Raw genomic sequence first — 72,089 nt, forward strand, 5'->3', positions numbered from 1 at the left:
TTAATTTAAATATATCTGAGGTGCTGCAGTTTGGGAAGGCAAATAAGGGCAGGACGTGTACATTATGGAGTGGTCCTGTGGAGTGTTGCTGAACAAAGAGACTTTGGAGTGCCGGTTCATAGTCCTTGATCGTGGAATTGCAAGTATAAAGGAGAGTGAAGAAGGCATTTGGTATTCTTTCCTGTATGGGTCAGAAGATCATGTTTTGGCTGCACGGGACATTGGTTAGGCCACGTTTAGAATGCTGTTTTTATTTCTGGTCTTCCTGCAATAGGAATGATGCTGTGAGATTTGGAAGGGTTCTGAAAATATTTATAAAGATGTTGCCAGTGCTGGAGTGTTAGAGCTGTAGGGAGAGGCTGAATCAACTGGGGCTATTTCCCCTGGAGCTTCGGAGGCTGAGGGGCGACCTTACAGAAATTTACAAAATTATGAGGGGCATGGATAGGGTGAAGAACTAAAGACTTTTCCCTGGTGCGGGGCATTCCAGAAGTGGAGGGTATAGGTTTAAGGGGAAAGATTGGGAAGAGATCTAAGGGGCAAATTGCTCACGCAGATGGCGGTGCGTCTGTGAAATGAGCTGGCAGAGAAAGTGGTGAATGCGTGTACAGTTACATTTAAAAGGCACCTGGATGGGTATTTCAACAGGAAGAGTTCATAAGGAAATGGGCGAATTGCGAGCAAATGGAACTGGATTAATTGAGGATATTTGGTCTTAATAGACGAGTGGGACCGAAGGGTCTGTTCCGGTACTGAACGGCTCCGTGACTCTGTGACTCTATTTGGTGCATTTATCCCTCTCTCTCTACACACGCATGATTCTATTTACTTCTATATATGTATCACTCTCTCTCTCTCTCTCTTTCTCCATCTGTCTCTCTTTCTCTCTCTGTCTCCTCCCACACAGACAATCTCAACCGGAGGGAGCTGCTGTCTCTCACGACAGAGAGAGAAATAATGTGTTGAGAATTAATTTGACATATTCTTACTGCAGATTTATTCTCCGTGATGGGTTCACTGTCTGCACCCCAGTGTGTAGGATACATTTCAATATCTCTCAGTACGCTCCCATAGAACTGTCTGTCCCATTGAGATGTTAGTGTCACGACTTGAACTTCGTTGGGTCTCCCTCAACATTGTCATGTGAATTCTAGCACAGGAAAGCTTGCACATTCACTGTTTCCTTTTAAGGTATTTTAACGCTTTGTAATGTATAGCAGTGCAGTTTGGAAATATTAAACATTGACCCCTCAGGAGCCTTGACGATTCTCTGTCCTAAATCTACCACCAAACACAACACTGGCCGGACCGTGGGGATATTTGCTGAGATTCCCTTTTGGGATTTTGCTGCTGTCAGTGTGACTTTCAGATATAAATCTCTCTCTCTCTCTCCAGCCCTCTCTCTCTCTCTCTTTGTCCGTATCTCGTCCATCCCGGCCACACATCACACATTCCTTTGACATTTCACCAAGCCTTTGAGGAGAGTTTCTCATACAGGGTTTTAAATTCCTCTTTGGGGTGTCCTGTGTGTCAGATGCTTAACATGGTTGTGTCAAATCCCAAGGCCCTGGTTATTTTAACCTCAGGCTTAAACCGTTTTTAAAATGTCAGAGTCACAATAAATCTCAGTTAACCAGAGACCCTTTAAAATCTAGGGTGTCCCAGAGGAAATCAAACCTCGGGGTAACAAATAAACACACCTCACACGGCCCCATCGGGTTCAGCCTGTCGAGTAGGCCTCAGGCTGATGTCCGCCCCTCCCTCTGGAGGAAGCTTCTATCTAAGGGAAAGATTTCTTGTCCTGTCGTACTCTCAAAATAGCAAATCCTCTAAGGGGTGCGTGGAGAGAGTGCGAGAGAAAAAGATTCTAGGAACTGGAAAAGTGTGGGTTGATTTTCAAACACCTTACATAGCAAGATGTCATTCCTTCACAAAAAACACCCCTCAGACAACCCAAGTATGATCAATTTGGGAGAAAGGTTTGGGGATTTCCATCCAAGAACAATCTGGCAGCCTTAAAACGTTTAGTTTATCGAAACGGTATCAGAGCACCGCAGGATCTCCCAGACAGCAACATGTCAGCAGCAAGATCAGCTCGATATTTCTGATGGGGGCTGCTTAAAAGTTCAATGTTTGTTGCAACTACACGCACTGACATAACTGTTATTTCACAATTTAAAATGCCTCTCCCTCCTTCCCTCTCTCTCGTTCTCCTTCCTCTCTCTCATTCATAAATCTCTTTCTCACTTCCACTGTCTATTTGAACATTCACACATTATTACTTTAGAAAAAGTCTTTAAGAGACAGTTTGACATTTAAGGGTTTCAATTTCCTCTTCGGTGGCAGGGCAAGGCGCCAAGAGTGGAGGAGGGGTTAGTGGGGACGTGGTCCTCACCAGGGATAGAATGTGGAAGCAGTCCGCAGAGACTGCTCCCTCCGTGACTCACTAGTTTTATGTCCACGCTCCCCTCCAACACATAATCCACTACTAGTACCTTCCAATGCCACCACAAGAGGTTAAAACCTGCGCCCACACCTCCCCACTCACGTCCAACCAAGACCCCAAAGGATCGTTCCATATCCGGCAGAGATTTTTCTGCGCATCCAAACACCTCATCTATTCTGTCCGTTCCACCCGATGTGGTTAATTCTACATTCAGTGACAGGACACCGTCTTGCAGATTGTTTCAGGGAACATATCTGGGACGCACGCACCAAACAAACCCCACTGCCCTGTGGCTGAACACTTCAAATCCCCCTCCCACTCTCCCAAGGACATGCAGGTGCTGGGACTCCTCCACTGCCGATCCAAGCCACCCGACGCCTGGAGAAGAAACACTTCATTTTTCACCATGGGGCCCTCCGACCACGCGACATTAACATCGACTTCAACAATTTCCTCATCTCACCTGCTCCCACCTCTTGCCAGGATCAACCCTTCAACTCAGCACCACCCTGTCCTATCTGTCCATCTTCCTTCCCACCAATTCACTCCACACTACCGTAAAATCTATCACCCTTCACCCCATCTACATCTCCCTATCACCGTCCCAAATACCTTGCCCCCAGCCCCACCACAAACCCCCATGATTATCGTTCATTTCCCCTTCCCCCCGCCCCACATTCCTGATGATGGGCATTTGGCCGAAATATCGACTCTCCTGCTCTTTGGATGTTGCCTGGCCGGCTGTGCTTTTGCAGTCTCACACGTTTTGACTCTGATCGCCAGCATCTGCAGCCCTCACTGTCTCCTTCACTGTCTTTTAGCTGAGGCGTTTGTGCAGTCCTTTCTTTATCTTATCCCTGTTCCCAGACTGCTGCCCCTGTGTTTGCATATTGTCTCATCTGTCTCAGCCAGAGAGCTCAGTGACTCTTAGCATAAATTTGAATTCCACAAACTCATGTCCCAAGTTCAGAGGGTTTTTGTCCAGTGTGTCTAAGACCCTGCATTTCACAGTGTTTTTGCACTCTGATTACCTCTTTACTCGGAGGTAAAGGAACCAATTCCCATTTTTAGCTGTTCAGTTGCATGCGAGTATCTGCCGCCAATCAACTATTGAAAGCTCTTGCCAAATACCGTCAATGTTTGCCTTCCTCCAATTTAGTACAATTTGCAAAACAGTCTCTTGGCCAAACGAACCACAGCGCATTCACCCATCTCTTAGATCAACAGGGGTAAATGCAAAGTGCAAATACAATTTGGTTCTATTTGCATGTCCCTTTGCTTCGGACCCAGTTGGTGACTACATTCTAGTAGCTGGTTCCAGACTCTCCTCGAAGTGAGATATTTATTCAGCATCCAACAATTCAGTGTGTGTATGTTTAATTCAATGTTTTTTTAAATGAGAAAATAGGGTTTTGTGTGCAATTTTACTGTCGGAAGCGAGTACTTCATCTGAAGAAATGTTTTGAAGTAGATCTCTCCACTAGCAGTGCACACGTCCCTCACAAGATCAGCGATAATGTTCACTTTACTCAAGGACACAACCCATCTGACATTGATCCCAGCCCAGCACCACAGCAGCAGCCGACCCGACAATCTGATTCCTTTCCCCTCTGTGATGTTTCAGCGTGAACTGTTGCTCCAGGTACCAACTAATCTCCAGGTACCAACTAATCTCAAATGTATCTCTCTGTCTATCACTCTCTCTACACACACATCACTCTGTCTATCCCTTTCTCTCTCTCTCTCTCTCTCTCTCTCCCCGCGCCACCACACAGACAATATCTACCGGACGGAGAGAGCTGCTCTCTCTTATGACAGAGACACAAATAATATGAGAATTAATTTGACATATTCTTCTGCAGATTTATTCTCCGTGAAGGGTTCACTGTCTCCACCTCAGTGTGTCGGACACATTACAGTGTCTCTCAGTCCCCCGCCCTCAGAGCTGTCTATCCCATTGAGATGTTAATGTCAGGTCTTGAACTTTGTTCGAACTCCCTGAATATTGTCATGTTAATTCTTGCACAGGAAAGCTTGATAATTTCATGTTTCCTTTTAAGCTTTTTAAGACTTTTTTATGTTTTCTAATGTATCACTGTGCAGTTTGAAAACATTAAACATTGACCCCTCAGTAGACTCGAAGAACGTCTGCGCCTAAATCTACCACTAAACATAGAAGGAGCTGGACCTTGGGGATATTTGCTGAGGTTCTCTCTTGGGATTTTCCTGCTGTCAGTGTGACCCTCAGATACAACTCTGTGTGTGTGTGTGTGTGTGTGTGTGTGTGTGTGTGTGTGTGTGTGTGTGTGTGTGTGTGTGTGTGTGTGTGTGTGTGTGTCTTTATCCGTGTCTCTTCCATCCTTCCCCACACATCGCACATGACTCTGACATTATACCAAGTCCTTGAAAGTTTCACATTCAGGGTTTTAATTTGCTCTGTGGCGTGCCCTGTGTGTCAGACTCTTAACATGTTTGTGTCAAAGCCCAAGGTTCTGGTTATTTTAACCACAGGCTTCAAATTTGATTTAAAATGCAGAGCCACAATCCGTCGGGACTCAGTTAAATAACGACCCCTAAAAACCCTGGGTGTCCCAGAGGAAATCAAACCTCGGAGTAAAAAATACACACAACTCAGACGGGCCAAATCGGGTGCGGCATGTCGAATAGGCCTCAGGTCGATTCCATCCACCCCCTCTGGTGGAAAGGTTTGTCCAAAGGAAAGATTTCTTATCCCGTCGTAGCTTCAAAGCAGCAATTCCGGCAAGTGGTGGGTGGAGAGAGTGGGAGAGGAAGAGATGATTGGAGTTTATCAGAATAGTTGTTGCTACGATCGCATTGCCACGGGCTGTCAGAGCACAGCAGGATCTCGCAGGCAGCAACGTGTCAGCAGCAAGATCAGCTCGATATTTCTGATGGCAGCTGCTTAAAAGTTCAATTTTTGATGCACCCACAGGCACTGACACAACTGATATTTCACAGTCTCAAATGCCTCTCCCTCCCTTTCTCCTGCCTCTCTCACTTTTACAAGTCTCTCTCTCTCTCACTCCCAATGTCAATTTGAACATTCACACATTATTACTCTGACATTATAAAAAACTCTTTCAGAGACAGGTTGACATTTAGGGTTTCGATTTCGTCTTTGGGATGTCCTGTCTCTCAGACACTTGCTGGGGGTGGTAACTTGGGGTGTTACCAAGTTTATGTCAAATTCAAAGCCATTTTGCCTTTAACCCGAGGCTTCAAACCTGCATTAAATTAACAGGGTCACAATCTTACAGGACCCAGTTAACCAGAGGCCTGTTAAAAAAAGGTCCAACAGAGGCAGCTACTCTTTGGGGAAATAAAGAGACACAACTGAGGTGAGGCCCCACAGTGTGGCCTGTGGTCTAGGCCGCAGGACTGTGTGCCCTCTTCGAGAATGCTCTTGTTCAAGTTTCACCTTGCCCCAAACTCTCTCTGTTTTTGGATTTTCCAAGTGAATAATAATTCCCTGGAATAACAGAGATGGGATCAATTAAAAGACAGGGCAAGACATTTTTATGGATGGCACAGTAAGGTCCAAGAGGCTGTTTCTCTCAGCAACAACATTAAATATGTCAGCTGGAAGTTGATTTTCAGGATCGATCTTTTTGAAACCTTTCCAAAATGAGGAGTTATCTGATGAGAAGACTCACTGCCTGCAAAGGTGGCACGATGGCAATTTATGCACAGCAAAATCCCACATAGAACAACGTAGCAGCAGCTAAATCATCTGGTTCCTTTCTCCCCTGCAATGCTGGTCAAGTGCTGATTAGTTAATGTAATGCCAGAAATTAACATTAATGCTGTTTCACATTCTCAAATAGCTCTCCACCTCTCTCCTCCGGTGGAAGGGGTATTGACACTCACTCTGGGGAATGGGTATGGAACAAACTCATGAAGCTGCAGCTCGCTCAGATCTTAGATCGTAGAACACAGAGTAGAAGAGAACAAAGAAAAACACAGCACAGGGACATGCCCTTCGGCCCTCCAAGTCATTTTGTCCTTACTTTCAAATATTTTCATCACTTACAGGATTCATATCCCCCTCTTCCCTTCCTATTCATGTATTCGAACAGGTGTTTCCTGAAAGCTGCTGTCGTGTCTGGTTCCACCACTTCCTCTGGCAGAACATTACAGGCACTCACCAGCCTTTGTGTGAAAATCCTGTCTCTCACATCTCTTTTAAACTGTTGCCTTCCTCCGTCACTGGCACCTTGAACCTGTGGCGCCTGTACCCCTTCAACCCTGGGAAAAAGCATCATACTTTCCACTCTGTCCACGTCATTAACAATCTTATAAACCTCGATCAGCTCCCTCAACCTCGAGCATTCTATTGAAAACAAACCCAGTCTATCCCACCTTTCTTCACAGCTAAACTTTCCCCATGCCAGGCAACATCCGGGAAAACTTTATCTGTGCCCTTTCTGAAGCATCCACATACTTAGGGTGATCAGAGCTGCACACAGTGTTGGAAACAAAGCTCACGCACTGCAATCATTTCAGTCCGAGACAAGATCTGAATCAGTATTGATCTTTATTTCACACTTACAAGTGGGTGTGTTGTCCACAAGGCAGGGACAAAACACACTGAATTCAACAAATACTCGATATTTATATAATTTGGTTCCTATATGTTTTTTTCTTATTTCATTGTTTCCCCCCACCCACCCCCAACCCTGTTTACATCCTCCACTTCCCTAAGACCGGTACCCAATTACTCCTGTTTATCTCGTGTCTTATCCGGTCTTGTCTGTGAAAAACATGCTCATTCCTGTTCTCAAGGCCATTTGGCCTCATCCTGCTGTGGGCACATCCTTGCCAAACCATTATTTACTGCTTCCATTTGTGCCGCCCCTCTCAGCATCTTATCATTAAGACTTGTTTCATTGGGGTTTGTTCCTGTGTTTCTGTAAAAGTGGGAAACAGATGTTTATAGCTACAGTTTATACAGGCATATTGAGTTTAACTGTCTATCTTCGCAGCATCTTATCACGAAGCCCTTTTAATTGGGGTTACCATTGTTGTGTAGTCCCGTTCCTTTCTTGCATACATTTGAACTAATACAAACAAAACAATTATGCATTTCCTCCACAGAATTCCTATTCTTGTTGACTTGCAGAAGCAACATAAATTTCCATTATCCCACAACAGTATCCCAAGTGTGGCCTCATTAAAGTTCTATAAAGCTGCAGCATGTCTCCTCTATCCTTATCCTCAATGCAGGTATGCCATCGGCCTGAGCTGCCACCTTCACTGATCTGTACACCTGCACACCCACATCGCTCTGCAAGCCAATATGCATAAGAGTTCTGCCATTCACTTTTAAATCTACACTTGACCTTTGAAATTGGATCACCTCCCATTTGTCCGGATTAAACGCCAACCGGCATTTTTTCAGCCCATGTCCCAAGTAATCCGCATCCTGTGGTATCCTCTGACAATCTTCCTCACTATCTACAATTCCACCAATATTTGTATAACATGCCAAGCTATTAAATAAGCAACCACGGTTTCGTCCAAATCATTTATGTCGACTATAAACAGAGCTGCCAGCACTGCTCCCAGCAGAACACCAATAGTCACGACTCTCCATTCCTGAAAGCATCCTTTCACTGCACCCTCTGCCTTCCTACTACCCCAGTTCGGTATACATCTTGCCACGTCACCCCTGGTGCCAAGCTTTTGCACCAGTCTGTCATGAGGGAGACTGAATCAATATCGTCGCCTTTTTTCTCAACAATCATCTTCGTCATGTCCAGAATAAACTGAATTCATTAACTGGGGCATTGCCTCTCCTACAAAAAACAATGATTTCTGTCGAGCTGTATTCGGCTCGGTGGGATATGACTGGCCAGGACCTGCCGAAGGTGTATGACAGTTTGTTTCTAGCAGTAACCATGAGCAAATCCATTAAGAAAGGTATCATCACACTCATCTACAAGCGGAAGGGCTGGGAGGGAGGAAATTAGATAATTGGAGCCAATACCATTGCTGCATGTAGACTACAAAATCACGTCTTAAGGTCATCACCAACTGGGTCAGGTCTGCTATGGGATCTGTGATCCATTTCAAGCATACCCGTTTTGTACTGGGCAGGACAATCTCTCAGACAACTTTCTTCAGGCATACGATCACCTAAATACAATTCAGTGGGGTGGACACCTGCCTCATCAGCCTGGACCAGGAGAAGGCTTTTTGACAGAATATCACACACACCTACGTCTGCGACCCACTCTCCAAAACTGGCTGTGGGGAGGGAGTCTGCAATTGGATCCGTTTGCTCTGCACCAACATCGTTAGCGCAGTCTCAATCAACGGGTGGGAATCTCGAAGCTTCCCGATCACATCCGGAGTCAGTCACGCATTCCATTCTCGCCAGCCTGGTTTGTATGTCGTATAGAGCCCTTTGCTCTGTCCATTAGGATAGATGTGACCCCAACAAGGGTAAATATTCCAAGGAAAGGTGGCCAGCAGGTCAATGCCTCCCCGTCCAAGGATGCTGTCACTGTTTTCTACTGGGACCCGCTGTCAGTGCACAAACACCTGACCATCTGGTACCAATTCCAACTGGCTTTGGGAAGCAAGGGGATTTGAGGCACGAGCAAGACCATGTTCTGTGGCAACTAGGCTGACTGATTCTTCATTCCCTTCACTGTCAGAACTGATGACCTAAAGGTGTTGGGAATATAGTTCAGAGGGGGTGGCGTGTGCATAAAATCTAGAGAGGATTGCACGGCCAAAGTGAAGCAGGCACTGGTGTTTTTGGAGCACCACTCCCTCCCCATTTGTGAGTAAAAGTCTGGTAACCAGGTGTGGCGCACTCTCTGTCTTTGGACATGGCACTGATCTGGCCCATCCCCCAAAACTGCACTGTTTCAGTCACCCGAGGCATCTTCCACTTCGTCTGGCAGTTTAAGGTAAACGGTGTCTGCAGGAAGTAGAAGTACAAAGCCTTAGGTCGCGGGGGGCGATGAACATACCCAACACGGCCCTTACCCCGATGGCCCCCTTTGTGTGCGGCTGCATCAAGCTGTACATACACAAATATCAAGTGTCACTATGTACTGAATTTCTATCTGTCCCGCGTGATAGGAAGGATGGGACTGGCCTCGTTGCCATGCAATGCTTCACATAGAGTGACAGTGTCATGGAGCTGTTCAGTACGGAAACAGACCCTTCATTCCACCTCATCCATTTCGACCAATTATCCTCAATTAATACAGTCCCATTTGCTTGCATTTCACCCGTATCCATCCTAACCCTTCCTATTGACATACCAATCCAGGTGCCTTTTGAATGTAACTGTAGAAGCATCCCCCACTTCCTCTGGCAGTTCATTCCATACACACACTACAATCTGCATGAAAATGTTGCTACTTAGGTCCCTTGCAAACATTTCCCCTCTCCTTGATCCTATGCCCTCCAGTTCTGGAGTTCCCATAACACTGGGGAAAATTCTTTAGCTCTTCACCCTAAACATGCCCCTCACAATTTTATTAACTTCTGTAAGGTCATCCCTCAGCCTCCGATACTCCAGGGAAAACAGCCCCAGACTATTCTGGCTCTCCCAAAAGCTCAAACTCTGCAACCTGAGAAATGTCCTTGGAAATCTTTTCTGAATGCTTTCAACTTGCATGACATCCTTCCTCGAGCAGGGTGACCAGAAATGAACACAGTATTCCAAACATAGCCTAACCTGTGTTCGATACAGCCGCAGCACAACACCCACTTACCTTACTCAATGTTCTGGCCAACAAAGGAAGGCATATCAAATGGCTTCTTCACTGTCCTGACTACCTGCAATGCCACGATCAAGGAACAATGAACCTGCACTCCAAGGTCTCTATGCTCACTCATACTTCCCAGGACCTTAGCCTTCAGTGTTGAAGTCCTGCTTTGATTTGCCTTCCCAAAGTGCAGAACCTTGCATTTTCCTAAATTAAACTCCATCTGACACTCCTCGGCCTATTGGTCCATCTGATCAAGATCCTGTTGTACGCTGAGGTAAGCTTCTTCGCTATCCACTGCACCTCCAATGTAAGTGAAATCTGCATTTTAGTAACTGTGACTCCTATGTTCACATCCAAGTCATTTATATAACTGAAAATACACAGTGGACCTAGCACCGATCCTTGTGGGACACTGCATTTATAGGTCTCCAGCCCGATCCACTAACACACTCTGTCTCTTCTCTTTCAGCCAATTCTACATCTAAATGGCTAGTTCACCCTGTATTCGACGTTATCCAATCTTGTTAAGCAGTCTACCACGAGGAACCTTGTCAAGTGCCTTATTGAAGTCCATATAGTTGATGACCACCACTCTGCTTTCATCAATCCTCTACAAAAATTCTTCAAACGAACAAGTCAGTGCGACACGCATTCCCATGCACAATACCATATTGCCTATCCCGAATCAGTTCTTGCGTTTCCCTTTGCATGTAAGTGTTGCCCATCAGGATTCATTCCAACAAACCTCACACTACTAATGTCAGACTCAGTTTCGCTTGGTTTTCATTCCAAACTATCCCATCCACGTTAGCCAACCTCCAGTCTGCCGCTACCTCACCTATGGATATCGATAATATAAAATATCTCAGCAAGTGGCCCAGAAATAACTTCACAGCTTCCCACAGAGTTCGAGGGTACAGCCCGGGTGATCACGTCCCGGGTGTTCACCATGGTTTGCATAATTTCAAACATCCAGCACCGCCTCCATCTGTAATGTGGACCTTATTTAAGATGTCGCCATTTATTTTTCAATATCTCTAGTTTTTTATATCCTTTTCCAAAGTGAACACTGAGGCAAAATATTCATTTTGTATCTTGCTCATCTCCTACAATTCCACACATAGGCTGGGCTTACAGGGGCCCTATTCTCATTCCCATTACTTCTTTCTTCTCAATGTATTTGTAAAAATCCCTTTGCATTCTCTTAAACCCTATTGCAAAACTTATCCCATCTCCCCTTTTGGCCCTCCTGGATTACCTCTTAAATATACTTGTACTGCCTTTATGCTCTTCATGGGATACACTCAGGCCCTGCTGTCTATTCCTGGCGGATGTTGCCTTCTTTTTCATGACTAAACCCATAGCTTCTCCAGTCCCCCAGCACTTCCTGCATCTATGCAGGGAGTGAGGGTCAGTTTATTATCCAACAGCTCCCCCGGACTGACACTGGGTATGTGATGAGATGTGGTGTGGTGAAAAACACAGGAGGGAGATGCTTTAGAGGCAGAGGGAAACTCCGATTGTATTAAAACATTGACAAGAAAATGAATATTCAGAACAACCAGTGCGAGGCATCAAGTGAATTGGGATTTATCTCACAGCTGTTAACTCCCCAGTTAACACTTAAGGCTCTAATTTGGAACAGTGGACTTTGACTGACAAAGCGCTGTTAATTACTGGATGACAGGGGAAAGGAGAAAGAGAGAAAGAGAAAACACGAATCCCGAGATCCTCTAGTGTTTCCCTTCCTTGGGGCCTTCCCTACACCGCCAGCCCTCAAGCCCACCCTTCCTCCCCTCTCTTTCTGAGCTGGGACAGAGGATCTCCATAACCTTCTGCCCAACCCCAGAGTGGCTTCTGTTGGTTTGGAGAGTGGCGGATGTCGCTGGCACTACCCCTATTTGGTCTCTTGGCTCTCCCGTCACATCTCACCCGTACATGGAGTGTTGTGGATGTGAAGATTGCTCGCTCCCCTTCTTTTCCTGAGTCTGTGACTGGCTGTAGCTGATTTTCTTGATGCTGACCAGACAACTTACTGAACAAACCCCAGACATCAGGGTTCCCCAGTTATACTGGCTGGAGATTTCCAGAATTTCCCGCCAAATCTGAATTGGATCATTGAGTTGTTGTTCCTCCTCTCGGGGCTGAATGAGCTTCCTGTGTATTCGATGTGTGCGAATGGTTCTCCAATTAAAGTCAGTGGGTGGACCATAGTTTTAAATGTCCATTTGTTTCTCTTCAATGTGTGTAGTTAAGTTGTTGCTGATAGTTTGATGGCCTTCCCATTGAAGACAAACAGGTTTGCGTGTCGTACAAAGGCGTAGAATCCTCAGTATCTCTGCATTCAAGCAAATGGTTACAAGTTGAATGGTTGTGTAATTTTGCAAGCTGCAGGACGTCTCAGTTATATGCTCTTTAGGCTGGTGCTCATTACCTTTTAGAGTATGGTGCTGGAAATGCACGGCAGGTCAGGCAGCATCCGAAGAGCAGCCCTCACTTTCTCCTTCACTGTCTTTTTGCTGAGGCATTTGTGGGGGCCTTGCTTTATCTTACCCCTGTTCCAGACTGCTGCCCCTAGGCTTGCTTATTGCCTACTTTGGCTTAGCCAGAGAACTCAGTGACTCTTAGTTTAAATGTCAATTCCACAAACCCACTTCCAAGCTCGGAGGGTTTTAGTCCAACGTGTCTAGTGGAAATTTTTAGCCCATCTAACCCCTACAAGCCCTGTATTTCATCTTTGTTCAGTATTCTGATTATCTCACTTTTGGCAGCTTCCCATTTTTAACTGTTCCTTCACCTGCGAGTATTGCTACAAATAACCTATTGAATATTCCTGCCAAATCCCATCAAAATTTGCCTTCCTCCAACTTAGTACAACTTGCAAAACAACCACTTGGCCAAACGGACCACAGCACGTTCACCCATCTCTTAAGGCAATAGGGATAGTATGCAAAGTGTAAAAGCAATTAGATTCTATTTGCATGCTCCTTTGCTTTGGAACCATTTGATGACGACATTCTCGTGGCTGTTTCCAGATTCTTCGCCAGGCGCGACATTTATGCAGCATCCACCATTTCAATGTGAGTGTTTCATTAAATAAACTCTACTCTTTTTGTAATGACAGAAATAGGGTTTTGTGTGCAATGCTGCTGTCAGAAGCATTTACTTCATCTGGAGAAATACTTTCATGCTGATCACTCCACTGGAAGGATAACCTTCCCTCACAATATCAGCGATAATGTGCACTTTACTCAAAGACAAAAACTAGCTGACTTCTTGCAAGTGGACAACCTGACTGTGAAGCATTTCCCTGCCCACTGCTCCTGATAATGTGACCGTCTGTATACTCTGTAGTCTGGTTCGCTTGCATTTCAAGAAAAGTCTTTAACTGTTGCATCATTTGCAACAAATTTAAGTTCCAGTCATGAGCAAAAGCTCAACAAGATCAGATATTGGAATCAGGGGAAGTTAAAAATTGTTGTTAATTAAAGGAAGACGGGTATAAAGCTGATGTTGGTTTGGAGGGGCGTCTTGTGGCACATTGGCAGTGTCCCCACCCACGCTCCATGGGTGTGTGTTAACAACTCCAAAGAGGTTGATTCGAAAAAAGGTTAGTTTTTCTGAAAATCTATATAAAAAGCTGACGTTAAACCCTGCTTCTGGGGATTCGGGACACTTTCGAATTCAGTGACGCCCGTTTAATCAAAATACTGCATTAAGGGGAGACAAACAACGTGAAAATAAACTAATGAGAGACAAAAACAAGTGTTCTAACAGCTTTCTCAAGATAAATTAAAAAGTATTCAGAAAAGACAGATATGCACCGACAACTGGCAGAGGCAGTAAAACCTGCAATTGGGACAGTGTGAATTGCAGAGAAATAAGGATGATATTTGGAGTCTGTCTTCACAGAGGAACAATCACTCCACTTCCCAATAATAGAAGAGAAGCAATGTCTTCGTGAAAATGAGCAGATCGATGAATTGGTCATTAGTGAACAGAAGTAGTAGTGGGAAATTAACATAATCCTTGATTCTGAAGATCAACATTCGGAATTCTCAGAATATTGGTTGCAATGATTATGATCTTTCGCTGCAACTCGGTGCGTATTTATCTCTCTGATCAGCGTTTGCTTGATCTGTAGAAAGATTTTTCAAACCATTGCATCTCTCTCACTGGTTCAATTTCATGTTGTTTTCTCTCGTAATGCATTTTTTTTGTCCTACTGTACTGAATTTAAAAATGTGTTCTGAATCCACAGGCCTGGGATTTAGCACAAACTTGTTCATTCGCAGTGCACCACAAGACACCCCTCCCACCCACCAGCAGCTTTATACACTGCTTCCATTAATTAACAATAATCTTTCCCTTCCCCTGGATTCCATGATTAAATTTTGTTGAGCTTTTGCTCATGATTGGAACTAAAATTTGTTTCAAATGATGAAACTGTTCCAATTTTTGATTTAATTGCTAACAAAGCAGACTACAGATTCCCCTAACTTACCCCAGTTCCAACCTACCAGTTCAGCAGTGTCCTCATGACCTATCCCATCTGACAATCTCCCTTCCCTCCAATCCGCTCCACACTTCCCTCTGACCTATCGACTCCATTCCCACCTCAATTCACCTATTGCACTCTTTGCTACCTTACCTCACCCTCCTCTCTGACCTATCGTTTTACCCCCACACCCATTTATCGTTTGTACTCTTTTCTACCTTCGCCCCAGCCTTCCCCCATTCCCCCTCCACCCCCACGCCTTTATCGCTCCACCTTGGAGGCTTTCTACCTCTGTTCCTGATGAAGGGCTTTTACCCGAAACGTCCATTTTCATGCCCCTTGGATGCTGACTGACCTGATGTGCATTTCCAACACCACTCTGATCTAAAGACTACAGAGTATGCAGACTCTCACTCTATCAGCAGCAGTGGGCAGACAATGCGTCACTGTCAGGTTGTCCACTGTCAGATGTCAGCTGGGTTGTGTTTTTGAGTAAAGTGCTAATTATCGCTGAGCTTATGAGGGAAGGGTATGCTGCCAGTGGAGAGATCAACATAGAAGTATTTCCTCAGTTGAAGTGCTGCTTGTGACAGGAATTATTGCATGAAAAACTGTTTACCTCATTAAAAAAAAACAAGTGTAATTTATTTAATTAAACACACACATTGAATTGTTGGTTGCTGAATAAACGTCTCACCGTGAGCAGAGTTTGCAACAAGACACCGGTGCATTGGCATTAAAATAATTTCAAGTAAAGCAACATGCAAATGGAATCAAATTGTCTTTACACTTTGCATTCTATCGCTGATGACCTAAGAGATGGATGGACATGTTGCGGTTCGTTGTGCCACGATGATTGTTTTGTAATATGTAAATGTCTGGCTGTACCTAAAGGAGAGGCCCAACAGGGACAGTGACATAAGTTGAGGGCTCAAGGGCAGAGTCATTAACTGGTTGAGAGGAGAGGTGGTTCAGGTTGGTGAAACTTTTTTATGCTTCTCTCTGTCTGTTTCGCTTCACTTGGTTCGATTGCACCTTCTCTCTCTTTTCCTTTCTGACTGTCTCCCACTCTCCCTCTCTCTCGCTCACTCTTTCTGTCTCAGTCTGTCTCTGTCACTGATTCTCTTTCTCTCTCGCACTCTGTAATTCTCTCTGTCTCTGACACTGTCTCTCTCTCTCCCTCTCACTTCCTCTCCCAATGCATCTCTCTCTCCCACTGTCTCACTCTCTCTCTCTCAATGCCTCTTTCTCGCTGTCTCTTGTCACTCTTCTTTTCATTCTCACTGTTTTGCTGTCTCCCTCAATGAATCTCTCTCACTCTCTTTCTGATCCTTTTTCTTGCTCGTTCCCCCGCTCTATCTCTCATGTCTCTCTCTCGTTGTGTCTCTCTCTGTGTCTCTCTCCGTTTCTGAATTCATCTCTCTCTGTCCTTCACAGTCTCTATCTCTTGTCTCTATCTCTATCTCTCTTGAACAGTCTCTCTCGTAACGTATCTCTCTTTCTCACTCTCCATCTCATTCTGTCCCTCTTTCTCCTTCTTTTCCTGTCATTCTCATTTTCTCTCTCTTTTTCATGCTTTCTGTCCCTTTCTCTCCGTCACTGTCTCTCCCTCTCGCTCTTTCTATCGTAGTAACTCTCCATCTCTCTCTGTCTAACTGACTCTCATTCCCTCATTCTGGCTCTCTCTCTCTCTCCCTCACTGAATCTCTCCCACTCCCTCTCTCTGTCACACACAGTGTGCATCTTTCTCTGTCACTGTCTCTCTCTCTCTCTCTTTCTGTGTCTCTCATTGTCCCTGTCACTTCCACTCTCTCACACTATCGTTGCTTTCTGCCTCACAGTATCTCTTTTTGACATACATGCTCTCTCAGTGACTTTTTCTGTTCCTCTTTCTTGCTTTTTCCCATTCAGATCTCTCTTTATGTTTCTCTTTCTAGGTTCACCACTACCCCAACCACCCCGTCACGTCTCTCTATCTTTCTTTCCTTCTGTATTTCTCTGTTTCTCCTCCGTCTCTGGTTCGCTCTCTCTCTCCACTCTCTCTGTCCTTCACCTTACCTCTCTCTCTCACACTGCCTCTCTCTCACACGCACCCACACACCTTTGATCTCTTGTTGTCACTCTCTCTGTCCTTCTTTCTTGTTCTTCCCCATCTATGTCTCTCGCGTTTTCTTTTTTCTGCCTCTCTCTCTTCCTCTACCACTCTCTCTCACTTCCCTTTCGTCGCCCACTAACTCCCTCTCTTTCCCACACACATTCTCCGTCTCTGTCTGTCTCTCACACACTGTGTGCCTCACTCTTGCTATCTCGTTCTCACTCTCTCCCTCTCTGCTTCTCACACTCTGTCTCTGTGTCTATTTCTCTCTGTAGCTGTCTCTGTCACACTGCTTCTCTTTCTGTTCTTCAATCGCACTCTTTCCCACTCTGCATGTCTGATTGTCTCTCTCTCTCACTGTGTCTCTCCATCTCTCTCTCTCTGTCGTTCTCACAAACTGTCTCTCTCAATCTCTCTGTCTCCTTCGCTCACTGTTTTTGCATGAGTCTGTCTGTTTTTCTCTCTCACTCACTGTCCTTCAGTCAGTCTCTTTCTATCTCTCTGGAGTGTAGTGCGGTTGTCGGGCCTCTGAGGAAGCCTCGGAAAACCACAACCTTTGCACTTTGAAATATTTGCTGAGTAATCAACCACCATTATCCATTCCTAACTGTCTGTGAAATGAATACGGTGAACCGCGAATCACTGGCAGCATCTGTGGGAAGAAAGCAGAGTTAATACTTCGAGTCTGTTGACTCTTCAACAGGGAATCAGTGGTATTTATTGTGAAGACTGGGTTGGGTGTGTGTTGGGGAAAGGGGGGATCTGAGTGGATAGGTGGAGATGGAGCTCCGATAGATAGATAGAGAGGTGTGTGTGATAACATGCACCTTTAAGAGGTTCTGTATCTCGCCAAGAATTGTCGCCTATTCGTTAAGATGTACAGCTCGGAAACTCGTCCATACCGACCAGATATCCCAACACAATCTAATCGTCCCTGCCAGCCCCCTGCCCATATTCCTCCAAATCCATCCTATTCATATACCCATCCAGATGCCTATTCAATGTTGCAATTGTACTTGCCTCTGTCTCTTCCTCTGACAGCTCATTGCACTCATGTACCACCCTTTACGTGATAAAGTTGCTGTCTTAGTCTCTTTTACCCGCTCACCTGAAACATATGCCCTCTAGTTCTGGACATCCCCACTTTTAGACTTTGTCTATTTACCCTATCCATGCCCCTCATTATTTTGTTAATCTCTGGAAGGTCACCCCTCAGCCTCCAACTCTCCAGGAAAAACAGCCCCAGCCTACTTAACCTCTCCCTATAGCTTAAATCCTTCAACCTTGGCAACATATTGTAAACTTTTTCTGAACCCATTCAAGTTTCACAACATCTTCCCGACAGGAAGGAGACCAGAACTGCACGCAATATTCCAACAGAGGCCAAACCGATGTCATGTAAGCTGCAACATGACTTCCCAACTCCAGTACTCAACACACTGAGCAATAAAGGAAAGCTACCAAATGCCTTCTTCACTGTCCTATATACCTGCGACTCCACTTTCAAATAGCTATGAACCTGCATTGCATGGTCTCTTTATTCAGCGACACTCCCTGGGACCTTACCATTAAGTATATGAGTCCTGCTAAGATTTGCTTTCCCAAAATGCAGCACCTCACATTTATCTGAATTAAACTCCATCTGCCACTTTCCAGCCCATTGGCCCATCTAACCAAGATTCTGTTGCAATCTGAGGTAACCTTCTTCGCTGTCCACTCGAGCTCCAAATTTTGTGTCATCTGCAAACTTACTCTCCATACCTCTTATGCTCACTCGAGAATGTACGTAAGTCTCCAGTTGTGGGTAAACCAACCGTGGACAAGGAAGGCCAACATGCCGTTTGTCTTTTTAACATGTTGCTATCCTGCTGCACCTTTCCTTTGGATTCCAATGACATCTGGACAAGGACATCCATAGAGTCTTAGCTTCATACAGCACGAAAACAGACCCCTCGGTGCAACCCGTCCATACCCAGCTGGTTTCCCAAACTAAACTGGTTCTAATTCACTGCATTTGACCCATATCCCTTTGAAACTTTCCGAGTCATTTTTCAATCCAAATGTCTTTTTAACGGCGTATATGTACCTGCATCTCCCTCTTCCTCTGGCAGTTCAATCCACACATGAACCAGCCTCCGGACGACAACGTTGCCCTCAGACCCCTTATAAATCTCTGTCCTCTCACCTCAAGACTGTGCCTTCTAGTTTTGTACACCCCTACTCTCACGAAATGACCTTTGCTATTCACCCCATCTATGTCCCTCATGGTTTTTCAACCACTGTCAGGTGACCACTCAACCTCCTCAGCTCCACGGAATAAATGTCCCAGCCTATCCCTCCTCTCCTTATCGATGCCAATATTGCCCCATTCGATCACTTTTTGAATAATACTCTGCAATTCTGTCTCTTATTTCCTACTGACGTGGATAATTTCCCGTTTGCACCTTCTATGGGTTTCCCAATTTAATGAACGTGTTAATCTCATTCCTAAGCCGCCATACCTTCTCCATATCGGACACAAAGATGCACAGCTTTGAATATGCATCAAACCTGGATATTTTCAGTTTGATTCATCCATCCAAATTACTGAACTGTGTTGTGAATAACTGGACCTACACCAGGGTCAGTTTATGATCAGTGCATAATATTGGGAACCTGTGTAATATCCTGTGGGACATAGCAATCCTTTATAGGTTCTATTAAAGCACACATTATTGTGGACATTTTCAATGTCCTGTTGTACTTGGCGTCTGCTGCGCTTTTCCAGCAACACATTTTTCACTCTGATCTCCAGCAACTGCAGTCCTCACTTTCTCCTAAACATCTGTCCCACCTAACACCCAAGAGAGCAGTGGGACCACTGCAACTATTCTGAAAGTTTGGCTTGGCCTTATAACTCCTGGCAGAAACTCCAATCTTCACCTGTAAATCATGCCCCTCTGAGATAACCACAACTTCTGCTTAATTAATGGGCAAGTACCACCCAGGACGAGAGAGAGACATTTGCTGTTTGCCGACGTGTGTGTCCCGAGAGGTCTTTCACTCTTTTGCCAATGTAGTATGAATTGAACACGTTGCTTTTTTTCGCACTTTTCAGTTTTTTCTGTGTTTTCCCGAAAGTACAGTTAAATGGTGCTGACAAATCTCAAAATGCAGCAGCTGTGTCTGTTCTTGTTAGTGCTGCTCACAATCCCCATGTCAGATGCGGCTGCACTGGATAACCATGCCTTGATTGGCATTATTCACCAGGAAGTGTAAGTGAAACAGATCTTACCTGACCAGCTCAGTAAGCCGGGGGCTGTGCCCAATCTTATTTCAAATCGGAGCCTGTTTGCTTGGAACAGGCTGTGAATAAATGGAGAGAACACAGCAGGTGTAGGGAGTGCTCTGCAGCTGTGGGAAATAAGTCTCAATCAAATACCCATGATCTTAAAAAAATGTGTGGAACGGACGTTCAGGAAAACTATTACCAGATTTCTCGGGGTCACATCACTGAGAGTGAAATCGATTGCATCCGCTGACCCAGAAATAAAGGAGAGAGTCAAATAAATCGGAGTGATGTTTGGAGAAAATGCCCAAATGCCAAACACAGGCAACATTTTACTGTTTACTGAATGATCTCACTCACCTCTCAGTTTCTGACATTGTGTATACATCAATGCCAGAATTATAAGCAATAAGGTAGGTGAACTTGCATCGTGGGTTGGTACCTGGGACTTCGATGTTGTGGCCATTACAGAGACGTAGGTAGAACAGGGACAGGAATGGCTATTGCAGGTTCCAGGGTTTAAATGTTTCAGTAGGGTCAGAGGTTGGGGTAAAAGACGGGCAGGAGTGGCATTGCTTGTCAAGGATATTATTACAGTGGTGGAAAGGACGATGGAGGAAGACTTGCCATCTGAGGTAGTTTGGGCTGAGGTTAGAAATAGGAAAGGTGAGGTCACCCTGTTAGGAGTTTTCTACAGGCCTCCTAATGGTCCGAGAGACGTAGAGGAAAGTATTGCAAGGATGATTCAGGAGAAAAGTGAAAGTAGCAGGGTGGTTGTTATGGGGGACTTTAATTTCTCAGATATTGACTGGGAAAGCTATAGCTCGAGTTCGTTAGATGGGTCGGTGTTTGTCCAATGTGTGCAGGAGGGTTTCCTGAAACAATGTGTTGACAGGCCAAAAAGTGGTGAGGCCATACTGGATTTGGTTCTTGGTAATGAACCAGGCCAGGTGTTAGACGTGGAGGTAGGTGAGCACTTCGGGGACAGTGACCACAACTCGGTGACTTTTACTCTAGTGATGGAGAGGGATAAGTGTGCACTGCAGTGTAGGAGCTATAGCTGGGGGCAGGGAAATTATGATGCGGTGAGGCATCACTTAGGATGTGTGGATTGGAAAAATAGGCTTCAAGGGATGGACACAAATGATATGTGGAGATTGTTCAAGGAACAGCTATTGGGTTTCCATGACAAGAATGTACCTGTCAGGCAGGGAGGAAAGGGTCTTGTGAGGGAGCCGTGGTTTAATAAGGAATTGGAATCCCTTGTAAATGGGAAGAGGGCGGCCTATGTAAAGATGAGGCATGAAGATTCAGTTGGGGCGATTGAGAGTTATAAGGTAGCCAGGAAGGATCTAAAGAGAGAGCTAAGAGCAGCGAGAAGGGGACATGAAAAGTCCTTGATTGGTAGGAAAACCCTAAGGCTTTCTATAGGTATCTCAGTAATAAAAGGATGTTTAGGGTAGGTATCGGTCCAGTCAAGGATAGTAGTGGGAGGTTGTGCGTGGAGGCGGAGGAGATTGGAGAAACACTAAATCAATACGTTTCGTCAGTATTCAATCAGGAACAGGACATTGTTGCTGATGTGAATATTGAGTCACAAGTGATTAGAATGGATGGCTTTGAGATATGTAGGGAAGAGGTCCGGGGAATACTAGAAAGGGTGAAAATAGATAAGTCCCCTGGGCCTGATGGCATTTATCCTAGGATCTTCTGGGAAGTTAGGGAGGAGATAGCGGAGCCATTGGCCTTGATTTTTATGTCGTCGTTGTCTGCAGGAAGAGTGCCAGAAGACTGGAGGATAGCGAATGTGATCCCATTGTTCAAGAAGGGGGATAGGGACAGCCCTAGTAACTATAGGCCAGTGAGACTCACTTCTGTTGTGGGCAACTTCTTAGAGAGAATTGTAAGGGATAGGATTTATGAACATCTGGATAAGAATAATGTGATCAAGGATAGTCAGCATGGTTTTTGAAGGGCAGGTCGTGCCTCACAAACCCTATTGAGTTCTTTGGGAAGGTGACCAAGGAAGTGGACGAGGGTTAAGCAGTAGATATGGTGTATATGGATTTTAGCAAGGCGTTCGATAATGTACCCCATGGTAGGCTACTGCAAAAACTACGGAGGTATGGCATTGAGGGAGCATTAGAAGTTTGGATTAGGAATTGGCTGGCTGGAAGGAGACAGAGGGTAGTAGTTGATGGCAAAGGTTCATCTTGGAGTACAGTTACTAGCAGTGTTCCACAAGGACCTGTTTTGGGACCATTGCAGTTTGTCATTTTCATAAATGATCTGGAGGAGGGGCTTGAAGGCTGGGTGAGCAAGTTTGCGGATGATACGAAAGTCGGTGGAGTGGTGGACAGCGAAGAAGGATGTGGCAAGTTACAGTGGGATATAGAAAAGTTGCATGCTGGGCAGAAAGGTGGCAAATGGAGTTCAATGTAGCTAAGTGTGAAGTCATTCACTTTGGTAGGAGTAACAAGAAGATGGATTACTGGGCTAATGGTATGCTACTTGGTAGTGTGGATGAGCAGAGGGATCTTGGTGTCCATGTGCACAGATCTCTGAAAGTTGCCACCCAGGTAAATAGTGCTGTGAAGAAGGCATATGGCGTACTGGCTTTATTGGTAGAGGAATTGAGTTCGGGAGTCCTGAGGTCATGTTGCAGTTGTATAAGACTCTGGTGTGGCCTTATCTGGAGTATTGTGCGCACTTTTGGTCGCCATACTATAGGAAGGATGTGGAGGCACTGGAACTGGTGCAGAGGAGGTTTACCAGGATGTTGCTTGGCATGGTAGGAAGATCGACTGAGGAAAGGCTGAGGCACTTGGGGCTGTTCTCATTGGAGAAAAGAAGGTTTGGGGGAGATTTGATAGAGGTGTACAAGATGATTAGGAGTTTAGATAGGGTTCACAGTAAGAACCTTTTTCCACGTATGGAGTCAGGGGACACAGTTTTAAATTAAGGGGAGGTTGGTATAGGACAGATGTTAGGGGTAGAATCTTTACTCAGCGGGTTATGAGTTCATGGAATGCCCTGCCAGTATCAGTGGTGGACTCTCCCTCTTTATGGTCATTCAAGCGGTCATTGGATAAGCGTATGGATGTTATTGGGCTAGTGTTGGTTTGGTAAGCTTCGGTCGGCGCAACATCGAGGTCCGAAGGGCCTGTACCGCGCTGTATTTTTCAATGTTCTATGTTCTATGTTCCCTTTGGCTCCTTCTGCCGCGTTATTCCTATTTCTTATTGGTCTGCAAGTCTTTTTTTTCTCTCTTTGTCTCTTTCTTCTGTTCCCTTGCTTTGCAGTTGCTCTACACCTTGTCCATATGCCCCTAACTTTTTCTGGTTTATAATTCTTTCAGTATATTCCTGTTAGGGTGAAAGGAAAGGTTATTAGGTGTAGGGAATGCTGGATGTCTGAAGAAATTTGAGAGTTTGTTTAAGAAAAAGAAGGAAGCATATATCAGGTATATACAGGACCGATCGAGTCAATCCTTAGAAGAATATAACGACAGTCGGAGAATACTTAAGATGGAAGTCAGGAGGGCAAAAAGGGGACATGAGACAGCTTTTGCAAATAGAATTAAAGAGAATCCAAAGGGTTTTTACAAATACATTAATAACAAAAGAATATCTCAGGAGAGAATAGTGCCGCTCAAAGATCATCAAGGTGGCCTTTGTCTGGAACTGCAGAAAATGATGGAGATAATAAACGAGTACTTTGCATCAGTATTTACTGTGGAAAGGGATATGGAAAATTTAGACTGTCAGGAATTAGATGATGACATCTTGAAGAATGTCCATATTACAGAGGAGGAAGTACTGGATGTCTTCAAACATATAAAAGTGAATAGTTCCCCAAGACGTGATCAAGGTGTACCCTACACTTCTGTGGGAGGCTAGGGAAGTGATTGCTGAGATATTTGTATCATTGATAGTCACAGGTGAGATGTCGGAAGACTAGAGGTTGGCTAACGTGGGGCCACTGTTTCAGAAATTTTGGAAAGGACAAGCAAAGGAACTGTAGACCAGTGAGCCTGAAGTCGGTGGAGGGCAAGTTGTTTTGAGCAAATCCTGAGGGACAGGATGCACATGTATTTGGAAAGGCAAGGACTGCTAAGGACTGGCTTTGTGCGTGGGAAATAATGACTCACAAATTTGCTTGAGTTTTTGAGGAAGTCACAAAGAGGATTATTGAGGGCAGAGTGGTTGATAGAGTCATAGATATACACAGACTGGAAACAGAACCTTCTGTCCGACCTTACCATGCCGACCACATATCCCAACCCATTCTAGTGCCACCTGCCAGTACCCGGCCCATGTCCCTCCGAACCCTTCCTATTCATATACCTATCCAAACACCTCTTAAATGTTGCAATTGTACCAGCCTCCACCACTTCCTTTGTCAGCTCATTCCAGACACGTATCATCCTCTCACCCAATCCCTATGCCCTCTAGTTCTGGACTCATCGAACAAAGGAAGAACACTTGGCCTCTTTGCCCTATTCATTCCCGTCAAAACTTTGTACAACTCTATAAGATCACCCGTCAGCCTCCAACACATCAGGGAAAACAGCCCCAGTCTGTTCAGACTCTCTCGGTAGCTCAATCCTTCCAACCCTGGCAACATCGTAGTAAATCGTTTTTGAATTCTTTCAATTTTCAGATCATCTTTCCGATAGGAAGAAAACCTGAATTGCAACGCAATATTTCAGCAGTGGCCTAACCAATGGCATGACATCGCAAATCCTGGACTCAATACGTTTTCCATTACAAAAAACATACCAAATGCCTTCTTCACTATCCTAGCTACCTGCGACTCCACTTTCAAGCAGAAATGAATCTGCACTCCAAGTTCTCTTTTTTTAGCAACACTCCCGAGATTACTATTAAGTGTGTATGTCCTGCTAAGATTTGTTTTCGCAAAATGCAGCACCTCGCATTTATCTGAAGTAAACTCCATCTGCCAATTCTCAGCTCATTGGACCATCTGGTCAAGATCCTGAGCTAACCCTCTTCGCATTCCACTACACCTCCAATTTTCGTTTCATCTGAAAACTTACTAACTGTATATGGACTTCAGGAAGGCGGTCGACAATGTTCTCCATGGGGGACTGGTTAGCTAGATTCCATCTGATGAAATGCACTGAGAAGTAGCCATTTGGAGATATGACTGGCTCAAAGGTAGAAGACAGAAGGTGGTGGTGGAGGGTCGTTTTTCAAATTGTGAACTGTGACCAGTGGAGTTCCACAAGGATCAGTGATGTGTCCACTACGTTTTGTAATTTATATAAATGATTTGGATGTGGGTGTAAGAGGTATCGATAGTAAGTATGCAGATGACACCAAAATTGGAAGTGTAGTGGACAGCAAAGAAGGTCAGCTTTGATTACAACAGGACATTGATCAGATTGTCCAATTGGCTGAGAAGTGGCAGATGTAGTTTAATTCAGATCAGTGCGTGGTGCTACAGTCTGGGAAAGCAAGTCTTAGCAGAACTTATACACTAATGGTAAGGTTCTAGCGCTATTGCTGAACAAAGAGATCTTGAAGTGCGGCTTCATTACTTCTTGTAAATGCAGTTGCAGGTAGATAAAATAGTGAAGAAGGTGTTTGGTATGCTTTCCTTTATTGGTCAGAATATTGAGCACAGAGATGGATAGTCATATTGTGGCTGTAGATTACATTGGTTCGGCCACTTCTGGAATATTGCGTGCAATTCTGGTCTCCTTCCTATCGGAAAAATGTTGTGTAACTTGAAAGGATTCAGAAAAGATTTACAAAGCTGATCCCAGAGGATGGAATGAGCTGCCAAAGGTGGTGGTGGAGGCTAGTATAACTGCAACATTTAAAATGTGTCTGGATGGGTATACGAAGAGGAAGGGTTTGTAGGGATACGCGCTGGGTGCTGGCAGGTAGAACTAGATTGGGTGGGATATCTGGTCAGCATGTACTGATAAGACGGAATGTTCAGTTTCCGTGCTGTACTATGACTCTCTGACGTCCACTTCCAGCTGACTGTTCCTGAAGCTATCATTCTGTCTCTCTTTCTCTCTTCCCGTCTATATCTATTTCCACCCGTCACGTGTGGCATGAGACATTGAGTAGGACATCAGTCAAAGGACATTAACATGAAGCTACGGTGAGTTATCAAGAACGCTAGTGGCATTCTGTGATTCATTGCACGAGGATTTGCACAAAAATAAGTAACAATGTTCTGCTCTGTGTCACATTACCCTGGTTCTCTCTTTAAACTTCTCCCTAATCGTAGAGTTTACTGTAACTCTGGGACAGGGCAGGGAAATAAAGTAAATCAACATTGACCTTCTTAAACAAACTTTTGAAATGTGAATTGATGACTTTTACGATGTGTGCAATATAATGGACATTGTTCTGAGTAACTCATCTCAGATTTGGCCCACTGACACTGCACAGAGAATGTTTTACCCAAGGTCCGTCCCTTAATCCACACCCTGACTTTACCCCTTTCAGTTTCCTCCGAGCAGGGAAGCACCGGGTGTTTGATTCTGGGAGAGGACATTTTGCCTTCCAATCTTCACCTGCAAATCGTACCCAAGGGTGATAACCAGGACTTCGGCTTAATTACTGGGCAAGCACCACCTACGACGATAGAAATGCATTTTCTGTTTGCCGACATGTGTGTCCCAGCATATCTTACACGCTCTTGCCAATGTAGTATGAATTGAACAAGTTGTTTTTTTCATCCTTTTCAGATTGTTTCTGTGTTTTCCCTGCAGTACGGTTAAAGGGTGCTGACAAATCTCAAAATGCGGACACTCTGCCTGTTCCTGTTGGTGCTGCTCACAATCCCCATGTCAGATGCAGCTGCACTGGATAACCGTGCCTTGTCTCTCATTGTCCTTCGGTAAGTGTCAGTGACACTGATCTTGCCTGACCATCTGTGTAAGCTGGGGGCTTTGCTCAATCTGAGGTCAAGCCAGAGCCTGGTTGCCTGGAGCAGGCTGCGAATAAATGGCGAGCACACGGCAGGTATAGGGAGTGCTCTGTAGCTGTGGGGAATAAGTCTGAACCCATTAACCAGGACTCGATTTACTCCCAGAGGAAAGGACTTCCAGGGAAACTATTCCCAGACTTCCCGGGGTCATATCTCTAACAGTGAAATCGATCGCACCGGCTGACCCCGAAATAAAGGAGAGACTGAAGTACATCGGAGTGAGGTTTGAAGAGAAAGTCCAAATCCCCCACACTGGCAACATTTTACTGTTTACTGAATCATCTCACTCACCTCTCAGATTCCCTTAGTATCCCTCTGCCTCCTTTGCTATTATTCCTATTTCCTGTCAGTCTGGAAGTCTTTTGTTCTGTTTGTCTGTGTATGCCCCAAACATTTTTCCGGTTAACAATTCTTCCAGGATTCTCCCGACATCCAGCTCCCACTGATTGCAACTGAAGCTCTAATTCTCTCTCTCTCTTTCTCTCTCCCCGTCTCTATTTATTTCAAAACCATCACGTGTTTCATGCGGCATCAAGTAGTGCATCAGGCAAAGTAACTTAAAATGAAGTTACAGAGAGTTACCAAGAAGGCTTGTGGCATTCTCTGATTCATTGCAGGAGGATTTGTCCAAAAATAAGTAACAAAGTTCTGCTCTCTGTCAATTACCCTGATTCTCTCTTTAAACATCTCACTGATCCTAGAATTTACTACAACACTCGGATAGAGATACAAAGTAAATCAACATTGAACTTCCCATGCAATAATTTGAAATTTGAATTGCAGGGTTTCACGTTTTCTTTAATGTGATGGGCGTTGTTCCAAGTAACTCATCTCAAACTATGCCTACTGACACTGCAAAGAGAATGTTTTACCCAAAGTCTGTTCCTTGACTCACACCCTGACTTTATCTCTTTCAGTTTCGACAAAGCAGCTGTGCGCCAGGCGACCGATAATGGGAGAAAACCCGTCGCCTTCCTGTTGGCTTTACCTGCTTCCCAGTCCAGAGAGATCGACAGACATGTAGAAAAGAACGACAGGATATTATTGCATTCTTTTATTACCAATGATGTGAACATTTTCCTTAACTACCCAGGTGGAAATTACCTCGCTGTCTTCCCGAACAGCGGCAGTCGTTGCCCAGAAAATAAATTGCTGAACCCCACCTCGATCAACGGGAACCGCACCGCGGCTCAGCTTTTCCAAACTCTGCTGATTAACAGAACCCAGCACAATAACCAGCCAGTGGGCTGTATCATTCTCTACACCACCTACAGCCCATGTCTAGATCACTGTTTCAGTAACACGGGGAATTGTGAGATCATCCCTGCCTTGCAAAGTTCCCCATTTCGGGACATATGGACTGAACCAGACATTCACAAGTATTTTGTCTTCAGCAAAATATTTGCCAATGATACAGATCAGAGCCGACACCAGGAAATCCGGGAAAAGCTGGCTGCAGTGGAGAATACCGGGTTTCATATCAGAAGGTGTGATGGAAAAGGCTTATTCATGTGTAGAGAATGCTCAGCTCCAGAATACTGCATCGAATAGGCTCCAAGAATTGATTTAACAGAATAAGGGATCTGTGAATTTCTGTAAATGTGTGCTGTGCCTGTTCAAATACATCTATCAAATTTCAAATCAGTTGAATAATCTGAATTTACAAAATTACACTGATATTCTTTCTGCTTGTCTTTCGATAAATCATACCAGATGTGATTAGAGATAAAATGTTAGTTATCCACTCAACAAATTCAAGAAACCGTCACAGTCAAAAATAAATTGCATTCACAACCTCTTTTTCCTGTCCAGCAACACATCTGCAAATGCAACCCAATAGTGGTCCCACATTCTCAGTGTCAGTCCTATTCTAACCAGTCTCATTCCTGGTGAAGGGCTCCTGCCCGAAACGTCCATTTTCCGGCTGCTTGGATGCTGCCTGACCTGCTGTGCTTTTCCAGCACCACTCTTATCTTGACTCGAATCTCGAGCATCTGAAGTCCTCATTTTCGCCTTGTTGAAACCCTGCTGATCACTGCAGTCAGAGATGTTTCACAACAATACTTGATAGGGTTCAGAAACCATTTCCAATTATGTTGCCAGGGTTACGGGGTTTGATCGATAGGGAGAAGTTGAATAGACTGTACTCCATGTAATCTAACCTTGCGAGACAGTCTACCATGAGGAACCCTGTCGAACCCCTCACTGAAATGCATCTGTTTCCCATCCATCCATCCATCCATTAAAAGACATTTGAATGGGTATAAGAATAGGAAGGGTTTTTACCGAATATTGGCCAAATGCTGGAAATGGGGATAGATTTATTTAGTATACCTGGTAGGCTGTTTCATTGCTGAATATCTTTCTAACTCTCTGACTGTGACTCTAATACGAAAGTTATACAGTAACATTCAAACCCAGTGCTGAAGTTGGATGTGATATACTTGCACTGAGGCTGGTGTCCTTCTTAAAGTCCCCCTTTATTTACAAATGAGCAGCCCTTCCCTTTATCAATGTCTCATTCAGAGACCACATCTCTGACAGTGACCCTTCTTAGCTGTTAGCCACATTAACAGCCCCAATCAGTGAACTCATATTCTATGAGATCCAGCTAGCTGTATGGTCTCAACGACTCCAGCATGTCCCCTGGAAATAAAGCAGACACTAAAGAGAAACAGTTACATAACCATGGTAAAGGAAGGGATAAGGCCACGCTGGGGAAGAAAAGGGAGCTACACATTTGGGGTGACTCAGAGAGTGGAAAAAATCGAATGGGAAGAAGACCAGTAAAGAATGAGTAAAACTGATTTAATCGCCTGAATGAAGCAGTCCATTTACCAAATCGTTTAAGAGTTTGGGTGCAGCATGTCTTCACTTTCCCCTTAATCGCTCTGCAGTTTCTGCATCATTATCAAATGTGCTCTCTCCAATATTGTAGTGATAGAATCGTTTGAACAGCAAAGATATCATTTCTTTGCACAGATGTGTTCAGTGAAATGATTCGCATGTATAACCAGACGGGATTTTTCTGCTTTTGATTTATGCATATAAAATAAAGTTAATTCCACTATTGAACAGCAATCTGCTTGCAGAATTATGATTTCTGTTTTGTGAAGAAATATGAACGAGCTGGAGAAGTAATGGCAGTGACCATGGAGGGGATTCTCCAACATTGCAGTTGGAATGTGGGGTCAGGGAGGGGGTTGGGGTTCACAAGAACTATTCAGGAGGGAAAGTGAGAGATACGTGGTGTACATTGTAGCACCAAGGCAGTGAGAAGAATGTCCAGGTGGATGGGGTGCGTTGGAGGCGGGAGAAGGGGTCGTCAGAGGGTGGGCGGGAGTCTTAGTTGTGAAAGTAGGCACGGAGGCGAAGGCGGCGGAAGAATTGTTCAATATCTCGCCGCGTGTTGAACACATTGATACGAGGGCGTAAATGCACCCCATCCACCTGGACACCCCGTTCTGGCCTCTTACCCGCCCTCGACCTATTTATAGCCAACTGCCGCCGCGACATTAACCGACTCAACCTGTCCACCCCTCTCACCCACTCCAACCTCTCACACTCAGAACGTGCAGCCCTCCACTCCCTCCGCTCCAACCCTAACCTCACCATCAAACCGGCAGACAAGGGAGGCGCGGTAGTAGTTTGGCGCACCGACCTTTATACCGCTGAGACCAAACGCCAGCACGCGGACGCCTCCTCTTATTGCCCCCTTGACCATGACCCCACCTCCCACCAACAACCCATCATCTCCCAGACCATCCATAACCTCATCACCTCAGGGGATCTCCCATCCACTGCCTCCAACCTCATAGTCCCACAACCCCGCACTGCCCGTTTCTACCTCCTGCCCAAAATCTACAAACCTGACTGCCCCATTGTCTCAGCCTGCTCCTGCCCCACCGAACTCATCTCCGCGTACCTCGACACGGTTCTGTCCCCATTAGTCCAAGAACTCCCCACCTACGTTCGGGACACCACCCACGCCCTCCACCTCCTCCAGGATTTTCGCTTCCCCGGTCCCCAACGCCTTATTTTCACGATGGACATCCAGTCCCTGTACACCTCCATCCCCCATCACAACGGACTCAAAGCCCTCCGCTTCTTCCTTTCCCGCCGCACCAACCAGTACCCTTCCACCGACACCCTCCATCGACTGACTGAACTGGTCCTTACCCTGAATAACTTCTCTTATCAATCCTCCCACTTCCTCCAAACTGAAGGAGTTGCCATTAACACCCGCATGGGCCCCAGCTATGCTTGTCTCTTCGTAGGATATGTGGAACAGTCCATCTTCCGCAACTACACAGGCACCACCCCCCAAGATTTCCTCCGCTACATCGATGACTGTATCGGCACTGCCTCGTGCTCCCACAAGGAGGTTGAACAGTTCATCAACTTTACTAACACCTTCCATCCCGACCTCAAATTCACGTGGACTGTCTCAGACTCCTCCCTCCCCTTCCTAGATCTTTCCATTTCTATCTCGGGCGACCGACTCAACACAGACATCTACTATAAACCAACTGACTCCCAAAGCTACCTGGACTACACCTCCTCCCACCCTGCCACCTGTAAAAACTCCATCCCATATTCCCAATTCCTTCGTCTCCGCCGCATCTGCTCCCAGGACGACCAGTTCAAACACTGCATAGCCCAGATGGCCTCCTTCTTCACGGACTGCGGATTCCCCCAGACGTGATCGACGATGCCCTCCACCGCATCTCCTCCACTTCCCGCTCCTCCGCCCTTGAGACCCGCTCCTCCAACCGCCACCAAGACAGAACCCCACTGGTTCTCACCTACCACCCCACCAACATCCGTATACAACGTATCATGCGCCCTCATTTCCGCCACCTCCAAACGGACCCCACCACCAGGGATATATTTCCCTCCCCTCCCCTATCAGCGTTCCGCAAAGGCCACTCCCTTCGTGACTCCCTCGTCAGGTCCACACCCCCCACCAATCCAACCTCCACTCCCGGCACCTTCCCCTGCAACCGCAGGAAATGTAAAACTTGCGCCCACACCTCCTCCCTCACTTCCCTCCAAGGCCCCAAGGGATCCTTCCAAATCCGCCACAAGTTCACCTGTACCTCCACACACATCATATAATGCATCCGCTGCACCCGATGTGGCCTCTTCTATATTGGGGAGACGGGCCGCTTACTTGCGGAACTCTTCAGAGAACACCTCTGGGACGCCCGGACCAACCAACCCAACCATCCCGTGGCTCAACACTTTAACTCTCCCTCCCACTCCACCGACGACATGCAAGTCCTTGGACTCCTCCACCGGCAGAACATAACAACACGACGGCTGGAGGAGGAGCGCCTCATCTTCCGCCTGGGAACCCTCCAACCACAAGGAATGAACTCAGATTTCTCCAGTTTCCTCATTTCCCCTCCCCCGACATTGTCTCATTCGGTTCCCTCAACTCAGCACCGCCCTCCTAACCTGCAATCTTCTTCCTGATCTCTCTGGCCCCACCCCACTCCGGCCTATCACCCTCACCTTGACCTCCTTCCACCTATCACATCTCCATCGCCCCTCCCCCAAGTCCCTCCTCCCTACCTTTTATCTTAGCCTGCTTGGCAGACTCTCCTCATTCCTGATGAAGGGCATATGCCCGAAACGTCGAATTTCCTGTTCCTTGGATGCTGCCTAACCTGCTGTGCTTTAACCAGCAACACATTTTCAGCTGTGATCTCCAGCATCTGCAGACTTCATTTTTTACCCCTGCTTACAGTGATATCATACTTTCTGGGAAGTGTGTCAATGATGTCACGCTCAGTGTCAGACTGTTGAGGGTTCCCTTGTGGGGATGGATCCAGCACATTCAGACTGTGTTTTCACTGGAGAGTTGCAGAAGAGCTGGTGCCCTGATTGAACATCCTAGGATTCTGTGAGGATGAGAAAGGGGTGATGCTGAGAGGTTGTGTCCCCAGTGGGAGAATCCAGAACAAGGGGGCACACCTTCAGAGTAAGCAGTCTCCCATCAAAGACAGGGAAGAGAGAAAATTCATAGAATATTCTCGCCCAGTTCAGGCCCGATATCCCTCGATGTCGCACTGGCCTGTGAAACCGGTCCGGAGCCTATCTATCTACCACTATGGTATTATCATCCATACGTTTCACCAATGACCAGATAAACGCCCTTAAAATTGGCAAGTCTACTACTGTTGCAGGCAGTTCACTCCACTCCCATGCTACTACCTGAGTAAAGAAACTACCTCTGACATCTGATCTATGTCTATCATCCCTGAGTTTAGAGGTTTATGCACTCGTGCTGTCAATTACCTTCTGAGGAGAAAGGCTCTCCCTGTCCATCCTACCTCACCTTCTGATTAACGTATATGCCTCAATTAAGTCACCTCTCAATATTTTTCTCTCTAACAAAAACAACCTCAATTTCATCAGCCTTTCCTCAAAAGGCCTGCCCTCCATACCTGGCAACATGCCAGTAAATCTCTGCAAACTTTCCAAAGCTTCCACATCCTTCCTATAATGCGGTGACCAGATGTGCCCACAATCCTCCCAAATGCGGCCGCACCAGAGTTTCGTACAGCTGCAGCATGAACTTCTGGCTCTGAAACTCGATCCCTCTACCAATAAAAGCAAACACACAGTTTGTCACCTTAACAACCCTATCAATCTCTGTGACAACTTTCAGGGGTCTATGTTCATGGAGACCGAGATCTCTCTGCTCTTCTACGCTACCAAGAATCTTACCTTTAGCCCAGTACTCTTTATTTCTGTTACTCCTTCCAAAGTGAATCACTTCACACTTTTCCACATTAAACCCAATTTACCACCTTTCAGCCCAGTTCTGCAGCTTATCTATGCCTCTCTGTAACCTGCAAGTTCTTTCAGGAGTGTCCACAACTCCAATAACCTTAGTCTCACCGACAAATGTACTCACCCAATCTACGCGCTCATCAAGGGGATTTATATAAATGACAAACAACAGTGGCCCTAAAACGTATCCTTGCAGAACCCCACTAGAAACTGAACTCCAGGATGATGACTTCCCCTCATCCACCATCTTCTTTCAGCTCGCCCATTTCTGATCCTATCCATTAAGCCACGCTCAATCCCATGCCTCTGTATTTTGTGCAATAGCCTACCGTAGGAACATTATCAAACGCCTTACTGAAATCCATATACACCACATCAACCGCTTTATCCTCATCCACCTGTCTTGTCATCATCTCAGAGCACTCAATAAGATGTGTGTGGCATGACCTACGCTTCACAATATGGTGTTGACTATCCTCAAGCAAAGTATTTCCCTGTCAAATATTATAAATCCTATCTCTTCGCCAAAATTTTATCCAAAAACGACGTAAGGCTCACTGGTCATCAATTACCAGGGTTGTCTCGACTCCCCATCTTGAACAAGGGAGCAACATTTGCCATTCTGCAGTCTTCTGACACTATTCCTGTAGACGATGACGACATAGAGATCAAAGCCAAGGATCCGGCAGTCTCCTCCCCGGCTTCCCAGAGAATCCTCGGATAAATCACAGCTGGCCCAGACTTATCCATTTTCACGCACTCGAGAATTGCAAACCCATCCTCCTTGTGAACCTCAATCCTGTCTAGTCTAGCCTCAGTATTCACCTCGACACCATTGACTTTTTTCCAGTGTGATTACTGACAAAAAAAAATCATTTAGCGCTTCCCTTATCTCCTCGGATTTTATGTACAACGTCCCATTACCATCTTTAATTGCCCCGAATCTTTCTGCAGTCATTCTTTTATTTCTGATATACCTATAGAAAGCCTTAAGGTTTTCTTTGGTCGGAGCTACCAACGACTTCTCTTGTTCCTTCCTGTCTCTTCTTAGCTCTCTCTTCAGTTCATTCCTGGCTAATTTGTCACTCTGAAGTGCACCAACTGAGCACCAACGTCTCATCCTAACATGAGCCTTCTCCTTCCTCTTGAAAAGAGATTCAACTTCCTCTCTGTCAGACAGGTGCATACTTAACAAGGACACGCAGTAGCTGTTCCTTGAATAAGCTACACATTTTAATTGTGACCATCCTCTACAGTTTCATTTCCCATTCTATACATCCTAAATCTTGTCTAATTGCATCATACTTGTCTGTTACCCAGCAATTACTCTTGCCTTGCTTAAATACCTATCCCTTGCCATTGCTAAACCAAACACAGCTGAATTGTCACTATCAACAAAGTGCTCACCTACCACCAAATCTAACACCTGGCTTGGTTCATTACTCAGTACCAAAGCCAATATGGCCTCGCCCCTTGTTGGTTTTTCTATATACTGTGTCAGGAAACTCTCCTGCATGCATTGGACAAAAACTGACCCATCTAAAGTGCTCGAACTATTGTATTTCCTGTCAATATTTGGAACGTTAAAGTAACCCATTACAACTACCTTTTTTCTCTTGCTCCTTCCAGAAACATCTTTACTGTCCTTTCCTCTACATTTCTGGCTCTATTTGGAGGGCTATTGAAAACTCCCAAGAGGGTGATCTCTCCTTTCCTGTTTCGTATCCCAGCCCATACTTCCTCAATTCCTTCCCTTGCAGTGTTGTGGGGCTGTGAAATTCTCTTCCCAAGAGAGCAGGAGAGAATGGGTCACTGAAGGTATTCCCAGCTAAGTGGTTTAGGGGCTATCTGGAAGGTGAAGTTAATGCTGCAATGAAATGCCCAAAATTATCTTTTTAAAAATTACAGATAGTAAAAATCAGACCTGTATTGGGATGGACATTGCCCTGAAGGAGCATGTGTCTAACTAGGGACAACGACAGGGCTGGAGTCTTGCCTGGAGGGAAACCGTGTGACATGTTCCCAATCTCGGTCTCCTACAGCAAGAAGAGAGGGTTTTTTCTGGAAACTTCCAAACCAGGGAAGGACAGATGGGTTATTTTGCGCAGCCTTTAGTATGAGGCAACACAGGAAGATTCAGTCCGTATGTTTCCGGTGAGTGTGACCTCTCTACCTCCGAGGAGAGTCTCTCAGCAGCTCACGTACAGCACGCAGGCTGGGATTCAGGGAAGTGAGCGGTTCAGTAGAAAAACCGATTGATCAGTTCTGCTCATTTTCGAAGTGGAAGTTTAATCATTTATCTTTTATGTTTAAGAAGTGTGTTTTATCTAGACTTCTCTTCATGCTCCTGAACAATCTCCCAGTCTGGATTATCTTAGGCACTTCACTTTTGCTGCACCGACACGGCTGGGTTACAAAAAGGAGGTATTTTCCAGAAACTCCGTCTTGCCTCTCCCCTGTGCATAGACAGAATGATATTACAAGGCAGGAGCTGGTGTGGAATGCACTTCCTCACAGTCTGTGGTGGGATACCCAGCTGCAGGTTCACAGAGGGATGGGGAATAATTGTTTCCTATTGTGTCTCTTTGAACAGACACTTTAGCAGATCCAAAGTCAGCTGCTTCATCAGGAAAGTCACCGAGGTCTCCATCTAAGTTCCTGCACATCGACAAAATCGTTTTTGAAATGTGCAACATTCTCCAATCGAGAGGCTGCCACATTGCATCTGAGGCTTGGAGGATGGACAGGTGAGCCAGAGTCACAGATTTCCTGAGAAACCCCTTGGGAATTTCAGAGCAATGTCTTAGCTACTCAGTTATTGACTGGACCTAAGCAGTGCCCAGCAATTTAACTTCTCCAATCATTGGAGCTGCACCATGGGTGGTTTTCAGTCAATTCATCACATTCAAATGATAACCGTGATTGTTAGAATAACCTTGCCCTGTCTGATATGAATACCCTGTGACACAGCCCGATGTGAGCATTTACAAAATACATGCTCCTCAAATTACAATATGTTTCTTTGTCATTTGGGTCGTCATTGCTCGAAAGGGGATTTATTGACAGCCTGTTTATTTGGATGCAGAGGAATTGTGAGCTTGCTGCATTATTTTTCCTCCCAGTGTTATGTTATGGTCCTATTTTCGGCTCCACCCTCCTTCATCCACTCACCTTCCTTTTACTTGTCGAACGCCTGTTGGATTTTGAACATTTCTGCAATCTGGTGGAATCACGCAGTCCTGAAATATCTCTCCCAGCAGTTGGCAGCACTTTCAGATACAACTACGAAGATGAGACAGTGAGGTCAGATCAGTGTGTGTAGCAAATAGTGAACTGACAAAGATCAAGAAAAACTGTGCTCAGATTAGGTCACAATTTCCTGAGCCATTTCTTCAATGTTTATTTTCAAAGAATCTCTATGGTGTGAAGCAGGTCATTTGTCCCATCCCAGTTCACAATGATCCTTCGAAAAGGATCACTCCCAGACCAATTCCCCGGTAATCCTGAATTCAGGTGGTTAATGCAGCTCGCCTCCACATCCCTGGACACTATGGGCAATTTAGCATGGCTAACTCCACACAGTCACCTGAGGCTGGAATCGAACCCCGGTTCCTGACACAATGAGGCAGTAGGTGCTGACCACTGAGACACTGTGCCACCCTGAAGAGGAGCAGGAGCTAGTTTCCAACTCCAGGGAAATGAGTGTTGTTAATTCAGCCCGAGTTGAGAGGTTAATGTGTCTCAGAGTGCTCGGCATATTGTATGCTTTTTTAATCAGGCTATTTGATGACTGAGTAGGAGAAAGTGAGGACTGCAGATGTTGGAGCTCAGTGTCAAGAGTGTGTTGTTGGAAACGTACAGCAGATCAGGCAGCATCCGAGGAACAGGAGAAACGATGTTTCAGACCTCTTGAAGGTCTTAGGCCTGAAACGTCGGTTCTCCTGTTCCTCGGATCATGCCTGACCTGTTGTACTTTTCCAACACTACTCTTTCGAGTTTGATAATTGAACTGAAAGTAAATGACACAACAACAAAGTGAATGCAGCATTTGGGAGATTTGACAGGATTAGTACACCTCTCAGAGAATGTTAGGACGAAATGAAACCCCATCAAAACAGTTCAAGGAGTCAGTCTGGACTCTAATCTTTATTTTATTTCAAAGCAAGTGTCAGGTCCTGCGTTCCATGTGATGTGATTGGTTAAACTACTGGGCTTAAGCTTATACTTATACTGCAGGTCAAATGCAAACAAAGGAGAATTCGCAAAATAACGTGTGATTTAACTGCTATACTGAACTGTTCCAGTGGAACAGCATCCCAGAAATACACCCTTTGCAAAGGCCAATTCAGCAAAACTCATTTCCTTCACTTGTTCGAACAAAACATGAAACAGGTAGGACAGGTCAAATATATACAATTAACTGTATAATCGCATAAAATGCTGATTACAGCCCATTCATTGGAATGTTAATTCTTTCCTCGTTATGAGTAAAGACATCACGATCCATGAGAAGGTTAGAGAAGATAATGATGAGAACAATTTCAGGGATTTGGGAATTCAGGGAATGTCAGGGTGCTCTGTTTAGAACAGAGAAAGATTTACTGGCAGAAATCAAACTCCTAAAGAAGAGCAATATTTTACACAGTGAGCTCTTGCCACTCAGAAAGCACTGTAAGGAAGAAAATTGGAAACAGGCCGAATAGCAACTTCCTAAAAACAATTGGATTTAGGAACAAAACCATGAAACGAGGAGAATTGGAAAACTCCCCCAAAGCCCAGCCCAGTCACGATAAAGAGGAATGCCTCCTCTCTTGTATGGATCATTCTATGATTGTGAGATGGTCTGAGTTATCTCCAATCCCCCGGAAAGTTGCATGATTCCAGCAATGATGGCAATGCAGCAGCTCAGCTTCTCCTCCAGGAGCTCCTCATCATAGATGAAAGTGCAATCTCAACTCAGCAACACCTCGTCATCTCACCCTTACAGATCTGTAAACAGTACTTTTGATTAATACCGAAATGACACATTTCAGGAAATAAAGGACAAATGTCTAGCTGTAAGATGGACTTTGAATAAACTCTGAATATGCTGTCCCAATGATCGCTCGCTGAGTCTTCCGTTAAGCTGAGATACATATCCTGATCTTCGCAAGGCACTTATGGCAGTGGGTGAAAGGGAGGACTGCAAATGCTGGAGAGTCAGAGTCGAAATATATGGCGCTGGAAAAGCACAGCAGGTCAGCCAACAGCCGAAGAGAAGGGGAGTCGCTTTTTCGGACAAAGGCCTTTCATTAGGAATCTGGACTGGAAGGGATCTGAGAGATAAATAGAGTGTGCTGGGAGTGGGGTGGCGGAAGTTGGTTGGAAAGGTGGATGCATTTGGGGGGGTGAAGGTGATGAGTCGGTGGGGAGGGTGGAGCAGATAGGTGAGAAGGAAGATAAACAGGACAAGGGGGCGGTTTCGAGTTAGAGAGTTTCATCTGGGATGAGGTGAGTAGGGGTGGGTAATTGGAAACTAGTGCATTCGAGGTTGATGCTGGGTGGATGAACGGTCCCAAGGCAGAAGATGAGGTATTCTTACTCCAGTTCTCGGGTGGCTTTGATTTGGTGGGGGGCGGCCCAGGACTTGCATATCCTTGGGGTGTGGGAGGTGTTGTTGAAGTGGTTGCGTTCATGGCAGTGGGATTGTTTGGTACGTGTGTCCCTGAAATGTCCCCTGAAATGTTCTGCGAGTTAGCGTCCTTCTCCTCGATATAGAGGACACCACATCGAGAGTATGAGACGTAATGGACGAGGTGGGTGGATGGGGTTCAAGGCTTGAGATGCAGAAGTGAAGGTGATGTGCTGGAGGGCATTGTTGATCACATGGTAGAGGACGCAATTTCCCTCCTCTCTTGAAACTCATCCTACCAACTGCAGCAAGGATAGAACCCCACTGATCCTCAGCTTCCATCCCCCTAATCTCCGCTTACAGAAGATTATCCCCTACCATTTCCACCACCTATAATCAGACCCATCACTAAGCATAAATTTCCCTCCCAATCCCTATCTGCGTTCCACAGAGATTGTGCCATCCGTGACTCCGTCGGTAGGTCAATACAACCCTTCAACCCACCCTCCGCTGTTGACACCTTCCCATGTCGTCGCAAGTGATGTAAAACCTGCGCCAACATCTCCCCTCTCACACACATCCAAGACACCAAAAGATCTTTTCACATTGGCAGAGAGTTTCCTGCACATCCAAACACCTCCTGTACTGTGTACGTTGATCACAATGTGGTCTCCTCTATATCTGGGAGACAGGATTCCAACTCGCTGAACGTTTCATGGAACATCTTTGGGACACATACACCACACAACCCCACCGCCATGTGGCCGATCATTTCAACTCCCCCTCCCACTCTGCCAAGGACATGCAAGTTCCAGGCTTCCTCTACCACCAAATCAAAGCCACCCAAGAACTGGAGGAAGAACACCTCATTTTCGCGCCTTGTGACCTTCCAACCACACAGCATGAACCGTGACTTCAGTCCTTTCCAAATCTCTCCTCGCCCATACCTAATCCTAGATCAAACATTCCAACTCAGCACCGCCCACTTGACATGGTCATATCTGTTCATCTTCCTCCCTACCTATCCGCTGCACCATCGCCACTCAATGATCAGAATTACCTCCAACCTAAACACATCTATCACCTTCATCCCAGATCCAACCACTATTTACCTCTCTGGTCCCTTGCCTCTCCAAAATTCCTTTTGCCAGAAATGTCGACTCACCTTTTCCCTGGACGTTTCCTGACCTGCTGTGCTTTTCCAATGCTGCACGACATATGCAAGTCGTCCGAGAAGTATTGGATGTATTTGTGGTCATCTTTCAAGACTGTGGACTCTCAAAAAGTCCCCATGGATTGGCGGGCAGCTACAGCATCCTACTGCTTTAGAAACTGAAGCAAGGAGTGAACAGAATGACAGACCGGTTAGTCTGACATCAGAAGTGGGAAAAATAATGGAACCGATCATGTAAGATGTAACGCCAGAACAACTGGAACACAGTGCGAGATCTGGACGCTGTCAGCGTGGATTTACAAAAGGGAAATCATGCTTGACAAGGCGATTGCAATACCCTGGGATTTCTCACATTGAACTGGTCGGGGGAGAGAGTGGGTGTGTTTTACTTGGATTTTAAGAAGGCTAATGAGGACCAATGTCAGAGGTTAGAAAGGAAAATTAAAGCAGATGAAATTGGGGTGGTGGACTGACACGGAGAGGGAACTGGTTGTCAGCCAGGAAACAAAGTGTAGGAATGAACTGGTCTTTTCCTGAATGACAGATAGTGGGTATCAGTGCTTGGGCCCAAGCTATTCATAATATATGTTCACGATTTAAGAGCAAGGGATAAGATGTAAAAACCTCCAAATTGGCAGATGCTACAACGCGGAGTGGGAGGGTGAGCTATGAGGAACGGACAGAGATGCTTCAGTCTGACTGGGACAAGTCGTGTGAGTGGGTAAATACATGGCAGGTGATGTAGAGAGGAGGTAAATATCTATTTGTCCTCTTTGGGAGCAAGAACAGGAAAGTGGATTATTCACGGAATGGTGAGAGATTGGGAAATAGTGAGGCACACTGGACGTTCTCGTGCACCAGTCAGGGAAAGTAAGCTTGGAGGAGCAGCAGGGAGTGAAGCAGGGGGTTAAATGTGTGTTTCCTTTGGGAAGGCAGTTAATTGGCTGAATGATGTTCGACTGGTAACAGGAGGTTGTTTCACTTGGAGCTGACTGTCCTTGTACACCATTCGGTGAATGTCACAGGTAGGGGCAGCGAGCGGTGAAGAAGGCAAACGGTATGTTAGCCTGCATAGCGAGAGGATTCAGGATCAGGAGCAGGGTGGGTTTGCTGTTGTTGCACAGGGCATTGGTGAGACCACCCCCGTGGAGTATTACGTGCAGTGTTGGTTTCCTTTATCTGGGAAAGGATGCTCTGGCTCTTGAGGGAGCACAACGGTTTACCAGATTAATGCCTGGGATGGCAAGGATAGTTATGAAGAGAGATTATATTGGTTAGGATGATATTCACTGCTGTTGAGAAGAATGCAGTTGGATCTCATAACCTGCAAAATTCCAACCTGACCAGACAGTGTAAACACAGGAAGGATGTTCCTGATGGCCAGGCAGCCCAGAAGCAGAGATCACAGGCTAAGGGTACAGGCTGGATTAATGAGGATTGAGATGAGGAGAAAACTCTTCACCCAGTGAGCACTGAGCCTGTGATATTCACTGACACTGAAAATAGGTGAGGCCATAGCACTGAAAGTTTTCAGAACAGAGACAGATACAGTTCTTGGGGTTAAACGGATATTGTAAAAGTATAACAGGGGACTGAGTTGGATGATCAGCCATGATCACATGAAATGGCTGAGCAGGCATTGTCGGGCTGAATGGCCAACTCCTGCTTCTGTTTTCCTTAATCCCCGTGAGCTGCCACATATGGTCAATGACCCACATTGATTTAATGTTACATTTCTCCTGATCTGAGTTTGAAATAAATCTAGGAAAATCACAGACTGACTGTTGGATCCACTCTGCAAATCTGGCTACATCTGTGCAGATAAAACCAGTGAATATTTCATTTGTTGGAAACTCTTCAAGCCTGGGGTTGTGTGTGGTATTTTAAACAATATTCATGCTGTAAAACCCTTTGGGAATCAAGGCACTTTTGTCACACTTGTTCTTACTCACGGCAGCACAGGTACGGAGGATGATGCACATAAAAATGGTTGTGTATATTGCATGTCCGTAATCTTAGCTCCAGAACAATTCTGCAGGAACAGCTTCATGGTCAGTATTTTTAGTCAACAAATCCAGAGATGTTATAATGCAACCCTGTAGCATGTGGGAATTGAACACAAATCTTCTAGACCAGAGATAGAAATACTATCACTATACCACAAGAGCCCAAGTTTCCAAATGTACTGTCCTAGGCATAACCATTTCCTGCTAATCCGTCGATGACCTTCCTTTCACGATGAGGCCAGAAGTGTGGATGTTCAACGATGATGACACAATATTCAGTACAATTCACAACTTTTCAGATTCTGAAACAGCATTTTAAATTTAGCAAGATCTGGACAATATCCAAACTCATACTGAATAGTAGCAAGTAACATTCGTACCACACAGAAGCCAGGCTATACCCATTTCCAGGAAGATACAATCTAACCACTTTTTCTATTTATTAACCATGTTTTTATCTCTCCACCCTGAAGTCTCCATGCCTGCATTCCTGATGAAGGGCTTATTCCCGAAACGTCGAATTTCCTTTTCCTTGGATGCTGCCTGATCTGCTGCGCTTTTCCAGCAACACATTTTCAGCTCTGATCTCCAGCATCTGCAGACCTCACTTTCTCCTCGAAGATCTTTTTGAGTACGCTCTATATGCGGATTCTTCATAGTTACTCAGTGCTGTAGTCTGTGGCGGCTCGCTGACGTCATGTTCTAATGCAGATTCGTTTGTGGAAGAAGAGGAAAACGAGGGTGCAAACCACAGCAATGTGCCATTCCTAGATGTCACAGTAGAATGAACAGTCAATGGGCATCTTCAAACCAGCGTCTACGGGAAAACAACACACATGGACCTAATACTGAACTGGAGAAGCAATCATCTCAACACCCACGCGAAGCTGCATTAGAACATTTTCTGAGAAAAAAGAACAGGAAATGGCGTCACCAGCCCAAGGAAACCTAAGCATATAAATATAAAGCTTCACCAGAGGCTCATTGATGAATTTGTTGAGTATGGTGATGAAATGTATGAAACCGAACGTTCCATCACAGCAAGCGAACTTACATCCAGCGATCTCTTGGGGATTGTGGTGATGTTCGTGAAGGCAATAGTTGACCAGTTCTCGCTGCACAAATAACAAAATAATTCTCTGACTGCCAATGGGCTCAGCAACCAAATATTTACTACAGCAGTTTGAGACTATAATACGTATATACTAAGGCCATAAGACTGCAGGAAATATGAACAAGAATAGACGATACTTCTTCTGCAGCCGACTCTGACATACAACAGGAACATGATCGACCCATTTCAATTCCATTCCTGTCTTTTCCCATAATGAATGATTCCCTTCGTGATCCGAATATATCTATCTCAGCCTTAAATAGAAGCATTGTCTCTGACTCATTGATCTCTGTGGCAAGGGGTCCTGAGACACAATCCTATGAGAGAAGAAATTCAATCGTATCTGAGTCTTGAATTGAATTGCCTTTATTCTGATCCAGTACCATTTGATTCTAGACTCGCCGATGAGGGAAAACGTATTCTCAACATTTCCTTCATCAAGTCCCTTCAGAATTCTACACATTTCAATGACATCACCTCTAATAATTGTAAATGTCTAGGAGTCGATTCCCAACCAGTTTAACTTCTGCAAATACACCAAATTGTCACACCAGGCAGTTGAGTCTCTGAAATTTCGTAAACTGCCTCGAAAGAAATAATACATTTTCTTAAACAAGGAGACGGAAACTGCTCACTGTACTCCGGGTGTTATTTCAAAGACACTTTTCAGTAACTATTCCGTATTCTTCTAACCTGAGCCCCTTGAAATTTGGGCTAAAATTTAATTAGTTTTCCTGATTACCCCTTGCACCTCCCCGTGCGTTTCTACGTTTTATGCAGAAGTATTCTCAAGCATTTATATGCTGCAGCCTTTTCCCATTATTTTCTTTAAAGAAGGCTGCGTTGTCTTGCTCTCCCTTTTAACATTGACAACTTCTTATTTTTTTCACTTTTTATTCCGTTGGGCTTTTATTTTGCTCACTCACTTAATCCGTCAGTACCGCTCCGTAAATTGGTAGAACCCCTCTTAGAATTTGCCTTGTCACCTGTTGTTGTGTTGACTGAAAGTTTGGCAAAAGTGCATTCCCTTTCCTTCCTGCAAATCAACAATAAAGATTCCAAAACATGTGTAGTACCAGGACTGCCCCCTGCTGAGCCCGGATCAATATATATCTCCATTTCTCCAGATAACTCCTGAGCAGAAATGACTATTTCCTACCAAATATCACATTCTCAGACTATGCTGCGATACTATCTCTAATACCATGGGCCCTTGTGTCTTAGCCTTTTGCATGGTTCGTTCTGAATCGCCTTCTTATAATTTGAACACTACGCTTTGACTGTTTCTAAATTCTTTCGATCATGGTTCAGACTTCCTCGAAAAGGTCGAAGGAATTTGGCAGAAATTATTTTCCTTTTCTGGAGCCAAGTCCATTTTGCTCGATGAATCTGTGATTTTCAAAGTGGACTGCTATTATTTATGGAACAGTTGAATCTGCTGCATCTTCTTCAACAAGAGATGTTCAGCGGTTTGTCTCACGGTTAACAAAGATTGGTCACGTACCTTTTGTTTTTCAAAACGTACGACACGTTGACAGTTTTATAATCCTTTAGTACTCTTTCCGAATTCAGTTTCTTTTTGATAAATCGAAACCAATGTATCTACTACAATTCTAGTTACATCTTTTCGGATTCCAGGATGCAATTTACCAGGACCAGGAGCATCTATTGCCGAATTAATTTCTCTGGTTCTACTTCTCTCGTAATGTGTTGATACTTAATTCCTCCTCTATATTCTTAAACAGGAGTAATTTCCTGGAAAATGGTGCAAACTGCTTTGTATTTTCCGAAATAAACTCTCAGATTCATTCAGTGCTCTGCGTTCATACCAAAGTTATGACATGAGCGACATTAGATTTCTAGCTTGAATAGAATATGTTACTGCCTGGGAGGATTGCATTCTTAAAGGCTAGAGAACAGTTCCTGGTTTTATTGAATAGAATGTGTAAAACAGCGAATCTCCAAGGTAGCAATCAATTGGTTAGAATTCCCTTGCCCATTAATCACGACCGAGGATTCAGTTTCAGAAACTGGACAATGGTTAGACTGTGATGAGCCGCCATATGCATTACAGATGTAACAGTTGGAAATTGGCCAGAAGAGAGTAGAGTCGATAACGGGATGAATGACGAAAGGACTGCGATACAATTCACGAGGCAAGATTATTTCACGCAAGGAAGTCGGTCTAAATTCAGAAATGAGGTAAAGTGCATGACATTAGAATCCAATGAACAGAGAAGGCAATGGGAGTGAAGTCAACGATGCCAGGTTCAAATCATATTTGTTTAGGATGTTATGCAAAAGTAAAGTTTGTTTTCTTTGCACAGGTGCTTGTGAGTAGGATCAGTGATGATTTGAGATAATTGCATCTCCAGAGGTCTGATGCATGTATAAATGCACATTACCTTACCATACCTTGGCCACACACCAGTCACAAACCTTCAGCCTCTGCTGAAGACATTCATAATCAGAAATGGCAAAACCACCGATTTTGCTGTTGAAGGAGTTTTACTATCCACTTCTCACAGCTGTTAGACTTCCAGGTAAGCCATTCAATCAGCTTGTGTTTAATTGAGTTTAATTTTTACTTGTTAATGCCACATACTGCATGTCTCAATGTTTCAAGATCAACATCGAGAATCGTGTCAGTACCCTTTTACAATTTCCCTTTTTTTCTGGAAGCTTTAGTGGTTTAATAATAATAATTCAAATGAATGTCCTCTGAAAGTATGTTTGTTGATCTTCAGACAGTCCGAGAATCCCATGTAGAATGAAACTGGAACAGCATGTTAAATTCTTGCGTAAATTTCGTATTTTGTGAATCACTCAGAATGTGTTCAAATGTTCTTAATAAATATTGTCACCTCTGCTTCAATCATGCATTGCAATATTAACGAACATTTCTGTTTCTCTGACAGTGAACGTGATGACTATTTTAATTCTAATCCGAGGAAACTGTGGTCTTTCCAAATGCATCTCAGCTTACATGGTGGCCATGGCAACATCGGATCTATTGGTTATTATCAATAGTATTATAGTGTATCGTATTTTGAGTTATCACTTTCCATTTTCCTTCTTGTCCCACACATCTGTGTGCAAGCTCATTTCATACCTGACTACCATTGGGCTGGATCTAACTGTTTGGTTCACCGTTTCCTTCACATTTGACAGATTTGTGGCGATCTGCTGTCAGAAGTTTAAGACAAGACATTGCACCAAAAAGACTGCAATCACAATATTAATAATCATCTCAGTTCTGATCTTGTTCAAGAACATTCCGGTTTTGTTTGCATTTGAACCAGTGCAAATCATTAATAAAATTGAATGTGGCTGCCGGTCAAGTGCGACTTTCTTTGCTTCATCTCCAGGAATAACTTTTCTCTGGTTCCATAGCACCTGGGTTGCTTGGCTTCCATTTCTCCTTATTTTGTTGTTTAATTCTTTAACCATCTACCGTGCTGTAGTGGCGAATAGAACGCGCATTGGACTCCAAGGTCACAGAAACGAGAAGCAAAGCAATTCAACAATGGAAAACCGAAGGAAGTCCCTTATTTTATTGTTCTCGGTATCAGGCAGTTTCATATTGCTTTGGTTGACGCAGTCGGTCAGTTTGGTCATGACACGGTAATTACTATCGAGGTGACTTTAGCAACCCTGAATACATCGCGACTGAAACAGGAGATATGTTGAAGTTGTTGAGTTGTTTCCTGAACCCATGCATTTATGCAGCTACCCAGAACAAATTCAGAGAAGAGCTAAATAACGTGGGGAAATCTCTATGGAAGAAAACAAAACATATTATTTGAATAAAAAAGCAGTGGACAAGACAAATGTATTTTCGCCGACTTTCTTCGTAGCTGACCCTGAATTTCAGAACGTTACCATCAGAGAATTTTTTTTGGTCTCTCGGGCTGTGCAAAAACATGCTTTCAGCAGATATTTCTTCGATGTTTGATTGGACATTTGGTCTCGATTTTGCATATTTTTAATATTATTATTGGATGAACGTTTTGCATTGCATGGGCACACTATCCGTATTTTCAAAGGTCAATGTTTATTTTAAAATACCATTAGAGGTGACATTTTTGCGTTTATATAAATATATCCATTGCGCATTCTCAGATCCAATGCTCCAGTTTAAAATCCGGGTCACGTTTATTTATGTCTAGAAAATATACTCAATGATATTGCTGCCGCAAATTCGTGAACTGCACCGGACTATCTGACAAAGTAACTCATTAAAACGTTCTGTATGGCTAAAGAAACACAAAGAAAATGTCCTACCTTGGTATCCTATGATTGTAAATACGGAACTTTGTTTTTTAAAAAATTGAACTGACGTAACCCACAATTTCTTTAAATATATCTCACAGTGCACACAGTTATGATAACTAAAATACTCAGTGATGAGTGCACTTAGGAAGCGTAGATTCGTGGAAATATCAAAAATATGAGTGATCTTGTACCTCAATGTTTTATTTTCTGCATTATTCCTGTACCCTTCATCCTTATAGCCCTTACAAATACACATATCTACTTCTTGAGCACATTGATTGATTTGACATCAATGATGTATTGTGCCAGAGAACTGCACAGATAAACAAACAGTAACGGTGGAAGAACACAGCATGGCAGGCAGTGTCAGGTGGTGGAGAATTTCACGATTCGACATTCGACACAGTCTCTGTTTGAAAACTCTCTCATCATCTCAGTGCTGACCGTTCTACCCTGTGTTCTTAGACTGTGACCCATGGCTCCAGCTCGCAGTGACATTGTGGGAAATCTGAGCAAATTGTGTTTTTTTCTCAATGAAATCCTAATATTTCTATTCGATTCAAGGAAGGGAAAGTTGAGTCACTGTCTAAGCCAGTGTTTAATGGCCACTCGTTGTTATGTGACTGAAACTGTCCAGTGCTGTCTTCATATATGTTACCAGACGAAGGGTATTTAGGTTTGTTCACCTACCTTTCCTCATACAGACGCATCTTAAATGAATCTACCATGCCTGCCTTTATCACCTCTGCGTTCCAAACGCCCACCACCCTCTGTGTGAAGTACTTGTCGCGTGTATCCCCCTTAAACTTTCTACCTGTCATCCTGAAAACGTGACCTCTCGTTATTGAATCCCTCACCCTTGGGAAACAAAACTTGTCTCTTTCCTTCCTGTCTATACTCTTCATGATTTTGCAAACTTCAATCAGGTCTCCACTCAACCTCCCTTTTTCTAGTGAAAATAAACCTAACCTACTCAACCTGTCTTCATAGCTAGCACCTTCCATATCAGGCAACATCGTCATAACCCTTCTCTGCACCTCTCCAAAGCGGCCACATCTTTTTGGTAATGTGGCGACCAGAACTGTATACTGTATTCTAAATGTAGCAGAACCAAAGTCTTGTACAATTTTAACATGACTTGCCAACTCTTATTCTCAATACCCCGTCCGATGAAGGCAAGCATACCATATGCCTTCTTGACCACTCTATCCACCTGTGCAGCAACCTTCAGGGTACAATGCACCTGCACTCCCAGATCTCTCTGCTCATGAACTTTTCCCAAGGCTCTTCCATTCATTATATGACTGTCATTCTTTTAGTTGAAAGTTTTGTATTCACATGCATATACTGTATGTAATCTCAAAGATCAATGCTTTTTTGTAAAAAAAAAGGCATTAGAGGCGACATGTGATGTGTTAATATATTAATCCATTGCAGATACTCAGATCCAATGCTCCAGTTTAAAATCCCAGTTAAGTTTATTTACGTCTTGAAAATAATTAATGGTATTATTGCCGCAAACTTGTGTACTGCACATTTTACATGAATACTACGTGAAAGGCACTCGACTATCTGACAAAATAACTAATTGAAACGGTGTATACGACTAAAGAAAAAAACAACCAAAATGCCTTTCCTTGATATCCGAGTGATTGCATAATAATGAGATGAAAAATATTTAATAGACGTTAAAATATAATTAAAATATTAAATATTAAATAGAAATAATTATTTAGTTCCGCTCTGAAGTAATACTGCCTGCTTTTGCATGTGGCTACTGTTTGATTGTTAAAAGGTATTGTTCTGCGAATGTTTGAGACTGAGGCATCCTGAGATTGAATTCTTCCGCACGTTTCTGTCCATCAAGTTCATGGTGTGAATCTGTGGATGGTCTTTTCGACACGTTCATTCACTTCATTGATCACTGCGATGGAGCCACGAAGTTTGCAGTTTGCTTTCATATCAGGAGTAGCTCCGTGTTACATTTTACCTTCAGCATTGAATATCTCTTTGAAGCACAGCCTTTGCTGAAGTTAATCCCTTTTCCCCAGGACATCCTTTTTTTCCAGACGATCTTATTTCACCCACATGCATGTTCCAGCAGATAATCAAGTAATTTTATCTCCTGTCTCACAGAAAACCGCAAATATATGTTCCATCCCAGAAACAGCGAAATACTTTCAATTCCTGTATGACCTTTTGGCATGGTCCCTGAACAGGTTATTTCATAAAAATGTCCATTCGAGTAAACTACACCAATCTACATTTAATGTGTCTACTTGTTAAGGATCCTCACAGGAGACCAAATGCTGAGACAATTACTTCCACTTTATTGCATATTTAAATTAAGCTGAGAATCCCAAAGTAAGCAAGTTAAGCCTCCGAACCTACCTCAGATATAACCCGATTAATGGTGGATTCAGGCAATGATTTTAACCAACACTATCTGTGTTTTGGTGTCAATTAATAGACCCAGGAGCAGTGTTGTTCTCCAGAGTTCAGTAATTGAGGAATTCTACAGAAATCCATACTTCAGGTCTATAGAGAGATATCATTGATGATCATTTCGATCCTTTCGTTCAAATGATTAATTGTTTGTTCAGCGCCCTCCAGTTTGTAGTTTGCTTCTTCATAAAAAAAGGGCCCCTGCTCCTTAATGTATATTTTTATACATTCGTGGAATATCGGCATTTCTGTCTGGCCAACATTGATTGGGTAAAAACAATGACTACAGATGCTGGAAACCAGATTCTGGATTAGTGATGCTGGAAAAGCACAGTAGTTCAGGCAGAATACGAGGAGCAGAAAAATCGACGTTGTGGGCAAAAGCCCTTCATCAGGAATACAGGCAGAGAGCGTGAAGCTTGGAGAGATAAGTGAGAGGAGGGTGGGGGTGGGGAGAAAGTAGCATAGAGTAGAATAGATGAGGCGGGGAGGGGATGGAGGTGATAGGTCGGGGGTAGGAGGGTGGAGTGGATAGGTGGAAAGGAAGATAGGCAGGTAGGACAAGTCATGGGGACAGTACTGAGCTGGAACTTTGGAGTTGGGCTGAGGTGGGGGAAGGGGAAATGAGGAAACTGTTGAAGTCCACATTGATGCCCTGGGGTTGAAGTGTTCCGAGGCGGAAGATGAGGCGTACTTCCCCCAGGTGTCTGGTGGTGAGGGAGCGGCGGTGAAGGACGCCCAGGACCTACATGTCCTCGCCAGAGTGGGACGGAGAATTTTAATGTTGGGCCACAGGGCAGTGTGGTTGATTGTTGCTAGTGTCCAGGAGATGTTCCCTAAATCGCTCAGCTAGGAGGCATCCAGTCTCCACAATGTAGAGGAGACCGCATCGGGAGCAACGGATACAATAAATGATATTGGTGGATGTGCAGGTAATTATTTGATGGATGTGGAAGGCTCCTTTAGGGCCTTGGATGGAGTTGAGGGAGGAAGTGTGGGCGCAGGTTTTGCACTTCCTGCAGTGGCGGGGGAAGTTGCCAGGATGGCAGTGTTTATTGAACAGCTCTAGTTGCTCTTGAGAAGGGAATGATTTGCTGCTATTTTAAACATTTCCATCTCATCTAGAATGGAGTAATCACACTGTTAATAAGGAGGGAATTCCAGGAATTTCACACAGCGAACGTGAAGGAATGGTGAAATTCCAAGACAGGATTGAGAGTAGCTTGGAGGGGAAGTTGAAGATGTTGGCTGAGAATTTTCCAGATACCTGACATGCATGACATGTGTGCAGAAAAGTCAACCCCATCCTAACCAAGAGAAATGGTTCTGTATTTTCGCTTGAATTTTTCATATAAACTGCATGCCCTTGCATTGGTAATTCAGATACTACATACAACTTCGCCTTTTCATAGCCCCATGATACACGGCTTGTTGAAGCTCTGCCTATTTCTCATCCGCCTGATATATCATGGTCTCTGTTTCCTGATGAAAATATCATTTTTAAGTTCGCAACATTCGGGACTGTACTCAGATTTTTGTCTCTGTTCACTAATTGTTTCTGTTTTTCAACTTCCTCTTGTAACTAAGTTAATTGATTTGCATGACAAATATCCGCCTTATCCTCCACTAATTCTTCTTCTGCTTGAATCACTCGATCAAACATGGCCTCTGAGAATTCTACTTCAACTTCCTCATCTGTGTTCTCTGATTTCTGCTCCTGATTTAACTGGTAGGTTTGTGACCTTGTGATCACACAAACTGGAGAAATCCGCGTATAAACTTCCTGTAATTCGCCAGTTGCGTTATTCTGCACTCGTGTTTCTCCTACATTTGATCCAGCGATATAATTGGCAAGGACAAAGTGTATTCCTGGAGCTGAGAGTTTCTCTAGTACTCCGGCCACCACGTCTTCACTTTACACTCGACACTGCAACCTTACTCTGCATAAAGGAGCACCTCTCGTCTCACTATGAATTCCATGTACTAGCACGTTAATCTGGCAATAGTCCTCCTTAGTTATATATATCTCACCAACAAAGATTGACATGAATCAGTATCTCATAATACTGTGACTTCTCTACCTGCTGCTGTCGAGAGATGAGGATAAACCTGATCTTCACGAGAAAATGATTTAAGATTCGCCACTTTGTTCTCAACGACTCTCAGACCAGGTCCTGCATTCTGTTGCAGCTTTTTCGTATCCAAATGCTTTCCTCCGTTTCGACTGGGACAACACACGTATCCTGGGACAGGCTAAGCAAAGACATGGCAGAGAATTCCGAGAGGCCTGACACTTCAACCACAAAGCCATAAACAAACACATAGATCTAGATACCATCTATCAACCCTTAAGAAAACGCACGGGAAATGACATCATCACAAACCCCAGGAACCCCATCCAGGAGAAAGATATAAATAGAAAGCAGGAGATAACAGCTTCGCTTCACTTGGAGGTCACCAATGATGATGTTACCGAGCCAGGTAATGGAACGTCTGCATATCAAACCTACAGCTCAGCGAGCAAACCTACACCCTAAATATGCTTTTCCTTACCTCTTCAACAAAATTCACTGGCTTATCCTGCTTTCCCATGTCCATCTTCCTATTGCTTTTTCGAAAACCACTAACACTTTGACTTCATGTGGCCTACTTTGTAGCAGTGCAGACAGGCGAGCCTTTTAACTTCTTCCCTTCCATGCTTTTCCATTTGACACTATATTAAATAATCCTTATTATCCTCAATGAGATCTACTTTACCACTATCCGCAGGATTTCTCTTTCCACAGTTTCCATCCTAGACAGATTGAAATCGATGTTGGAAGCCGAACTTTGTTTTATGAACCAACGCATAACCATCAGCCATTTCAGCTGCTGCCCTCGCCATTTTAGCTGTTTACTCTTTTACATGAGTTCTTCTGACCTCAGAAAGTGAATTTTTGAACTCCTCCAAAACAATAGTTTCTCTGAGAGGGTCATGTGCTTGATCGACTTTTATTGTCCTTACCCACCGGCCAAAATTTGCATGTTTGATCCTTTCCAACTCAATTTATGTTTGTCCAAGGACCCACCTTACATTCCTGAAATATTGGAACATTATTGTTTTGCAGGATATGGCGTTTTCAGTCTGCACAGTATAGCTTTGGTGTTCTTATGAATTAGGACCATGTCCACTGCCCACCCACAATGTCGCCCATACACAGTGTGACAGCACGTTCTGTGTCACTGGAGCAAACAGAGAGATAAGCATCCTAGAGCTGCCAATTTTCAAAAAAAGAAAAGAAAATCACTGTTCGATTATTCCAGTATCAGGTCAATCTGTTTTCGAAAAGCTGGGTCTTGATGCTTGAAACTGAACAATGAACCCTTTAAAATGCAGACTGTTCAACCTGGACAGATGACAACCACGATACAGATTCTCAGTCTGTCCGTGAGCCAAAACTCTGACTGAACATGTAATGATTGTTCATGAAAAATAAGAGCAGTTGATCTGTTCCATGCGGAATACATTTGCATACCAATTGCCATCAGTTTCTTGCACAACTTCGAGCAAGACTTCTTTGCTTCAAACAACGCTATACACCAGATACACCGACAAATTCTTCCTTTGGACTCGTGGCAAATGAATTACTGAAACGACTAAACAACGATATCAACAGGTTTGATCCTACCTTCAGATTCATCATGGACTACTCTTGGGAAGCAATCTCCTACTTGCATACGTGTTCCTCCATCCAGGACTGATACATGAGTACTTCACCCTACAGCAATCCCCTCACATCCCCAATAACCTCACTATGCTGAAAACCTGTACCTTCCACCTCAAACATGTTAAGCAAACCATACACTGAGGCCATGTCTTGCATATACACAGGATTGGTGCGGACTAGAAGGAGCGCGACAGACAACTGAAGGTGCTGGAAGATGCCCTCATAAGAACAGTTATGATGTTCAAATTATTGAAAGCCAGTTCCACTGTGCCACGGCGAAAACACACACTGTCCTCCTCAGGAAACAGATTGGTGACACGCATGAGCTTTCGGATCACTGCTAATGAAGGATGATGACAACTACCTCATGAAGGAGCAGCGCTCCGAAAGCTAGTGCTTCCAATTAAACGTGTTGGACTATAACCTGGTGTGATTTTGACCTTTGTACTGGAGATGAAGGATAAGTGAAGTTAAAACTTTTCGAGTAAAAGATGAATGTTCAAACTTTGGGAGAAGATTTAAAGTTCGTGTGCTCATTGTTGTGGTTCTGTTCGCCGAGCTGGGAATTTGTGTCGCAGACGATTCGTCCCCTGTGTAGGTGACATCCTCAGTGCTTGGGAGCCTCCTGTGAAGCGCTTCTGTGATCTTTCCTCCGGCATCTGTAGTAGTTTGAATCTGCCAATTCCGGTTCTCAGTTCCAGCTGTCCGTTGCAGTGGCCGGTGTATAGGGTCCAGGTCGATGTGTCTGTTGATTGAATCTGTGGATGAGTGCCATGCCTCTAGGAATTCCCTGGCTGTTCTCTCTTTGGCTTGTCTTATAATATTACTGTTGTCCCAGTCGAATTCATGTTGCTTGTCATCTGCGTGTGTGGCTCCTCAGGATAGCTGGTCGTGTCGTTTTGATTCAATCAATAAGTACATCGACCTGGACACAATATACCGACCACTACAACGGACAGCAACTGATAACCAGAAGCGACAGATTCAAACCGCTAAAAATGCCGAAGGAAAGATCACAGAAGCGCTTCACAGGAGGCTCCCAAGCACTGAGGATATCACCTAGACAGGGGACGAAACGTCTGCAACACAAATTCCCAGTTCGGCGAACAGAACCACAACAAAAAGGATGAATGGCAAAGATGGCAGTTATTGTCGATCACCATTGGGCCCTTTGAAAGGAATCTCATTGCAGCGGGTTTGAAGAAGACTTGCAGGTCAGGGTGAAGTTCTGGATGTAGGTTTGCTCAATCAGCTGAAGAGTTCGTTTTCAGACATTTCATCACCATACTCAATAACATCATCAGTGAGCCTCGGGTGAAGCACTGGTGATATAGCTTAATGTTTCTTTAGGTTTGTTTAAGCTTGTGATATCATTTATCTTGGTGATGACATTTCCCGTGTTGTCGATGTCTTTTGTTACTCTTTCTCTCAGAGGTGGGTTCCAAATAGATGTGATTCTTCATCGAGTGCCATGCTTCTAGGAATTCTCGTGCACATCTCTGCTGGGCTTATCCTAGGCGGGATGTGTTATCCCAGTCAAAGTGGTGTCGTTCCTCATCTGTATGTGACAATACTAATGATAGTGGGCCATGTAATTTTGTGGATAGTTGCTGTTCATGCATTCTGGCGTGAGTTTTCTGCCTATTTGTCCAACGTAGTATTTTGCAATTGACGTTCGTTTTGCTTGATGATGTCTGTATAGGCTCTTTGAAGTTCATTATCTACTGTTGTAGTGTGTTCCAATGATGCCAAGAGGTCTGAGTAGTCTGGCAGTCATCTCTGAGATGTCTTCGATAAGCAGGAACGTGATTGGTGTTTCTGGGCATGCTTTTTTGCGATTGTTGCTGAGAAATCAACGGACTGTGTTCATTAAGCAGTCGTTCGTTTTGAATACGCTGTGTATGTGGCCATCTTCATAGTTCCTCTCTGCCGCAGTCTGTGGTGGCTCGTTGAGGTCATGTTTAATGTTTGCGGAAGAAGAGGAAAACGAGGGGGCAAACCACAACAATGTGCCATTCCTAGATGGCACAGTAGAATTAACAGTCAATGGGCCTCATCCAACCAGTGTCTACGGGAAAACAACACACATGGACCTAATACTGAACTGGAGAAGCAATCATCCCAACACCCACAGGAGGCTGCATTAGAACATTTTCTGAGAAAGAGAACAGGACATGGTGTCACCAGTCCAAGGAAACCTAAGCACATAAATAGAAAGCGTGCCATAACACCAGTGCTTCACCGGATGCTCACTGATGATGTTATTGAGTACGGTGATGAAATGTCTGAAAACGACAGTTCCGTCTCAGCGAGCAAACTTACATCCAGTAATCTCATGAGGATTGTGGCGATGTTCGTGAAGGCAATAATTGACCAGTTCATGCTGCAAAAATAACATAATAATTCTCCGACTGTCAATGGGCGTAACAACCAAATATTTACTACAACGGTTTGAGGCTATAATGCGGATATACTAAGGCCATAAGACTGCAGGAAATATGAACAAAAATAGACGATGCTGCTTCTGCAGCCGACTCTGATATGCACAAGGAACATGATCGACCCAAAATTGTTCAACTTCCATTCCTGCCTTTTCCCATAATGAATGATTCCCTTCGTGATCAGAATAGATCTATCTCAGCCTTAAATGGACAGCTGGGCTCTGACTCATAGCTCCTTGTGACACGGGGTACCGAGACACAATTCTTTGAGAGAAGAAATTCGATCCTATCTGAGTCTTGAATTGATTTGTCTTTATTCTGTTCCAGTACAATTTGATTCTAGACTCTCCAATGAGGGAAAACTTATTCTCAACATTTCCTTTGTCAAGTCCCTTCAGAATTCTACACATTTCAATGATACCACCTCTAATAATTCTAAATTTCTAGGAGTCGATTCCCAAACAGTTTAACTTCCGCACATACGCCAAATTGTCACACCCGGTGGTGGTGGTGGGGGGGGGGGGGGGTTGAGTGTCTGAAATTTCGTAATCTGCCTCGAAACAAATAATACATTTTCTTAAACAAGGAGACTGAAACTGTTCACAGTACTCGGGGTGTGATTTCACCAGCACTTGGCAATAACTATTCCGTGTTATTCTCACCCGAGCCCTTTGAAATTTGGGCTAAAATTTAATTAGTTTTCCTGATTACCCCTTGCACCTCCCTGTGCGTTTCTACGTTTCATGCAGAAGTATTCTCAAACATTTATATGCTGCAGCCTTTTTCCATTATTTTCATTTAAAGAAGGCAGCGTTGACTTGTTCGCCCTTTCAACATTAACATCTTATTTTTTTCACTTTTTATCTGTTGTGTTTTTTTTGACGCCTCACTTAATTCGTCAGTAAATCTCCATAGAATGGTTGCACCCCTCTTGGAATTTGCCTTGTTGTTGTGTTGCCTGAAAATTTGGCAAAAGTGCATTCCCTTTCCTTCCTGCAAATCAATAATAAAGATTCCAAAACACGTGTAATACCAGCACTGCCCCCTGCTGAACCCGTATCAATACATATCTGCATTTACACAGATACCCCCTGAGCAGAAATGACTATTTCCTACCAAATATCACATTCTCAGACTATGCTGCGATACTCTCTCGAATACCATGGGCCGTTGTGTCTTAGTCATTTTGCATGGATCGTTCTGAATCGCCTTCTTATAGTTTGAACACTACGCTTTGACTGTTTCTGAATTCTTTCAATCATGGTTCAGACACCCTCGAAAAGGTCAAACGAATTTGGCAGGAATTATTTTCCTTTTCTGGAGCCAAGTCCATTTTGCTGGATGAATCTGTGATTTTCCAAGTGGACTGCTATTATTAATGGAATAGTTGAATGTGCTGCAGTTTGTCTCACGGTTAACCTTTTGTTTTTCAAAACGTACGACACGTTGGCAGTTTTAGAATCCTTTAGTACACTTTCCGAATTCAGTTTCTTTTTGAAAAATTGAAACCAATGTATCTACTACAACTCTGGTTACATCTTTTCGGATTCCAGAGTTCAATGTATCAGGACCAGGAGATTCTATGGCCGAATTAATTACTCTGGTACAACTTCTCTCGTGGTGTGTTGATACTTCCTTCCTCTATATTCGTAAAGAGGAGTAGTTTCCTGTACAATAGTACAAGCTGCTTTGCGTTTTCTGAAAGAAACACTCAGATTATTTCAGTGTTTGGTGTTCATACCAAAATTATCACATGAGCTACAATAGATTTCGAGCTTGAATAGAACATGTTACTGCCTGGGAGGATGGCATTCTTAAAGGCAAGCGAAAATATAATGGTTTCATTGAAAGTGATGTGAAAAACAGCAAATCTCCAAGAGAGCAATCAATTGATTAGAATTCCCTTGCGCATTAATCATGACTGAGGAGTCAGTTTCAGAAACTGGACAATGATGAGACTGTGATGAGCCGCCATATGCATTACTGATGTAACAGTTGGCAATTGGCCAGAAAAGAGTACAGTCGATTAAACGATTACTGACGAAAGGACTGAAATACCAATCCATGAGGCAAGATTATTTCACGCAAAGGAAAACCGTCTGAATTCAGAAATGAGGTAAAATACATGACATTGGAATCCAGTGAACAGTGAAGGCAATGGAAATGAAGTCAACGATGCCAGGTACAGATCATATTTTATTTCGGGTATTATGAAAAAGTAAAGTTTGTTTTCTTGTTGTTGTTCTGTTCGCTGAGCTGGGAGTTATGTTTTGCAAATGTTTCATACCCTTTCTAGGTGACATCGTCAGTGCTTGGTAGCCTCCTGTGAAGCGCTTCTGTGCTGATTCCTCCGGTATTTATACTGGTTTGAATCTGCCGCTTCAGGTTGTCAGTTCCAGCTGTCCGCTGCAGTGGCCGGTATATTGCGTCTAGGTCGATGTGTCTGTTGATAGAATTTGTGGATGAGTGCCATTTTCTTTGTTTCCTTTGCACAGGTGCTTGTGAGTAGGATCAGTGATGATTTGAGATAATTGCATCCCTAGAGGTCTGATGCATGTATAAATGCACATTACCTTTCCATACCTTGGCCACACACCAATCACAGATCTTCAGCCTCTGCTGAAGATATTCATTCTCAGAAATGACGAAACCACCGATTTTGCTGTTGAAAGAGATATACTATCCACTTCTCGCAGCTGTTAGTCTTCCAGGTAAGTCATTCAATCAGTTTGTGTTTAATTGAGTTTCGTTTTTTCAATGTTAATGCGACATAGTGCATGTGTCAGTGTTACAAGAACAATATCGAGAATCATGTCAAGACAATTTTTCCTATTCCCTTTTTCTCGAAGCATTAGTAGTTTAGCAATAATAATTCAACGTAAGAGTCGTCTGAAACTATATCTGCTGATGTTTAGACAGTGCGACAATACCACATAGATTCATGACTGGAACACTGTATTAAACGTTTGGGTAAATTTTCTATTTTGTAAATCACTCAGAATGTGTTCAAAAGTATCTTTTCCTCTGTTTCAATCATGCATTGCAATATTAACGATCATTTCTGTTTCTCTGACAGCAAACATGATAACTATTTTAATTCTTTTCCGATGAAACTGGTCTTTCCAACTGCATCTCAGCTTACATGTTGGCTATGGCAACATCGGATACATTGGTTATTATCAATAATATTATAGTGTATCTTATTTTGAGTTATCACTTCCCATTTTCGTTCTTGTCCCACACACTTGTGTGCAAGCTCATTGTATACGTTATTACCACGGGTCTTGACCTAACTGTTTGGTTCACCGTTTCCTTCACATTTGACAGATTTGTGGTGATCTGCCGTTAGAAGTTTATGACAAAACACTGCACCAAGAAAACAGCAATCGCAATATTAATAATCATCTCAGTTCTGATCTTGTTAAAGAACATTCCTGTTTTGTATGCATATAAAGAAGAGAAAATTATTAATCAAATTGAAACGGGCTGCCTGTCAAGTGTAACTTTCTTTGTGTCATCTCCTGGAATGGCATTTGTCTGGTTCTACAGCACCTGGGTTGCTTGGCTTCCACTTCTCCTAATTTTCTTGTTTAATTCTTTAACCATTCACCGTATTATAGTGGCGAATACAACTCGCATTGGAGTGCGGAACATAGAACTGACAAGCCAAAACAATCAGGGATGGAAAACCGGAGGAAGTCCCTTATGTTATTTTTCTTGGTATCAGGCAGTTTCATATTGCTTCGGTTTACGCAGTCCGTGAGTTTGGTCAAGACCAGACTGTCAGACCCGAACTGTCAGCGAGATGACTTTAGCAACCCTGAATATATTTCCCGTTTTGTCGATGTAATTTGTTATTCTTTCTCTCAGAGGTGCGTTCCAAATTGATGCGTTTCTTCATCGAGTGCCATGCTTCTAGGAATTCTCGTACACATCTCTGTTCGGCTTGTCCTCGGCTGGATGTGTTATCCCAGTCAAAGTGGTGTCCTTCCTCATCTGTATGTGAGAATACTAGTGATAGTGGGCCATGTAATTTTGTGGCTAGTTGCTGTTCATGCATTCTGGCGCGAGCTTTCTGCCTATTTGTCCAATGTAGTATTTTGTAATTGACGTTAGTTTTGCTTGATAATGTCTGTACAGGGACTTTGAAGTTCATTATCTACTGTTTTTGTGTGTTACAATGATGCCAAGAGGTCTGAGTAGTCTGGCAGTCATTCCTGAGATGTCTTCGATAATAGGAACGTGATTGGTGTTTCTGGGCATATTAGCGATTGTTGCTGAGAAATCAATGAACTGTGTTCATTAAGTAGTCGTTCTTTTTGTGTACGCTGTATATGCAGTCTTCTTCATAGTTGCTCTGTGCTGCAGTCTGTGGCGGCTCGTGGGGGTCATTTTCGAACGAAGATTCGTTTGTGGAAGAACAGGAAAACGAAGGCGCAAACCACAACAATGTGCCATTCCCAGATGTCACAGTAGAATGAACAGTCTATCGGCATCTTCAAACCAGCTTCTACAGGAAAACAACACACATGGACCTAATACTGAACTGGAGAAGCAATCATCCCAACACCCACATGAAGCTGCATTAGAACATTTTCTGAGAAAAGTAACAGGAAATGGCGTCACCAGCCCAAGGAAACCTAAGCATAAAAATAGAAAGCTTCACTAGTGCTTCACCGGATGCTCACTGATGATGTTATCGAATACGGTAATGAAATGTCTCAGCAAGCAAACTTACATCCAGTAATCTCATGGGGATTGTGGCGATGTTCATGAAGGCAATAGTTGACCAGTTCGCACTGCAAAAATACCATAATAATTCTCTGACTGCCAATGGGCACAACAACCAAATATTTACTACAGCGATTTGAGGCTATACTACGGATATATTAAGGTCATAAGACTGCAGGAAATATGAACAAGAATAGAAGATGCTGCTTCTGCAGCCGACTCTGACATGCACAAGGAACATGATCGACCCAATATTGTTCAACTTCGATTACTGCTTTTTCCCAGAATGAATGATTCCCTTCGTGATCAGAATAGATCTATCTCAGCCTTAAATAGAAGCATGGGCTCTGACTCATAGCTCTCTGTGGCAAGGGGTCTCGAGACACAATCCTTTGATAGAAGAAATTCGATCCTACCTGAGTCTTGAATTGAATTGCCTTTATTCTGATCCAGTATCATTTCATTCTAGACTCTCCGATGAGGGAAAACATATTCTCAACATTTCATTCATCAAGTCCCTTCAGAATTCTCAACATTTCAATGACATCACCTCTAATAATTCTAAATTTCTAGGAGTCGATTCCCAACCAGTTTAACTTCTGCACATACACCAAATTGTCACACCCCGGCGTTTGTGTGTCTGAACTTTCGTAAGCTGCCTCGAAAGAAATAATACATTTTCTTAAACAAAGAGACGGTAACTGTTCACAGTACTCCGGGTGTGGTTTCGCCAGCACTTTGCAGTAACTATTCCATATTCTTCTAACCCGAGCCCTTTCAAATTTGGGCTAAAATTTAATTATTTTTCCTGATTACCCCTTGCACCTCCCTGTGCGTTTCTACGTTTCATGCAGAAGTATTCTCAAGCATTTATATGCTGCAGCCTTTTTCCATTATTTTCATTTAAAGAAGGCAGCGTTGTCTTGTTCTCCCTTTCAACATTAACAACTTTTTTTCACCTTTATTCCATTGGGCTTTTTTTTGCCCACTCACTTAATCTGTCAGCACCGCTTCGTAGATTGGTTGCACCCTTCTTGGAATTTGCCTTGTCACCTGTTATTGTGTTGTCTGAAAATTTGGCAAAAGTGCATTCACTTTCCTTCCTGCAAATCTTTAATACAGATTCCAAAAACACGTGTAGTACCAGCACTGTCCTCTGTTGAACCCGTATCAATACATATCTCCATTTCTACTGATAACTCCTGAGTGGAAATTACTATTTCCTACCAAATATCGCATTCTCAGACTATCCTGCGATACTATCTCTAATACCATGGGCCCTTGTGTCCTAGCCTTTTGCATGGTTCGTTCGGAAACGCCTTCTGACAGTTTGAACACGACGCTTTGACTGTTTCTGAATTGTTTCGATGATGGTTCAGACTTCCTCGAAAAGGTCGAAGGAATTTGGCAGGAGTTATTTTCCTTTTCTGGAACCCTTTCCATTTTGCTAGCTGAATCTGTGATTTTCTAAGTGGACTGCTACTATTTATGGAACAGTTGAATCTGCTGCATTTTCTTCAACAAGAGATGTTCAGCAGTTTGTCTCACGGTTAACAAAGATTGACCACGTTCCTTTTGTTTTTCAAAACGTACGACACTTTGGCAGTTTTAGAATCCTTTAGTCGTCTCTCTGAATTGAGTTTCTTTTTGAAAAATTAACAACCAATGCATCTACCACAAATCTAGTTTCATCTTTTCGGATTCCAGAGTGCAATTTATCAGGACCAGGAGATTCTAAAGCCGAATTAATTTCTCTGGTGCTATTTCTCTCGTGATCTGTTGATACTTAATTCCTCCTCAATATTCTTAAACAGGAGTAGTTTCCTGGAAAATAGTACAAGTTGCTTTGGGTTTTCTGAAAGAAACACTCAGATTCATTCAGTGCTCGGTGTTCATACCAAAGTTATCACATGAACTACAATAGATTTCTAGCTTGAATAGAATATTTTACTGTCTGGGAGGATGGCATTCTTAAATGGTGGAGAAGAATTACTGATTTTATTGAATAGGATGTGGAAAGCAGAGAATCTCCAAGAGAGCAATCAATTGATGAGAATTCCCTTGCCCATTAATCACGACTGAGGATTCAATTTCAGAAATTTGAAAATGGTTAGACTGTGATGAGCCGCCATATGCATCACTGATGTGACAGTTGGCAATTGGCCAGAAAAGAGTACAGTCGATAACGGGATAAATGTTAAAAGGACTGAGATACCAATCCATGAGGCAAGATTATTTCAAGCAAAGGAAAATCGTCTAAATGCAGAAATGAGGTAAACTGCATGACATGAGAATCCAATGAACAGAGAAGGCATCCAAAGTGAAGTCAAAAATGCCAGGTTCAGATCCGATATTATTTAGGATATTATGCAAAAGTAAAGTTTGTTTTCGTTGCACAGGTGAATGTGAGTAGTGTCAGTGATGATTTGAAGTAAGTGCATCTCCAGAGGTCTGATGCATGTATAAACGCACATAACTTTTGCATACCTTGGCAACACACCAGTCACAGACCTTCAGCCACTGCTGAAGTCATTCATTCTCAGAAATGGCAAAACCACCGATTTTGCTTTTGAAGGAGTTTTGCTATCCACTTCACGCAGCTGTTAGTCTTCCAGGTAAGCCATTCAACCCGTTTGTATTTAATTGATTTCATTTTTTTCCTTGTTAATGCCACATACTGTATGTCTCAGTGTTTCCAGATCAACATCGAGAAAGGTGTCAGTACACTTTTACCTTTTCCCTTGTTTTCTGGAAGCGTAGTGGTTTAGTAACAAGAATTCAAATGAATGTCCTCTGAAAATATGGTTGTTGATCTTCAGACAGTCCGAGAATCCCATGTAGAATTAAACTGGAACGGCATGTTAAATGCTTGAGTACATTTCGTATTTTATAAACACACAGAATGTGTTCAAATGTTCTTAATAAGTATTGTCATCTCTGCTTCAATCATGCATTGCAATATTAACGATCATTTCTGTTTCGCTGACAGTGAACGCAATGACTATTTTAATTCTAATCCGAGGAAACTGTGGTCTTTCCAAATGCATCTCAGCTTACATGGTGGCCATGGCAACATCGGATCTCTTGGTTATTATCAATAGTATGATAGTGTATCGCATTTTGAGTTATCACTTCCCATTTTCCTTCTTGTCCCACACATCTGTGTGCAAGCTCATTGCATACTCGACTACCATTGTTCTGGATTTAACTGTTTGGTTCACCGTTTCCTTCACATTTGACAGATTTGTGGTGATCTGCTGTCAGAAGTTTAAAACGAAACATTGCACTGAAAAAACTGCAGTCACAATATTAATAATCATCTCAGTTCTGATCTTGTTAAAGAACATCCCGGTTTTGTTTGCATTTGAACCAGTGCAAATCATTAATAAAATTGAATGGGGCTGCCGGTCACGTGTAACTTTCATTGCTTCATCTCCCGGAATGGTGTTTGTCTGGTTCCATAGCGCCTGGGTTGCTTGGCTTCCATTTCTCCTAATTTTCTTGTTTAATTGTTTAACCATCCACCGTGTTGTAGCAGCGAATAGAACTCGCATTGTACTCCAGGGTCACAGAACTGAGAAGCAAAACAATTCAGGGATGGAAAACCGGAGGAAGTCCATTATTTTATTGTTCTTGGTATCAGGCAGTTTCATATTGCTTTGGTTGACACATTCTGTGTGTTTGGTCATGACCAGACTGACACACGGTAATTACTATCGAGGTGACTTTAGCAACCCTGAATACATCGCTACTGAAACAGGAGATATGTTGAAGTTGTTGAGTTGTTTCCTGAACCCATGCATTTATGCAGCTACCCAGAACAAATTCAGAGAAGAGCTAAAGAACGTGGGGAAATCTCTGTGGAAGCAAAGAAACCACATTACTTGAAAAAAAAACAGTGGACAAGACAAATGTATTTTCGCCGACTCTCTTTGTAGCTGACCCTGAATTTCACAATGTTACCATCAGAGAATTATTTTTGTCCCACGGTCTGTGGAAAAACATGCTTTCAGCAGATATTCCTTCGATGTTTGTTTGGACATTTGTTCTCGATTTTGCAAAATTTTAATATTATTATCTGATGAACGTTTTGCATTTCATGGATATACTATCCGTATTTTCAAAGGTCAATGTTGATTATAAAAATAGCATTCGAGGTGACATTTGGCGATTAGTTAAATATATCCATTTCGGATTCTCAGATGCAATGCTCCAGTTTAAAATCCCAGTCACGTTTATTTATGTCTGGAAAAATACTCAATCATATTGCTGCCCCAAACTCGTGAACTGCACCGGACTATCTGCCAAAGTAACTCATTAAAAAGTTATGTATGGCTACATAAACACAGAGAAAAATCCTTCATTGGTATCCTAGTAATTGTAAAATACCGAACATTGTTTTTTTAAAAAATGAACGCACGTAACCGACAATTTCAACATATTTATCTCGCAGTACACTCAGGTATGATGACTAAAATATTCAGTGATGACTGCACTTAGGAATCGTCGATTTCTGGAAATATCAAAAATATGAGTGATCATCAACTTCAATGATTTTTTTCTGCATTATTCCTGTACACCTTCATCCTTATAGCCCTTGCAAATATGCATGTCTACTTCTTGAGAGCATAGATTGATTTGACATCAATGATGTATTGTGCCAGAGAACTGCACAGATGAACAAACAGTAAAGGTGGAAGAACACAGCATGGCAGGCAGTGTCAGGTGGTGGAGAATTTAACGTTTCGGTGTACTACACAGTCTCGGTTTGAAAACTCTCTCAACATCTCAGTGCTGAACGTTACACCCTGCGTCCTTAGACTGTAACCCATGGCTCCAGCTCACAGGGACATTGTGGGAAATCTGAGCAGCTAGTGTTTTTTTTTCTCAATCAAATCCTAATATTTCCATTAGATTCAACGAGGGGACAGTTGAGTCACTGTCTAACCCAGTAATAAATGCCCACCCGTTGTTGTCTGACTGAAACTGCCCAGTGCTGTCTACATATATGTTATCAGAGGACGGGTATTTAGGTTTGTTCAAATACCTTTCCTCATACAGGTACAATTTCAGTGCACTTATGCTCTCAGTTAATTAGACGACCTAAGCATGTAACAGACTCACAGAGTCACACAGCATGGAAGCAGAATATTCAGTCCAATGAGCTTTTGCCGATCATCATCAGGCAAACGGACGTCAATCATCAGAAGCGATGGAAGGCCCAGGGAGGAGTTGTCTACCAGACAACTGCGAGACTACAAGAAATAGAAACAGAATGAGGAAATTCGGCTCATCCACCATTCGCTCATGGCTGATATGCTACTGCACGCCATTAGCAGACCTTCTCCCAGTCAGTATTTGTTCTATACAAATTATAGAAGCTGCCTTCAATTTGACAGTTTCTTTAAGAAATCTCACGGGCAATCATATACTGAAACAACTATTTCAACTTTATAGCACATAGCAAACAAAATAACAACTCTTTCAAGTCTGCAAGTACAGTCTGAGAATGGAATTTCACTCTCGCCAAGTTAGTGGAGGAGTTTAGCTCCGATCTGAAGTAATACTGCCTGCCTATGAATGTGCCTACTGTTTGATTGTTAAACGATATTGTTCTGCGAATGTCTGAGACTGAGGCATCCTGAGATTGAATTCTTAAGTACGTTTCTGTCCATCAAGTTTATAGTGTAAATCTGTGGGTGGTCTTTTTTGACACATTCATTCGCTTTATTGATCACTGTGATGGAGCCTTCAATTTGCAGTTTGCTTTCATATCAGGAGTAGCTCCCCTGTTACATTGTGCCTTCAGCATTGAATATCTCTTTGAAGCACAGCTGCAGTTAATCCCTTTTCCCCAGGACATTCTTTATTTCCAGACGATCCTATTTAACCCACATGCATGTTCCAATAGGTAATCAAGTAATTTTATCTCCCGTCTCACAGAAAACCACGAAAATATGTTCCATCCCAGAAATCAAAGTACTTTCAAAGTACTTACAATGCACAAATCATAACTTATTTATCTGACCCGAACAGTGAACAAATTAACTAAACTATTACCATACCAAACCATTCCACTATAACTACTAATCACGAGAAAAACACAAAACTTAAATGGTGTGCTGTTCCTATAATTACAACTCCCACACATGTAATAAAAGAATACAATTTAGTCTCTCCAAATTGCAGCCAGGGTAAGTGTCTATTTACAGATTTTCTAAAATTTGACAAACGTCCAAGTATGTGGTCCCTGAATTCTGAGTCAGCATTTTTTCCTTCATTATTGTCAGTGATCCTCTCACATCATGCTGGAAAGGAAATTGAAATGGACTGAATTTGCTGGATTCGTTTGTTGCATCTCGAATGGAAAATAAGGTGCACACGGAATGTCTGTATCCTGCTCATCTGGATAGTCTGAACCATAACCCTCAACCTGACTTAAAAGCCGGGTGCCAGCTTTCTACCGCTCCATTGCGATTCTGGATGGTCTGCAATAGATTGAATTGTTGTTTCTTAACTATTCTATAATTTGCCGGAATAATGTGAATGTAAATTTTGCACCTTGATCTGATCGTTTCTCTGTGGTTGTCTGCATCTCGTGAAAAGCTTGTGTACCAATTCTGTAGTCCTTTCATGTGTGCAGAAAGGTCAATTCCTGTATGACCTTTTGTCATGGTCCCTGAACAGGTTACTTCGGGAAAAAAAAGTCCATTCGAGTAAATTACCGCAATCTACATTTAATCTGGCTACTGTAAAGAAGCCTCAAAGGAGGCCAAATGCTGAGACAATGACTTCCACTTTATTGCATATTCGAATTAAGCTGAGAATCCTGAAGTGAGCAAGTTAAGCCTCAGAACCTACCTTAGATATAACCCGATTAATGGTGGATTCAGGCAATGATTTTAACCAACACTATCTGTGTTTTGGTGTCAATTAATAGACCAATGTGCAGTGTTGTTCTCCAGAGTTCAGCTATTGAGGAATTCTACAGAAATCCATACTTCAGGTCTATGGAGACATCTCATTGATGATCATTTCGATTCTTTCGTTCAAATGATTGATTATTTGTTCAGCGTCCTCCAATTTGTAGTTTGCTTCCACATAAAAAATAAGGCACCTCCTCCTTAATGCATATTTTATTCATTGGTGAGATATCGGCATTTTTTGTCTGGCCAGCATTGATTGGGTAAAAACAATGACTGCAGATGCTGGAAACCAGATTCTGGATTAGTGGTGCTGGAAAAGCACAGCAGTTCCGGTCCCATCCGAGGAGCAGTAAAATCGACGTTTCGGACAAAAGCCCATCATCAGGAAAAGAGGTAGAGGACCGGAAACGTGGAAAGATAAGTAAGAGGAGGGTCGGGGGTCGGGAGAAAGTAGCATAGAGAAGTTAGAGGTGAGCGGGCGAAGGGATGGAGGTGATAGGTCGGGGGGAGGAGGGTGGAGTGGATAGGTGGAAAGGAAGATAGGCAGGTAGGACAAGTCATGGGGACAGTACTGAGCTTGGTGTTTGAAACTGGGGTGCGGTGGGGGAAGGAGAAATGAGGAAACTGTTGAAGTCCATATTGATGCCCTGAGGTTGAAGTGTTCCGACGCAGAAGATGAGGCGTTCTTCCTCCAGGAGTCTGGTGGTGAGGGAGCGGCGGTGAACGACTCCCAGGGCCTCAATCTCCTCGGCAGAGTGGGAGGGGGAGTTTTTATGTTGGGCCAAAGGGCGGTGTGGTTGATTGGTGCGGGTATCCTGGAGATGCTCCCTAAAGCGTTCTCCAATGTCGAGGAGACAGTATCGGGAGCAACGGATACAATAAATTATATTGGTGGATATGCTGGTAAAACTTTGCTGGATGTGGAAGGCTCTTGTAGGGCCTTGGATGGAGGTGAGGGAGGACGTGTGGGCGCAGGTTTTGCAAATCCCGCGGTGGCAGTGGAAGGTGCCAGGAGGGGAGGGTTTATTGAACAGTTCTCGTTGCTCTTGAGTAGGGAGTGGTTTGCTGCTTTTTTAAGCACTTCCATCTTATTTACAGTGGAGTAATCACAATGTCAGTAAGGAGAGAATTCCAGGATCTTCGCACAGCGAACATGAAGGAATGGTGATATGTTTCCAAGATAGGATTGAGAGTAGCTTGGAGGGGAAGTTGAAGGTGTTGGCTGAGGAGTTTTGGTGAATTTCGGCAGAGCTTGTTGTAGATAGTATGTACTGCTGCGACTGTGAGTTGGTGGGGGAGGGAGTTGGTGCTTGTTCATGTAACACCAAATGTGTCGGCTGCTTTGTCCTCGAGAATGGCCAACTTCTTGACTGCCATTGGACCTTCACTTCTGCAGAGAATTGTACAGTTTTCGTTCAGACTCCCAGCTTTGTCCTTGCAGAAGATATGTTCCACGAACCACACCTGCTGTCTTTGTGTTATACAGAGGAGAATGACCACTCCTCTTAGAACAAAAACTGCATCACCCAAAGGGGAGTGCCATGCCATATAATCTGTTAAAAGGACTAGGTAAAGAGGTGCCATTCTGTCTTTTTTTATGCAACTTCCAGTTGTTAAGTGAAAAAAATCCCTGACACTCATTTTACAATGAAATCAAAGTACTTTCAAAGTACTTACAATGCACAAATCATAACTTATTTATCTGACCCGAACAGTGAACAAATTAACTAAACTATTACCATACCAAACCATTCCACTATAACTACTAATCACGAGAAAAACACAAAACTTAAATGGTGTGCTGTTCCTATAATTACAACTCCCACACATGTAATAAAAGAATACAATTTAGTCTCTCCAAATTGCAGCCAGGGTAAGTGTCTATTTACAGATTTTCTAAAATTTGACAAACGTCCAAGTATGTGGTCCCTGAATTCTGAGTCAGCATTTTTTCCTTCATTATTGTCAGTGATCCTCTCACATCATGCTGGAAAGGAAATTGAAATGGACTGAATTTGCTGGATTCGTTTGTTGCATCTCGAATGGAAAATAAGGTGCACACGGAATGTCTGTATCCTGCTCATCTGGATAGTCTGAACCATAACCCTCAACCTGACTTAAAAGCCGGGTGCCAGCTTTCTACCGCTCCATTGCGATTCTGGATGGTCTGCAATAGATTGAATTGTTGTTTCTTAACTATTCTATAATTTGCCGGAATAATGTGAATGTAAATTTTGCACCTTGATCTGATCGTTTCTCTGTGGTTGTCTGCATCTCGTGAAAAGCTTGTGTACCAATTCTGTAGTCCTTTCATGTGTGCAGAAAGGTCAATTCCTGTATGACCTTTTGTCATGGTCCCTGAACAGGTTACTTCGGGAAAAAAAAGTCCATTCGAGTAAATTACCGCAATCTACATTTAATCTGGCTACTGTAAAGAAGCCTCAAAGGAGGCCAAATGCTGAGACAATGACTTCCACTTTATTGCATATTCGAATTAAGCTGAGAATCCTGAAGTGAGCAAGTTAAGCCTCAGAACCTACCTTAGATATAACCCGATTAATGGTGGATTCAGGCAATGATTTTAACCAACACTATCTGTGTTTTGGTGTCAATTAATAGACCAATGTGCAGTGTTGTTCTCCAGAGTTCAGCTATTGAGGAATTCTACAGAAATCCATACTTCAGGTCTATGGAGACATCTCATTGATGATCATTTCGATTCTTTCGTTCAAATGATTGATTATTTGTTCAGCGTCCTCCAATTTGTAGTTTGCTTCCACATAAAAAATAAGGCACCTCCTCCTTAATGCATATTTTATTCATTGGTGAGATATCGGCATTTTTTGTCTGGCCAGCATTGATTGGGTAAAAACAATGACTGCAGATGCTGGAAACCAGATTCTGGATTAGTGGTGCTGGAAAAGCACAGCAGTTCCGGTCCCATCCGAGGAGCAGTAAAATCGACGTTTCGGACAAAAGCCCATCATCAGGAAAAGAGGTAGAGGACCGGAAACGTGGAAAGATAAGTAAGAGGAGGGTGGGGGGTCGGGAGAAAGTAGCATAGAGAAGTTAGAGGTGAGCGGGCGAAGGGATGGAGGTGATAGGTCGGGGGGAGGAGGGTGGAGTGGATAGGTGGAAAGGAAGATAGGCAGGTAGGACAAGTCATGGGGACAGTACTGAGCTTGGTGTTTGAAACTGGGGTGCGGTGGGGGAAGGAGAAATGAGGAAACTGTTGAAGTCCATATTGATGCCCTGAGGTTGAAGTGTTCCGACGCGGAAGATGAGGCGTTCTTCCTCCAGGAGTCTGGTGGTGAGGGAGCGGCGGTGAACGACTCCCAGGGCCTCAATCTCCTCGGCAGAGTGGGAGGGGGAGTTTTTATGTTGGGCCAAAGGGCGGTGTGGTTGATTGGTGCGGGTATCCTGGAGATGCTCCCTAAAGCGTTCTCCAATGTCGAGGAGACAGTATCGGGAGCAACGGATACAATAAATTATATTGGTGGATATGCTGGTAAAACTTTGCTGGATGTGGAAGGCTCTTGTAGGGCCTTGGATGGAGGTGAGGGAGGACGTGTGGGCGCAGGTTTTGCAAATCCCGCGGTGGCAGTGGAAGGTGCCAGGAGGGGAGGGTTTATTGAACAGTTCTCGTTGCTCTTGAGTAGGGAGTGGTTTGCTGCTTTTTTAAGCACTTCCATCTTATTTACAGTGGAGTAATCACAATGTCAGTAAGGAGAGAATTCCAGGATCTTCGCACAGCGAACATGAAGGAATGGTGATATGTTTCCAAGATAGGATTGAGAGTAGCTTGGAGGGGAAGTTGAAGGTGTTGGC

At 43.7% G+C, this 72,089-nt stretch overlaps 1 protein-coding gene across 2 annotated transcripts; it reads left to right on the forward strand.

Annotated features, from left to right (window-relative positions):
• Positions 1-15,625: 15,625 nt before the first annotated feature.
• Positions 15,626-28,655, forward strand: LOC132809159 (uncharacterized). Of its 2 annotated transcripts, none has more exons than XM_060822520.1 (3): positions 15,626-15,670; positions 26,813-26,940; positions 27,948-28,655. In XM_060822520.1, exons 2-3 carry the CDS (start codon positions 26,843-26,845, stop codon positions 28,579-28,581), a joined length of 732 nt encoding a protein of 243 aa, XP_060678503.1. In that variant the 5' UTR covers positions 15,626-15,670; positions 26,813-26,842; the 3' UTR covers positions 28,582-28,655. The 2 variants fall into 2 exon arrangements, with proteins under 2 accessions (XP_060678503.1, XP_060678502.1); XM_060822519.1 differs by having other exon boundaries at positions 15,630-15,670; positions 26,789-26,940.
• The last annotated feature ends 43,434 nt before the right edge of the window (positions 28,656-72,089 follow it).

The sequence above is a fragment of the Hemiscyllium ocellatum genome, unplaced genomic scaffold (assembly GCF_020745735.1).
Source record: "Hemiscyllium ocellatum isolate sHemOce1 unplaced genomic scaffold, sHemOce1.pat.X.cur. R3, whole genome shotgun sequence".
In the NCBI taxonomy this organism is placed as follows: domain Eukaryota; kingdom Metazoa; phylum Chordata; class Chondrichthyes; order Orectolobiformes; family Hemiscylliidae; genus Hemiscyllium; species Hemiscyllium ocellatum.

Bases quoted from the DNA above. Each gene is read 5' to 3' on its own strand.
- LOC132809159 (XM_060822520.1), top strand. From the start codon at position 26,843: ATGCGGACACTCTGCCTGTTCCTGTTGGTGCTGCTCACAATCCCCATG. The intron at 26,941-27,947 runs GTAAGTGTCAGT...TATCTCTTTCAG, and splicing joins TTGTCTCTCATTGTCCTTCG to TTTCGACAAAGCAGCTGTGC.